The following is a 72,089-nucleotide window of genomic DNA, read 5'->3' as shown; positions in this document are numbered from 1 at the left end:
TTAACCGGAGTGTTAAGAAGTAAACTCAAAGTCTGGGGCTGAACTGGAGTGTTCGAAGGCAGACATATCTTTTGTTAAATCGGAGAATTTAGCAACATATGAGCTTGGGGTGAACCATGGTACCCAGGAAAAAAGCTCTTCACACTAAAATAGTGCACAATAATTTTAGGGTGATAAAAATCCATCGCAGGAATGTTTTACAACTTTCCATAGATGATAGATGAAGATCATGTACTTTACGGAGTTAAAGTACATAGGTGGTGACTTCAGCGCCACATTTTTTCACCAGTGGTGTGGTTAGGTCAGCCGAGACTCCACAAGACCTATGCACTAGTTTTTAAGTTGACCTCTATGATAAGGACGTCCAAAAATTCGTTTTGTAATACCAGAAATTGTACTCCAATGTGCAATGGAGGGGTCAATTTGTGTAGTCACTTCTTAGCAGCAAGTGACTTAAGCATCTTGTTATAGATGGTTGTATATGGTACTCCCACTCGGGGGAGGTACGCCATTGGGTACGGAGCTACTCACAGACTAGTATGGAGCTACTAGTGTGATGATAGTGGGTACGTAGTTACTCACTACTAATACATAGCTGCTAATAAAATTAAGATCCTCGAGTGAAAGATACTCTAAATCAACATTTTAAATTACCGAACCACAATCCATGAGTATCGAGGTACTCATAAATATGTTGACGTTGCTCAAATTGAGGGACCGATTTGTTCAATGGTATGGAATAAGCAAGAAGAGTGGAGTAACTTAAAAGTTACACATCACTAGTCCTAGTGAGTTGTCGAGGTCATCCGTAATTTGATGATCCCCTCTACCTATCAGATAACATTCAATTTTGCAAGCCCTGGCATTTAATCCGTAGTGATTATGAGTTTGGTGTGAGATATGGTTATGAAGTTCTTACAAGAGTACTTGTTTATTTGCTTGTCATTGGTTATAGCTTGGTAGAAATTGCCACCTGTGATGGGTAGGTAGCTTTGCCGCTATAATGAGGAGGCAGCAAATAATGTTCTCGTAGTATACTTCATACCAACACCAAACAGGGATAGGATGAAATTCCTAAGTTCATCATCACGAAGTACTGTGATGTTTACATTTATATTGAATGTATGATGTAATGAGACATTGGGCTTGTGTAATTACCATCAATTATCTAGCAACCTATGGCTTCGCAGCAAGCTCAGTCATTATCTGTGGATTGATAATGTGGTTATTAGTAGTTTGGAATTTTTCTTGATAGATGGTACAACCCACCCAAATAATTCATGAGTGTGTAACCACTTATGAAGGGTAATAATATGCAACAATAAAGCACTTTGTTACAAGTGTGAAACCACTGATCTGTTGCAAAGCAGTTTATCAATAGTACCACCATATGTGCGTAGACACTATACCACATCTTCGTTGCAAGATGTTTAAAAGTTTCTTGGAAGGACTCAAGAATATAACATATGATATTAAACACGGTCTAGATTTGTTTTGGGACCTATGACACTAGCGCGTAGTCCGCTTGAGAGTAGAGTTTTTGAGGACAAAAACCTTTCTTGAGGGAAAGGAGGGATATCCTCAAATATCACATAAACTCAAATAGTTGTGTGAGTCGAGACAATACTTGAAGGGATGTGTCTGGTAATAGCAACAAAGAGTTGTAAGTGATTGGATGTAACTCCAGACACCCAAAATGGTGCAAGAACCTTTATCAAACATCTCCACATACTATATGGTCTACCCACATATATAGTATGGCATAAAAGATAGGAAGTTTGATTGTTATATTTGAAGGAAAATCTTCAAAACTTACATTTACTCTGAGTTAGAGTGGAGTTTAACCATCCGTAGATTGATGGTAGTTAGAAACTCAACAAGATTCTAGAGCATATGCTTGTGCAAAGATGTTACTCTAAGAGAGAAAGTATCTCTCAGATTTGGAACTAATCCTTGTGATGCATGATTAGATTGGCTCTAGTTTATTTCTCCTATAACCGTAGACTTCCAAGGAGAAGTTTTAACAAGTTGGTGATGCAACATGGTAGCGTAGTCTACAAATATCTAGTAGCATAGTCTAAGAACTTGCGCTACTAAAGTGCTCTACAGTACATTAGCTTCTGTGCTAATGACATGATGCAAAATCAAAACATGAAATTTGCCTTGAAGGTTTGGTTGAAATACCAAATCACGGCTTGCGTGAGTACTACTAGACATTTGCTTACCAATGACTTCCCCAGTTAATGGCATGACGGATTGCCCGTAGCGGAGGTCGAGCTCGACCGGACATGTGGGAAAAATATGCTAATTACTCCATTGACGACGGGTACTTACTCTACAAGGGTAGAATATGTGTACCAACTATTGGTGACTTTCGGGCCCAAATTCTTAAAGAAAGTCATGATAGTCCAAGTGCGGGTCATCCTGGGATTCAGAAGACCGATGCACTAGTAAAAAGACAGTTTTATTGGCCTAGTTTGTTTAAGGACGTCCAGACTTATGTGCTGAAATGCAATAAGTGCCAGGTCAATAAACATGAACGTCTTAAGGTTGGAGGACTACTCCATCCGCTGGATATTCCTCAAGGGAAATGGGAAAGCATTTCCATGGATTTCATTACCGGTTTACCCAAGACGAGTCGAGGGAATGACTCGGTGTGGGTGGTAGTGGACAGGTTAACTAAAATGGCAAAGTTTATTGCCACGAAGAAAACTGTAAAAATGCCAGAGTTGGCAAAACTCTTTATTGAACATCTCTACAAGCTATATGGCCTGCCCGCAGATATAGTGTCGGATAGAGATAGAAAGTTCAACAGTCATTTTTAGAGGGAAGTCTTCAAAAAGTTGGATACTACTCTGAGTATGAGTACGGCAGATCATCCGGAGTCTGATGGTCAAACTGAAAGAGTTAACCAAATTCTAGAGGATATGTTGTGTTCTTATGTTAGTAAGAAGCAATCTAATTGGGAAGAGTACTTGCCCTTATTGGAGTTTGCCTATAACAGCTCCAAACACTCAGCGATTGGATTTACACCATTCATGTTAATGTATGGATTCCAGTCGATATCTCCGATGGCTGTAGGCCTAGAAAAGGAGAAGATTCAATCTGTCAAGGATTTCCTTGAAGATATGAATGATATGCTCAGAGCCGCACGTCAGAGCATTCGTAGCGCTCAGGATCGCGCTAAAACTTATGCGGATAAAGGACGAAGAAAGGTGACCTTTGCAGAAGGTGACTTTGTATTCCTCAAGGTTCCTGCGCAGTCAGAAACCATGAAAACGGGAAAGTGTGATAAACTTTCTCCGAGATATTGTGGTCCTTTTAAAATCCTTAAGAAGATTGGGGACGTAGCATATAAACTTGAGTTACCGGAGAGTTCTCAAGTCCATCCTGTCTTCCATGTCAGTAAACTGAAGAAATCAATTCATGGGTTAGAGAACGCAGTTACTCCAGAGATTTTGGTGGACTTGATAGAGCCACCAAAGATACCACATGAACCTGAAAAGATTCTACAGTATCGTGATAGACAAACCCGACATAAAGTGTACCAGGAGGTACTTGTTAAATGGACAGATAGGGATGAGGAGGTGGCAACCTGGGAACGCCGTAGTGCAATTTTCAAAAGGTTTCCCCAGTTTGTTTTCGAGGACGAAAACTCTTCTTAAGGGGGGCGTAATGTCACGTAGGCTGTAACACCTGTGACCGATCGGCAGACCGGATGGCCATGTCCGGGGTTCAGTGGGAGAGGATGCCCATGCGGAGTCATGGGTGGCCAGGCTAGTGTGGACGGCAGGCCACACACTATATAGCCTGGGGGATGAGGGGCAATCCTTATTCTTCCTCTATGGCTAGGTGGTGAGCGCCAGAGGCCGTCCCCTCTTGTGGTAACGCCCATAGCGGCGTTACGGGAATGTAACACCATATCTACTATAACAAGCACAAAGGACTAAGTGAGTGGATAGACCACTCACCTTGAGTTATATAGGAAGCCATGCACCATCTATGTAGAGCTCCCACCATTCGCAGCAGAAGATCCAGGGCCCCAGTCGTTGCAGGCGAATATCCGAGTATTCATGGAAGTAAAGAGGCGGACGGCTACCAAACCCAATGCCCACCATATATAGCATAACCTATTAAATGGTTATCAATACACCAAGGCTAAATCCAGCCCAAAAACACCAAGGATGCAGTACCAAGGGTCCAGTCATGTGCCAATCTAAATTAGTTAAAAAGATCTTTGTAGCAAGATAAATTAGTTAAGGATCCAGTCATATGCCCCACAATTAGAATGAGGTTATTAACTCATTTTTTTTTAAAAAAAAAAGAAAGCAAAGAAATCTTATAATATAGAATAAGAGTGCCTGCCTAGCAACCAAATAGTTCTAATGCAAGAGAAATGTGTGTGTGTGTGTGTGTGTGTGTGTGTGTGTGTGTGTGTGTGTGTGCATACAAATTTTTTTAATGCACAGCAACTCACGTCAATGCAGGTTGCTCTGCATACTTTGGGGTGTATCTATGTGTCCATGGACACAGATAACAATATTATTATTACTACATATGTTCAACCTCTTATCTTGGGCAGGATGAGATCTGGTGACGAGAGGGTAGGCTCTTCACTTGAGGAGTGGGGAGGTTGATGCTCTTGCAAGAGACACCCTATGATGACTTGTAAGCACCTGTCCGTGCATTAGTGTTCTCCCTTGTGGGATAGTGATTTTGTTTTGCTGCTTGTGGATTGCATTATGATATTACATGACTCGACCTATTATTATGAGAGAGGTTCTCATGCTTTGTTGTTTCCTCTTCTTGAGCAGTCTTGCAAATATGAATGGATCGATAGTTCATATGTTTGATGGCATCTTTTGAATATTGTGGCAGGAATACTTAACAAAATTTTTTAAGTGTATTAATGTTGGTATAAAAAGGTTGGCTAGAAATTAGATTTGAACTTTGTTGGAATATCTTCGAGAAGGCTAACAGTAAATGGTGGTCTCAATTGCCATCAAATCTATTTTTTATGGCTTGCAAAGTTGGGACATCAAAATTTTCCTTGTCCTTTGATGAGGACTTGGAAAATTCTATGGTGGCAAGATTCTAACAAATGGTGGTCTCAATTGCCATCAACTCTATATTTTAAGCTTCGTGATAGTTGACGAGATCTGTTCATTCTTTATGCCCCTTGTTCCCACTTGCTCATTGTTTAGTGTACCTCAACATAATGATAGCTTCTCAACAATTGCAAAATTCATTGTGTGAAAATTGTTCCTTTCCATGTCTTGTTAGAAAACCCCACAAAGTGAGAATTATATGGGTGTATATTCACAACTTTTGTTCCTTTCCATGTCTTGTTAGAAAACCCCACAAAGTGAGAATTATATGGGTGTATATTCACAACTTTTGCCATGGATATTAATCAAATAGGCCACGTTAAGTGTCCAATTTAATTGGTGAGGTTAACCTTAGGCAAGTTTCTTATTACAATAGAGCTTCAAGAAAAACTCTCCCAAAGCAATGACTCTCCCCGTTGGCTTGCCTCCACTACCCTTTCAACAATGCCCCTCGATGTATGTTTGCACATTGCTTGCATAAATAGCCCAAAACCCCTTGTGCATAACATCGTGCAAGTTGATAGAGTGATATAGTTATATATTTATGAACAAGGGCATCAATGTTTTAGTGGTATAACCCAATGTACCATAGCTACTTTTATTTACCATCTCTGTTGGAATTAGGGTTGCAGGAAAGCACACCAAGCTTGGAGAAGGAGAAGAAAGAATGCACACAACACACAATGTATTAGATTGTGTCAATGTACAAAAGATAAGTTAGCCCTAGAATGATGGGCGTATATACAAGCCGGGGGAAAAAACCTCCTAAAGAGAGAAAAAGTGTCCCGACAGTCCTAAGTGTGTTCACACACATCACTACCTATATATATGGCAACAAATCCCCCTTGGGAGGGAGTGATGGTGTGAACGAGAGCTGGCACTTGTGTATAGGGAAGTGCCATGCCTGAAGTAGATCAGTCCACAAAGGGGAGCAAGCCCAAAGCTTTGCAGAAAGCTTCGAACTTTTCACGAGGAAGCGCCTTTGTGAAAAGATCGGCGAGGTTGTCCTGTGTGTTGGCACATAGGCCAAGCTGATCTCTCCTGCTGAGAGTCTCTCCCTGACATAGTGATAATGCACCTCAATGTGCTTTGTGCAAGCATGAAAAACTGGGTTTCTCGCAACTGCCAATGCGCTCTCACTGTCAGTGTAGATAGAGGTGGCAGACTCCTGTCCAGCACCCAAGTCAGCCACCATAAGCCGTCTGAGCCACACACACTCAATCGTAGTAGCTGTGAAAGCTACCCTGTACTCAGCTTCACAACTAGAAGTGGCCACAGTAGGTTGCTTCTTGCTCAACCAAGATATGCATGAGCTACCGAGCATGAAACAAAAACCACTTGTGGACACTCTTATGTCAGCAACCAGCCCAATCTGAGTCCGAAAAAGCATGTAAATCTGGCGACAACGATCTCCCCTTGGGATAAAACAACCCAAGATGTATGGTGCCACTCAAGTAGCAAAAGATGCGTTTAACTGCCTTCCAATGCTAAGACCCTGGGCTATGCATAAACCTGCTCACCTGTGAGACTGCAAATTGAATGTCCGGCCTCGTAATGCATACATAAATGAGGCAACCAACAACTGTCTGATAGAGTGTGACATCAAAGTGATCTCCAGCATCATGAAGACTCAACTTCAAACCTGTCTCCATTGGACTAGCAATAGGCTTGCAGTCTTCAAGGCCAAATCTTCGCAACAATGTCTCAATATACTTTGTCTGACACAAAGCAATACCTCCATCATACTGCTTAAATTGTTTCCCCAAATAATGATGCAAATGCCCCAAATCTGACATCTCAAAAGAGGCATTCAAATCAGCCTTAAAATCAGCAATATGACTCTCATTTGGTCCTGTGAGCAGCATGTCATCGACATAGAGAGCAATGATTAGATGTACATCATCCACACGTTTAACATACAACATACAAAGTGCTTTCTGTTGGACTATTCTGAAAACCATGTGCAGTCAAATATGCATGTATCTTTTCATACCAAGCTCATGGAGCTTGCTTTAAACCATATAAAGCCTTTTTCAACCTGCACACTTTGTTTTCCTGCCCTCTTTGAACAAAACCACGAGGCTGCGTTACATACACCTCCTCATGCAAATCTCCATTCAAGAACGCAGTCTTTATGTCCAACTGATGTACATTCCAACCATTATGAGCTGCCAATGCACAAATGCTACGAATGGTAGTCATATAACAAGTGGGAGCAAAGGTCTCATCAAAATCAATGCCCTTTTCTTGAGCATAACCCTTTGCAACAAGTCTAGCCTTATAGCGATCAACACTGCCATCTGGCTTTCGTTTCAACTTAAAACCCACTTACATCCAATGGCCTTTTTACTAATAGGCAAATCACACAAAGACCAAATCATCCAATTTTCTACATTGTTGCACAGGCACTAAAGCATAGGCCAAGCAACCAAAGACACGCAAGTGACCAATAGAAGGCTTCGTGCCATGCCAAGCTTCGTATGGAGTAACAAACTGCAAGGCCTTAGTGGGACACCTGTTGAGTACATATGCAGCACACATGACAGCCTCACAAGCCAAAACGCATGTGGCAAAGCTTGGCTCTTGACCATACATCGTGCCATCTCCAATAAGTGACCTGTTTTTCCTCTCAGCAACACCATTTTGCTAAGGGGTATATGGCACTGTACATTGGTGTTTTATCCCACAACTAGCCAGAAATGCATCAAACTCTTTAGACATGTACTCCCTCCCTCGATCAGAACGGAGGGTGCCCACAGTACAATTGGATACATTTTCAATCCCATAAGCAAAAATTGTTTGAAGCACAAAAACACTTCGGACTTTGCCTTCGGTGGATATACCCATGCATGCCTTGAGTAATCATCAATGAAAGTCACGAAGTACAAGTGTTTACTAAATGATGGAGTTTGCATAGGCCCACATACATCACTATGTACAAGTTGCAATTTGCGAGTGGCCCGCACAGAACCATCCTTTGGAAATGCAGAACGCTGCATTTTGCCCAAAATACAGCCTTCACAAACATGTTTCAATGGTGCCTCAAGAGAGGGCAATGAAGCAACCATATCAAATTTCTGCAAACGCAGCAAACTAGCAAAGTTCAGATGAGCAAAACGAGCATGCCATAGTTTTGCATCTGAAACTGCCTTTTCATCATCAGAAACTGCATTTGTTGAATCTTCCACACACTTGTTATAAGAATTGAGCCTATACAACCCACGAAACAAGGTGCCAGATACAATAATCGTATCACCAGAAGTCAAATCATGAACAGTACATCTGTCATCCACAAATTTGACTATAATTCCAAGTCTAAAGAGTGTAAAGACAGACAATAGATTCTTCTTTATCCCTGGCACATACAAAGCATCTGAAAGTGTGAAAGCGCTGTCATCTACCAGCAGTAAGCATAATTTTACCAACTCCCTTCATCACTGGGTAAGAAGCATTATTGGCATATGTGACAGTATTCCCATTAGGGACAGCCTCAAGACAAGTGAACATATCACGATGTGAGGTAATGTGCTTTGTAGCACCACTATCAAAATACCATACATCAGAGTCAACAGAAACTGCCCATGTACAAATGGGGTCATACTGGCAATACACGCTAAACGCCCATTCTGTATCCTGCACAACATTTACAGAATCTGCATTTGTAGAAGCATCCGCTATTGTGGCTACATTTGACTCTTTCTTCTTTGCCTCTTTAGCCTTTAGCTTAGGGCAATTCTTAATGACATGATCATTTGCTTTACAATAGTTGCACCTGATCTTTTTCTTGCCTTTATCAAGAGCCTTCTCAGACCTATTGTTGCTACCTGTGGAAGGAGAAGAAGTTGTAGACCTATTAATAGGAGAAGAAATAGTGGAAGGGGCTGCCTTACCACTTCTTCTCTGCTGGTGGGGCAGCAACAAATGCCTAATCAACTGCAAGCTGCCTAGCCCTGTTTTGCCTGGATTGCGCTTCTTGTAAGAGCTTGTTGACTAAAGTATCATATTTGACAACATCAGGTCTGTCCTCTCAGTAACAAGTCTCCCGTGGAAGCAAAAGTCTGATATGACTCAGGTAAAGCATCAAGAACAGTCTGCACAAGAGAATGATCAGGAATAATCTCACCTGTAGAAATCAACTGTTCCTTGAGATCTTTAATCTCAGCAAGAAAAACATTCATGTCATCATCTTCCTGCATAATCTTCGATTCTAGCTCTTTACGCAGGTAAGAGATTTTTGCCTCGTTTTACGACCTGCATACAAACCAGCTAGAATATCCCAAGCCTATTTTGCTGTTTTAGCTGAACGAATATGTGGAGTGATGTTACGTTTGACAGAAAGTGCAATCAAGGCATGAGCCTGCGTATCTTTACCATCCCAACGAGCTTGTTCAATAGTGGGTAAAACAGCAGCAACAGTAGAGCTGCTAGAACCTGCAACATCATCAATAGATCCTACATCCACAGAACCTGGACGTACATCCATACCCTTCACAATTTTCCACACTCCTTTTGCAACCAAAACATGCTGCATCATGTATGCCCAAAGTGGGTAGTTGCTGTCTCCATCCAATTTGTCATCAGCAGAGATAACATGTGAAATACATCATTGTTGTTATCAGCCATGGCCACTGACTGAAACTGATGCAAAAGCTACCTGTAATAAAGCAAAGACTGAACAGAAAACAACTCGTGCTATGTAGCATGGTCCACAATAGAATACATATGCCTGTTTTGCAGAAAACTGCACTGTCGAAATTTCTCAATCGGAGAACGTGAGTCGGAGGGTGCTGGCGGCGTAGCCCTGGGAGCCGATGCTTGCTCTGATAACAATTGTTGGAATTAGGGTTGCAGGAAAGCACACCAAGCTTAGAGAAGAAGAAGCAAGAATGCACACAACACACAATGTATTAGATTGTGTCAATGTACAAAAGATAAGTTAGCCCTAGAATGATGTGCATATATACAAGCCGGGGGAAAAAACCTCCTAAAAGAGGGAAAAAGTACTCCGACGGTCCTAAGTGTGTTCACACACATCACTACCTATATATATGGCAACAATCTCCACACCTATAACATGGCAATATGGCTATGCATATTGTTTTCTCAAAGGTTCAATAATAATTAAGTCACTCAAGGGAACTCTCATTAACCATTTAGTGCGAGAAAAAAAGGATTTTGTTTGTAGCACTATTTTTTTTTAAAGGATTTGGGTGCCTTATTTGTAGATGAGGATAACACAGGCAAGGGACTATTTCTCTACATGTAGGACCACATGGTACATATGCATATGAGGATAACACAAGCAAGGGGATATTTCTCTACATGTAGGACCATATGGTACCAATGTATGACCAACACTTGATCCCAGAAAGGCAAGTGAGACCAATGTTATCTGCCTTCATTATCAAGCTTTGTAAGTTTCCAGTCAAGACATGTTTTCACCGTCCAATCAAAGAAAGTGTGAAATTGGCCTAACTATGCCATCTAGGACCCAATTAAAGTGCTTAAGTTCTAACTATCACATTCACAAAAATGCTCAAAAAATACATTTCAATGCAAGTCCACCCTCTGATTTCTACAAATAATTTTAAAAACCAAAGGTTTAAAAATTTAAAGATTTTGAGGGAGTTTAGTTGTAAACTTCTACATTTACTTGATAATTAACACCTTTAGGTAAAAAATGAAATCACTATTAATGCCACATGCTATGTAAGTGAAGCTTAGTTTAGGTTATTCGTGGGTGTGCCATTACTATGTTTGGGCAATGAAGTAGGAATGCGAAGCTGCGTGCTTAATCAGTTTATCAAAGAAGAGGCTACTTTTGTGTGTTTATGTAAGCGTTTTTTTTTTTAATGGACATGCCTAGTACAGTTGTTACTGCCAAGCTAAGCAAGGGGAATTAAGCAAAGGTAAGAGTGTGTGAGGGCTATTTTTAGGCTATTTTGCCACCTTTTAGGCAATTTTTCCAAAAGAAAAAAAACTTTTAATGCAAAGAGAGAGAGAGAGAGAGAGAGAGAGCAAAGAAGGAGGAGGAGGAGGAGGAGGAGAAGAAGAAGAAGAAGAAGAAGGAGAAGAATTTGTCACAAATCCTACCATCTCTAGTGCGGCTACCTCTGTCTTTGTTAGATTTGTTTCCTTTTGAACTGGCCACATGGATGGTGGCCTCACTAGATCATTTGTGATGATTAGTGTGCATATTCTCCACGTGTTATCCATGCTAGTGTTGTAGATTCATCTTCGGGTTACTAAATGGTTAAAAACTAATGATTACCCCAACTAGGTGATGCCTCCAGTGAGGAAATCTTACATTCCACCAACTCAACTAGCAATCCATGATGGTAGCAATATTTCCATAAGCAATCCTACCATTCCCCCACCATGTAGACTGTGTTAGTGCATCATCCTCACCTGTTACACGATGCCATCTTGTGCTAATCCCAAAAATCGTTGATAACATATTGCAGTGTGTGTATGTGTAGGCTCTATTCCTAATGAAAGGGGCATGATTGTTCCATTCCCTCCATCCTGTTGTCAAGACCCTCCAATTAGTACATGCCTCATCATCCATGAAGCCAAAGAAATCTCTTCGTCTCCATAGGCTCATTCAGCATTCTCGAATCTCCAAAATAGTACTTGAGCATTTGTTTCCTCCTCCATCTCACATGCTGTTATGAATGTCATGAGCTCCTGCACATAGCATCTCCATATAGTATTAGTTTTTCTTAATACATAAAAAATTAACGCCTTATAGTAATCTCTTATGCCTCTCACCTAGGATCATACATGTGAGCCATAGTGGCCTAGCCTTGAACTTTGCGCCTTATAGTAATCTCTTATGCCTCTCACCTAGGATCATACATGTGAGCCATAGTGGCCTAGCCTTGAACTTTGCGCACATGACCAAACCCATGCCCTCTTCGAAGCTACATTACTAATTTGGCACATCTAATTGAACAAATCTAGTCCAGAAGTACACCAAGTTGTTGACATCTTAAAAACAAAACATTGTTCACGATCTTTGGTTGCTTGTTGCTTGCCCATCAAACTAGCTACCATGAAAGAATTCATTCGTGCATTGCTTCTTTAACTCTAGTATACTCGTCTATGGTCCTTATGCACGCCCACCTTTTGCTTTAACATCCTCACCATTTTCTTGAACCTATTATAGCCAAATATCACATTCTCATTTGTAACACTCAAAAAAAGATATACCGCACTTAAAAAAGCATATACCACCCTAAGAGATGTTTAAAAAAAAGTATTAACCTATCTGTTTAACAAGTGGATGAATCTAAGAAAGCAAATCAGACAACTCTCTTTGGCTTATTTACTTATGTAGTTCATTATCTATTCTAACCATGAAATCAATTATTACAAGCCGCTTTGCAATACACATCTAAATCTTTTCATGTGGCCATAGGAAGATAGGTTAGAAACAAGCTTGGTTGATGGCTTCCCGTGATGTGCTTTGTTGAACCTCATGGACATGCAACCCCTTGTGTATCATCACTTGTGTTGAATGTGCATTTCCTAATATACAATGGTATACACATGCCTCACAACGTGCTATGCAAACAGGGGTGTCTTGCAATACCGCAAGAAACCATAATCTTCAATTGAAATCCCTATGCTAGGAACTCTTTGTGACAACTTGTCTACAAAACAAGACAATATGTTAAGAAACTCTATTGACATTTAAATGATGGCATATGGTTCACTTACATTCACTTACCTAGCCAAGAAAAATGTTTTGTTGTAAAACCGTATGTCTTACCTAGCCAAGACAAATGGTTTTGTGATCACTATGATTACAATGTGTGTAGTTTCAACTTATGACTCTCATACCCATTTGTTTGGACAAGATGGAGGATTCTCCGATGGGCATCTTCACAAACTCCAAGCGTACTGTGCACAAATGGGTAGTCAATATCCAACACATAAATAAAGTTTCCTCGCCATGCTATATGACCTATGCTTCCACAGCTATGGAGACATGTTGACTCATGGTTGACATAGTAGCTTTCTCGCTTGTAACGATTGCAGGAATAGTATATATCCCTCTGTTTGCAATCCACAAGTAGTACTAGTTTTCCTCGGTCATCTCTTGTTGATAGAGGATAAACATCAATGCTAATAGTAGAAGAAAAAATTGCCCTTCAACTAGAACTTCTGTAAAGGGTAATAAGTGCTGGTAATGCATACAAATGATGTTGGATGGGCTCTTGATTGAAGAAGCTGCCATTTCTTCTAATCTTTTATCAAGCAACAAAAGAAGCGTTGTACTATGTCAATACAATGTACTAGGTATAACAAGCAACATATGTAGATGGCACTCAAAAGAAATAGAATTTTCGCATCGCAAAACTTCCACTTAAATCACACAACATAGATGTAGAACAGTACTATGAGATACATATTAGAACCCATTGCACTATGTGATAATTGTGAATGATCTCCTGTCCTTAAAAATGGTCTCTAAAGGCTATTTAGAGTGTCACTCAAATCCATCTAGACACTGCCTTATTATCCGTTGCACTCTAGCTTCTATTAGCATACAATCTCTCATCTTAGCAATTCCACACCAACCCACAACTTTCAAAGCCATCCAAACCATATGTGCACCTAATTGGGTTTCACCACCTCAAGATATTGTGTCCTAGAGTACATTCCACTATCCATATGGAAATAGTGGTCCACACAAGCATGTAGCCTATCTAGCAATGCACCAAATCTATGTGGGCCATCTCTAAACCACTCGGCCTTGCTATTTAGAGTGCATATAAAGGAAGAAGCATGTTAAAAATGCCTCCTAAATATAGCCATGCATCTTTCGGTCATGCAAAATCTGAAATGAGAACGAACATATCATGGACAATTGTGGCAAAATCTTGTTCAATTTATGCTCACCAATCTCTTATTGTTTATTAGTGGAGCTCTTTCTTGGGTATCTAGTATGTCATTCTAGATGAGGTATTCTCTATTCCACAGGTGACTCTTTGCAGCTAATGAGTGGTCTCCTTCACGCTTAGAAACCCTTCTATGAGCCATCTACTCTCTAGGACAAAGAGACCATACATATACTAAAACAATTGTGACAATGGTTCAAATCAGACGTAGAATTAGTAACAATAACTTTCACCTAATGAGGTTTGGAGTAAAAAGCTTTCCGTATAGCCTAGTTAATATATATTTACAAAGATGGGATGGTGTGAGCATCAAGGGTGTACTTGAAAGGGGTCATTTAAATGTCAAGAGTATGTCACAATCCTAAGGTCTTGCTTGTATGGAGACAATGCATTTGCCCTTTCTACTGGAATACAACATTTATGAAAACCTATGTAGAAGCCATTTGACCACAAATTCTTCGTTAAGATGTCCTGAGTTTCTACCTGCAAACAAGTGTCATGTAGGAAGAAGAAAGGCATACAAGCTGAAGCTGCACTTTGAGAATAGAAATTCAAGGATGGCATATGAGCTGGGAGGAAAAGGATGGTAGACATCAAGTCACTGAATGTGGCTTATTAAGATAAAGAGGTTTATGACCTGAAAGAAGTGGGTCAGGTACTGAAGGTCAACAGTGACCAGTAAATGAGAGGGGCTTTTGGGCTCGACAATGTGCCATGATCTTCATATAACAAGCCAAACAACTGCATCTGTTTGTAGTGGTTCAGGGCTAATGCTTATCCCTAAAGATAAGGGACTGCATCAGAATGGCTTAATTACAGTAGACTAATTACAGAATGGCTTAATTACATCAGAATGGCTTAATTACAGCAGACTATGGAGGTGACACTTAGTTAACCTTAAAAAGTAGCCACCGGATTCCTTGTAGGGTATCTTGAGTACCAATGAGATAAATTGTCAAAATTTTCAGTATATTTGTGTGAGGTGAAACGTGAGGTGAGATAGGTTCTTATGTTCTTAAAAATGTTAGCACGAACTCTTCTCTCACATGAAAGATGTTCTCCATATGTAATCTCTTGAGGCAAAGCTACAATTGTAACTGAGCATGGCCCCTCAAACTCAATTCTGATGCAGTGATGAGTGATTCACAAAATTTTTCATGTCAAGAGGACTCATGTGGCATCATGAGAGTCTCCATTACCAAAATCTTCCCCTCTTGCTGTGGTCAAGAGCACTTGACTTTGTAGGCGCTTGCACAACACAAGCTGAACAAACACCAACCCTCAACAAGGTGGAAACCAAAGTTTGACTTTTTTGTCCACACCAGCAGATGCTAAAATCGTGGCCCGCCCTTTTTCTGCCAAAAATAGCCCACTGCTAGAGTTAGCGCAATATACCAGTGGAAAGTTAACTTGACAAAAACTAAAGTGTGATCTTGACTCCATGAGAGTACTTACAAAGCTTCAAATCATCTGCTCCATCATGCAGAATAGACTACATGCTATGACATCAGCGCTCATGTCATCAGCGCCCAGAAGTAGGCGCAGGTTCATGCATAAAGATATGTCATTGAAGTAGACAAATCTTAACTATAGAACTGAGTTTTATGCATAAAGATATGTCATTGAAGTAACAAATCTTAATAGATGAAGGCTAGCACTAAAGAGAACACCCACATACACGGTTTCACATAGAGAGAGATCAACTTCTTATTTAAGAGAGGCTTACCTGTATGGACAAGGTCAGGTGCCCACCCTATACAGGTAATGAACCCTGCATTTGCACAACAAGTATAAGGCAAAACAAGAAGAATGACTCATAAAAGGGGTGACACATACACCGGAGTGAAATTAGGCTGGTTACAAACAGCATGGATGCCCATTGACCCTCTTCTACCAATGCTTGCAACACAAGTGCAAGGTGTGCAGTAGAGAAGCAGCCACTACTGGATATAGGTCTTATAAGCATGTATCCAAGGCTGCACCATCCATATGGAAATCTATATGCTTTTTACTAAAATCATGTCCTTTTTTATTAAACATTATTGAAAATTTCCATATGCTTATTTACTCAATGTTAATCTAAACTAACGGTAATAGATAGAATCAATTAACCTTGTGCACTAGAATGAATGAGTGGAGATATGAGCTCGCTCACCATCGTGTGCGTTCTCAATTGATTCGAGAGCCTCCCCTGAGTCTAAACTGAGCCATTGCAGAGTCGAACCATGAGTCACTGCAAGTGTCTTGTTATCTGGAGATACTGCAAGTCTCTCGTAGTGTACAGCCACACCTTTCGAATCATGCAATGGTATAGGAAGCACCTTCAAGCATTTGGGATCTTCATCCAAGTGGTATCTGACTGCCAAGAGAGACCAGGAATTCCCACAATTTATCATCGAAATTCCAGCAGAAAATAACCCACAAAGAAACTAGAGATTTAGAGAAAAGTAGAGCTTAGCCAGCCAATCAATTGACTCTGTTTTTTTTTGCTTTTGTAAGAGCAGCTACTTCAACTTCATAAATTATGAAAATATACCTTAGCTTTGTTAGTATCACCTCGTCTCATGTAAATTATGCCACAAGTGAATTCAATCCATTATCTTAAATCGGGGGAAGTTCAATATTTGAGGGGGGGGGAAACAAAAGTGAGGCTAGAGAGAGAGAGAGAGAGAGAGAGAGAGAGAGAGTTCCTCACGGCATAATGTTTGATAATAAAGCAATAAAAGTGCTAATATTTATTTAATTAGCAACTCTTATCATCACAGCATAATGAGTGATGATAAATCAAATAAGCATTAACTATATATTAATACTATATAAAAAACTTCTTATAGTATACATACAAAATGATCATTGATAATGTATCTTACTACATATGAAAAAATGTGATACTGAAACCACAAATTTGATTTAAGCTTGCTTTTCTTCCTGCTAGACATATGCTTTTTCACTAATGTCCAATCCAAGTTACTTTTCTAATTGCATCAAGTTTATTAGTACGGATACATCTAAATGACGCCATATGTGTTTATATAATTAAATTATTATACAGGAAGAGTTGTGATGGTAACCTAGGTTAATTTCAACAAGGATGTTGTAATTTGCTCAAGAAAGTTTGTGTGTGGCTCTAGATAGAGCTCAAATTGCAAATCAAAAGCGTTCACCTTTTAAGCAGGTCAGTTGATCAAATGGTTTACTGAAGAATCTCAAAGGATTAAGGAGCAATGAGAAGGCAAATAGTTCATAAGATTTCTCCCAAATTTGGTTACTCAGGTAATCAATTTAGAGGACAATTTGTAACCTTGAATAATGGAATGGTGTGGGGTGTGGGTGTATATGTAGTCAATTTAGATCACGAGAGCGGGGACATCATAGCATGTAATGCATGAGAGTTGACGATTTGAAACTTTGTGAGCAGACTTTCATGGAGTCACGATTTTATTTTGGTTTTTCTCAAGATTGGAAAACAATCTGAACTTTCCATACAAGAATTTTGAATTGCTACCTATCTTGAGGATTCACCTCATCTTTCATGTGAGTAGGGTGAAAGGAATACTAGGGGTTAGAGATGGCCGCCTTTCACAAGAGAACTTATTTGGATGGAGAATTTCAATCCACTTCACCCCTCATGAGCGAGAAAAGCTTCTTGTGTCTCCGCAGGTCAAAACGGGTGACATGCACACGCATGGTGGTGGGAAGCAAGCAGAGGCAAACAACCAGAAAACTTCTAACACCCCACTCCCTCCCTCCCTTCCTTATGGTAGGTGCTCTCTAGGAAGCCTGAATCTACTCCACCATAGGCCTTCTTGAAGTCTGAGGATCATTGCCTCCCCGTGTTTTGGCTGCTACTGAGTGGCCTCTCAAAAAGAGAGATGTCATCTAGGACGCTGCTATCCCAGATAAAGCACGTCTGCAGGCCATAAATGATATCTGGGAGTACAGATCACTTGGCGATTTCCGTCATCCTTTGGTAACAGGTGGATAAGGCCCTCTCGCATAAATCTGTCACAATGACCTCATTGAAGGCCACAGACCTTTTACAATCCTTGGATCGGTGCCTACATGGAGACGGCCTGAACCTTGATGTGGACATCGAATCCATGAGGACTACATACCACCACATCCGACCCACTTTCTAGCACAAGGCAGGAGACAAGTTCACCGGGGAATTTTTTGCCTCCTCTTGTCTATAGCACAGACAGAATGACATTTAATGTTTCAGGGTACCAGATGGACCCCCTTGCCAGACTCCTCCCAAAGGGACCAGGCACGACAGCAAGTGTAGCAGACTACGGGGAGGGATTCCCCATCTTTCCTCAAAGTCCCTGTTTTCAATCCAAGGGCTTGCCAAAGCTCTTCAGGCCCTCCCCCCAAGGGCAGTAGTCAACAAGAACGGTCTTCCGGTAACCTCGTTCCAGATTTTTTGGGACCTCTGGGAGGGCAATTTACAGTCTACTGGAGGCACAGAAGACTTCGGCACAAGCTGCGTTCCCAATCCCTAAATACCTGTGTCAAATGCATCAGTCCTCAGGTGTATGTGCCAAAACATCCTGAGGACATGTACATGGTAGAATAGGGCAATTAGGTGAATTCTGGCTGCTCACAAGTAAATTGTGGAAGCATTTTGCGAAAGAAAGAGCTGAGGGCTGGCATGATGAATGAATGAGGGGTTTCTGGCTGTTAACGGGAATGCCCACAAATACCAGTTGGCCTGGCCAACCTGGAAAGGGGGTCAGAAAGCTATCCCTTCCCCCCCTCCTCCCTCTCCTCTTGGTTTCTTGATTGCTCCAGCCCTCAGTTCTTTCTTGTGCAAAGCGCGTCACATGTGAGCAGCCAGAAGCCTTGAAATTTCTAAGGAGTTACAGGATCCCAATTCTTTCACTGCAAACAAAAGCCGATGAAACCTGCACCTTCACAGCGGAGAGAACCAGATGGGAGGTGACTGAAATTTGCAAGAATTCCCAGTTTGTTAAAAAACACGAGTGCACAGAAGCAAAGAGTAGATTACAACCATTGTACTTTCTTTCTCATATCAATAAAGCAAATACTCCACAGATACAGGGGAGGTGCATCCTGGCCGTTGGGACCCATTGCAATGTCTAAGTGCATGAATGTTTGTTCATTTTTATTCTTCAAAGATATCTTCATGCATGTTAGCGTTGTTTAACAACTCCAGACGATCTAGGCTCTCCCATCTTCTCCTTCACTTCCAGTATGAGGCCTAACAATGAGTGGGATGCACACAGCAGTCGCTACACTGAGAGACCCCATGTTCTTTCCCTTGTGACATACAGATTACAACTCCTGGTCCTGTGCTACTAGTCCTACACTCTGCAGGAGGGTGGTCCTCGGGCACAAGTGGAGGGTCACTTCGTACTTTAATTCCATACTGAAATGCAGGTGGAGAGGAGTATACAAGTACTCCACGCCTTTTGAATTGACATTGGTGGTGAGGGATTGGGCAATCGTTGAGTGGACCTAGTTCTTAGGCTGGATCTGACTCACATCGAGTGCTTTCACTCATGGACTGATAGCCACTACTCCCCTTCCAAGCCCAACAGAAGGCACCCCGTCTCAAGGTTGGCATCAATAGAGACCACAACCTCTTCCCCTAGCCATGCAAATAACCACTTGAACAATATGTGGTGTAGGGGGAGCATGCAGCCACAGCTGTAAGATGAGTGTCCGAGAGGAGCTGCAGACAGCCTTGATTGGAGGTGAGATGGGCATCATCTTGATTCACGAGCACCATCTCACTACAGATTGCATGTAACTACTTGGCCCTCCTAGCTCTATTTCACATGATGAAACCCATGCCCGGACACGAAGACATGGGGACAAGGTCCATAATGTTTGACTAAGAAAAAGCACCATTCTTGGTCAAAAAGCAAGAAAAACAAAAAGTCAAACAGGTTGATCACGAGCCAAGGGCACCACTGGAAAAAGGATACTCAGCTAGATCAAAAAGCTAAATGCCGCTTTTTCAAAAAGCAACTCCAGGGCGAAAAAGTAAGGCCCTAAACCTAAAAAAGCAAAACAAGAACTTTTGACTAAAGTTGAGTAATATTTTATTATTAAAAAGACCAAAAGCAAAGTAAAAGGCAAAAGCATCACTTTTTGGCAAAAAGCAAGGCTTCCCTAAGTATAAAAGAAGCATGAGTCTCTCTTGTGCATCAAGTTGAAGAAGAACCTCTTCATCGCGTTGCCATCTTCGTTGAAGCATTGAGATCATCTTCTCCATCATCATCTACTTGATCATGAACCAAATCATGGAGTTTTTCATCGCTGCCCGCCGATTCAGAGCACCCCATCAACTACAATGCCACATCGTCATCTGTCTGTACAATTGTACGAATCCGTCCAGCCGTACGGAATTGTACGGACTGGAAATTCAAAAACCCTAAAAATTGCTTTTTGGAGGTTTTTATCGCCCGAAAACCATTAAAACTGGTTTTATATCAGTTTTCTTGCCAGAAAGAGCTTTTCCATGGTTCTCTTCATCGACAAGGCTGTAGGAGTTGTGGAAATAAATCATGGGATGAGTGCGTGATTCTTGGACTTGTATCTGGATTTGGACTTAGACTTGGATCTGGATTTGGACTTGATCATTGGATTGGAACTAGAACCTGGACTTGGACTTGGACTTGGATTGGAACTAGGACTTGGATTTGGATTTGGATCTGGACTTGGATTCACTACATTTGGATTCACTGAACTTGGATTCATTGCATTTGGATTTGAATATTGGACCTAGTACTAGCCCGGTGCGAGATACTTATGGGTCATCCCCGTGGTGTGCTCGGCATCAGAGATCTTGTGCCTCGACATCGACATCGACATCGACTTGGATATCCTACATCGGCATATCTATTTGTTTTATATTCATTGATTACACTAATCCTGGCCAGCATGCCTGTGGATTGCTCCTGAAATAAATTCCTAAAAAGGGGACAGGGCCTATTCCCGCTCAGTGTGTGTACTATGTGAAACCCCTATACCCTTCTCTCTCTCCCCCATCTCTCTCTCTCTATCTATATCTCTTGGATACGTGGTTGAGTTTGTCACTGTACGCTCCTCTGGGCTTACAGTGGTATCAGAGCAGGATTTCTCTTGAAGAAACTTTCTTAGGGTGACAGAACCATGGCAAGAATAGAGGGATACCAAGGGCCTAATGAAGGAAACAACTATGAGACCGATCCAAGCCTTGAGGATGGAAACCAGGGTCATCAAAAGAGTACCATGACTTTCAGCAATTCAGGCAATTTCTCAGAGACAAATAAGTCCTTGCTTGGAGAACCAAGAGGGAAGAGGACCAAAGAAGGGCTCAAATGTTTGAAGAATTCATCAGGGAAAGAGCCACCAAGCCGAAGAAGTTAAAGCTTCCAAAGCCTATCTTCGTGCCAAAAGGGCCACCATTTTGGAAGGATTTAGAGCCACCATTTTGGAAGAATTATCAAATTGACATCATGCCAGGAATATTGTCGAGAGGTTTGCAGTGGATGCTAGACCATTGCAAGTTTTGACAAAGAAAGTTGTGGGATCTTGTGGACCAAAGTTGAAACAGAATCATTTGAAGCATTGAAACTCTATGTTAGCAAAGGACCAGTATTGGTTATTCTAGACCTTTTTGTGGTTGAACATGATGAGATTGCATTGGAGCAATCTTGAACTAAGCAGGCCATGTTGTGGCCTATGAATGTCAAAGACAACAAGGAAGCAAATGCATTATCTCAGAGACCCTTGAGCCATGCGGTTTCTATAGGTTACCATATGGATTTCACTTTGATGAAGGATCCTTATGCTACCAAAGAGGATTTCAAAGATGTTTTAAAACAGATTGCAGAATAGAGATTTGGTGACTTTTTATGTCATCAAGTAGGGTTATCAGATCACTTATGATGCAAACCCAGGTTATGTGTGACACAAGGAATTGAGACCAAAGTAATGAAAGAGTGCCCTCCTTTCTTTATGGGGCATAAAGACATCTTGACTACACTTCAAGCTTTGGAGAGCTACTTCTATTGGCCTACTATGAGAAAGAACATTAACTTTTATGTTCAAGAATGTTTGGTTTTGTCAGATGGACAGGTTTGACTGACAAAAGCTGGCAAGATTATTGCACCCAGTGAATGTTCTATGGGAGAGTACTGCTATGGATTTTATCTTTGGATTGCCAAAGTCAGGGAATGATGGTAAATGGACCTCTTCAGGATACCAAGAAGATCAACCATGTGTACCATCGATTGGACCTTTCAAATCATTGGAGGATATATAATGCCATCTGACAGTTTATGGAAACCATGTACACGGCTACCCTCAGAGGAGCCTATATTGAAGGATCCACCAAGGGTGGAAGAGCCAAAACAAATTGAGTTTCATTCTATGAGAAAAAGAGGAAAAACAGAGGTCAGAAAGTTCCTCTCAGACTTTGGGAACTATTCGCTATTGGATGCAAAGGGATGCCAGAAGAGTACTTCTTGGACTATCTAGATATACTTCGAGTTTATGAGGAAGTGGTTGGTTCACATATTTGAAGTACAGGTATATCGACGTCTTGCGATCAAGATAGATTTAAGAGGGAGGGATTGTATCTCTAGCCCTCTTCATTATATAATATATACTGGACTGAATTGATCATTATTTTGCTTATAATGATTACTTGGACATGCTCTACTTTGGGTGACAACGATGCCCGATAGCCCAAGGAGCAAGATTTGTATATGGAAACAACGATGCTCGATGATCCATTGACAGCAACAATGACAGATATCTTGGACTTCGCAGTCGAGCGGTCATTGCGACCAGATGGCCCAGATTACTGGATTGTATTTCGCAGTCGAGCGGTCATTGCAACCAAAATGACTGTATTGTATTTCGCGCAGCAGGGCGGTCATTGTGACTAGATGACCCAATTGACTCTATTGGACTTCACAGTCAAGCGGTCATTGCCACTAGATGGCCCAAATGACTATATTGGATTTCATAGTCGGGCGGTCAATGCGACAAGATGGCTCACACGACCATTGATGAATTCTCGGGCAGTCCAAGTGACCAGATGGCCTTGAGCGAACTCTCGGGCAATCCTAGTGACCAGATAGCCTTGAGCGATAGTCTAAGCAGTTTCCCTCAAGAGCCAAATAGCTCAACACCGCTTCCGATGAAACCAAACACGACAATCCATGAACAGGAGGATCATTACTTATGCACTGCATACTGATGTATGTTTGAATTTCTTTGACTTTATGTGCTGTTTTTGGTGTGTGGACAATGCTTGGATTTATGGCATGTGATCATACACTGGGCTCCAGACTACCTGGCCAATCCCTGGAATACCCAGTAGATGCGAATGATGCATATTTGTTTGTTGACTAGCTTGTGTCTAGTTTTTGCAGAAGGTAAGTATGCATTTATTATATCTAACACATGTGACAGGCCATGAAGATGTACCATCAAGAACAACGGTGTTGCCAGATGAGGAGATGACACCACAAGTATGGGGAAATACCAAATGAAGCTAATACCTTGAAACATATAGAGGTACATGATGTACATGGAACACATGGATATACATGGAACATATGGATGTGCTTGGAACGCTTGCAGTCTGTAGTCAACGACAACTGTGAAATAAGAGGAAGGGAGGGAATGTAACTATTTGACTCTCCTAGCTCTATTTCACATGATGAAACCCATGCACGGACACTAGACAGGTGGAAGAAGACATGGGGACATGGTCCATAAGGTTTGATTAAGAAAAAGCACCATTCTTTGTCAAAAAGTAGGAAAAAGCAAAAGGTCAACTAGGGTTGACCCCAACGCACCATTAGAAAGAGGAGACTAAGCCGAACCAAAAAGCTAAATGCCACTTTTTCAAAAAGCAGCTCCAAGGCCAAAAAGCAAGGCCTTGAAGCTAGAAAAACAAATCAAGAACTTTTGGCTAAAGTTGAGTAATATTTTACTATTAAAAAGACCAAAAGCAAAGTAAAAGGCAAAAGTAGAGCAAAAGCATCACTTTTTGGCAAAAAGCAAGGCTTCCCCAAGTATAAAAGAAGCATGAGCCTCTCTTGAGCATCAAGTTGAAGAAGAACCTCTTCATCATGTTGCCATCTTTGTTGAAGCGTGGAGATCATCTTCTCCATCATCATCTACTTGATCATGAACCAAATCATGGAGTTTTTCATCGTAGCCCGTCGATTCAGAGTACCCCATCAACTATAGTGCCATGTCATCATCTGTCCGTACAACTGTACGGATCCGTACAGCCATACGGAACTGTGCAGAACAGTATGGACATAATAGTATGGACATGTACAGACTGAAAATTCAAAAACCCTTAAAAATCAAAAACCCTAAAACTTGCTTTTTGGAGGTTTTTATTGCCCGAAAATCATTAAAACACCGTTCACATATCAGTTTTCTTGCCAGAAAGAGCTTTTCCATGGTTTTCTTCATCGACAAGGCTATACGAGTTGTGGAGATTACTCATGGGATGAGTGAGTGATTCTTGGACTTGTATCTGGATTTGGACTTGATCATTGGATTGGAACTAGAACTTGGAATTGGACTTTGACTTGGATTGGAACTTGGACTTGGATTGGAACTAGGACTTGTATTTGGATTTGGATTTGGATTTGGATTTAGATTTGAATATTGGACCTGGTACTAGCCCGATGAGAGATCATCCCCGTGGTGTGCTCGACATCAGAGATCTTGTGCCTCGCATCGACATCGACATCGACTTGGATATCCAACATCGGCATATCTGTTTGTTTTGTATTCATTGATTATACTGATCCAGCGTGCCCGTGGATTGCTCCTGAAATAAATTCCTAAAAAGGGGGCGGGGCCTATTCCCCACTCAGTGTGGTGTACTGTGTGAAACCCCTATACTCTTCTCTCTCTCCCCCTTCCTCTCTCTATCTATATCTCTTGGATACGTGGTTGAGTTTGTCATTGCACGCCCCGCTGGGCTTACACCGCACCTAGTGTTGTGGTAAGATGTCACATGCATCAGCCCACATACACGTGTGCCAAGACAACTAAGGACGTGTACATGGAGTTGGGGCTTTCAGCAAACCTCCTTGTAAGCCCACATGAATAGACGCGGTCGACTGAGTGACTATGAGAGTAGGTTAGAGTTTGCACATACTGGGTAGTTGTAGGTGCACCCCAATGATGGGTCATAGCCACCTAGAAGTAAATGGCCATTTGGGAATGGACAAGCCAGGAACTCAAGAAGACAGTATGAAGGTAGAACTCGTAAGAAAAATACTATCAGTTGGATATTTGTGGCGCCTTATAAAGGTAAGCCCACAGCGATTTGCAAGACAGGATCAGAAGAAAGATCAAATGAAGACCAGAAGAATCCAGAACAACAAAAGAAGACCTAAAGACACAGATTCCGTCAAAGGTAGGTCAGAAAAGAAGAAAAGCTAGAGTCCCACACCTGAAAGGCAGAGGAGGAGGAGGGAATAAGGACCCGAGGAGGGTGTGCTAAGCTATTTTCTCAACTCCTACTGTCTCTGGGTGCTTTTGATTTACTGCTGCCATCAGTGATCTGGGAAGGTTTGTCACACCATACACGAAGGTTAGGCACGCTCAAAAAACCCAAATTCGACGTAATGTCTACTCTTTATATGTTCAGTGGATGCTACATGTTGAGGTTTCTTTTAGATCAGCCTCAAAGTCCAATCATTTAAGATACTTGAATCCAAAAGGAAGTAAAGACAGCTGCATAAAGAAGCAACTTTCAGCTCTCTTGCAATTCAAACTTCTGTTGGTGGATGACCACAATAAGTTTGCCACAACTGAATTTTCACTTGAGATATTATTTTCGAAAAAGCTTATCTATGTTAATTGAGATTAAGCTTCATACAGTAATCCCCCCCCCCCTCGAGCAAAAAAAAAAAAGAGAATATAATCTCTACACTATCCGCCGGAATTTAAGTCGAGACTTTTTTGAACCGTTGTCCATACAACAGAGACAACAAAAAAGAAAAATCCCATGCTTTTAGCTTCATACCATTGATATTCCAAACTCTGATTGAGCCATCTTTTGATGCTGTGATGATCCCAGCAGAATTCCATGTAAAGCTCAACCACGTAACTGCACTCTGTAATTTACAGCCGATGTTACTCTCCTGCCAATTTTAATCATGACAAATCAAATTTTGAAGCCTAGATACTATCAATTCAAACCTTTAGAAATAGGAAGGAAGCTAATTTCTATCCTCTCAATGTTTAAATCTAAACAGTCTTCTCTGACATAGCAAACAACTGCCTTTTTAAGTGCAGGCTCTGCTACCATGTTACATGCATAGTTACCATAACTAAAGCAAAACAACATCACATCAAGGACTCTTGCTGTGGTGTAGCTTCACATGCCAAGAATATTTTGGGAGTTGTATATGCATGGCCAGGTCCTCCAAACTCCATTATCACCATCAACTTCTCCACCTGCCAGTGCCGACCGTTGACCTCTCTGGCTGCCGCCACCATCGACTCTCCGGCTACTGCCACCACTGCCCTCTCTGACCGCCGATGGCCTTGGGTACTCACCTTGTGCATGGCCACCCTAGGCTATGCAAGTCTGCGACACTCATTCCACTCACATCTCTCCCCTTTCCCAAGGTGAACAAAGATCTCTCTCAAGTGTGATCTCCTCTTTCCCAATGGAGATTGTTCCCTCTTTCCCTCCCTTCATGGTTAATGATGTTTTTCCTCTACTCCCCTTGTAAACTCCGAGGCTATTTTCAAAAGAGAGAGGAGCTCGACGTGTAGGATTATGGAAAAGATTAGAACATTGTACTAAGGCATCGGGGGTGTGTGTGTGATATGTGGTGTGGTGTGGCTATGGTAACTATCGTCTTGTATTGCAAGAGTGAGCACTGAATTACAGTTTATGGCATCATTATTGTGTTGAGCTTCTATCTTGTGTCATTGTTGCTTGCATGTCTGTGGATTTGTTTCGAGCATAGAGAGAGGGAGTGAGGGGTGAAGTTAGCTGTGAGAGAAGCATTACAATGAGTGAGGACCCTACCTTGTGGTGCCACGACAGTAGGCTGCTTGGAGCAGATGGCTCAAGAGGTTCCAGCCTAGCAGACAAGGGAGAAGTGCTGGGCATACTTCCCAAGAGCTAAACATACCCACAAACTCGCTATGGTGACGCCCCTCGGCGGTCAAAGTGGGACGGTCATAGATCTCAAGGATAATATTGTTTGTCTGTATTTCATGTGTTTGAGTTTGTGTAGTGCATAGATCTTCTGGTAGCTCCTCACCCCCTTGAAGTTTAGTCGTAGGCATGGGGCAAAGTCCACAGTTCTTCCCCATTCCCTTACTTTTCCCTCCATACTCACATCTCCCACCATTGCTGCTGCTCAAGCTACTGAGCCCGCCTCTAGCCACTATCTTGAGCCATCTGCAGGTAAGGTTGCCTATCTTCAAAGGAGCACTAGCAGAGGATGCCAAAGATCACATTAGGTGTTTCCTCATGGTGTGCGACTCCCTTGGCTTAAATTGGGATGATGCCCCCGGTTGGTGCTCTTCCCCACAACTTTGGAGGGAGCAGACCGGTGGTATAGCCAGTTTGATGCCAATCATTTTGCCAACTGGGGCGACGCTCCGACAACAGTTCTTGGCCACCTTCCAGCCAGGGAACTATTATGACCTCACCACCCAAGAGCTTAATCAACTTTCCATGAGGGTGGGTGAATCAGTGGCCCAGTTCATCACATGGGCGAAGGTTCTTGCAGCTCGGCTGCCTCATGACCCTGGAAACTACATGTTTCAACAATGGGTGCTTCAAGCACTCCCTCCACAAATGGAGAAGAAGATGAGAGAAACTTTTCCTCCCCAAGGTACCCTGCAAGAGTGAAGGCCACGCAATTGGAGAATACTCAACTCATGGCATAGCGAAGTACGGCTTGTTGGCCTACGGTCATCCCCATCCTTTCTTGCATTCTCCCACCAACGACACCCTTGATACCCATGGTGGCGTCTACATCAGCTTCCTCCACCCTTGACGAGTTGTCCAAGATACATCAAGACATCTCAACATGAAAATGCAGCTGTAGCCCTCTGGCAGGAGATCAAGGAGCTAACATCAAAGGACCCCAAGGTGAGCCCACCGTGGTCTGCTTTATGTCACTCTCAAGGCCACACCCCTAGTGTGACTGCCCCTCAAAGAAGTATTGCTCCTTCTGCGAAAAAGGGGGTCATGAAGATAAAGATTCTTACCCTTTGAAGGGCCTCTCCTTGATGTAGCAACAACAGCTCCATCAAGGAGCCAATGTTTCTGCCAACCCCAGTAAAGAGTTCTTCATCACTCCTGCAACCCCCATGTCTATTACGTCCCAAGGCTAACTAGGATTAAGACCTTCAGGTTAGGTTAACCATAGCCTAGGGGTTAGGCCTCTTAAGTGAGGGTTAGTAGCTTTTATGAGACGTGTGCTATATTTGGCTCCTAGTTTATAGGAGGCCTATATAGGTGACTTTATGAGTCAATTTGAGAGAGAGCTCCTCACACCTGGACTCTAGGTCTTGAAACTACTCTGTGCTTACATCCAATGGGTGTGTACTGATGGTACAGGATGCTAGGGTCTTTGCACGTGGAGCCTGCTACTATCCCCCTCTACTCGAGGATGAGCCTGAATGGCTCTATGGTTGGGCGGTGAGCTAGATGCCGGAGTTTGGGTGTTTTCCTTTTAGTTTATGCTTAATCGCAGGATCTGTTAGCCTAGGGACTTGACATTGGTATCAGAGCCAGACTTGCTGGTATAAACACTCCAAAGGAGAGGAGAAAATTCATTGCATGGATCTTTTGGATTCTAATGTGGGCAGGTTTTAATCTTCCAAGGCCCGGTGGTATGGGGGACACTTGGCTGAGGACGGAGCAAAGTCAAAGGTGAACAGGGAAGATGCTATGGTTAGGGATGCTCAGACAGTTCTTGAAATCGTACCATATCTATGGAGAAAGCAAGAGCTTTTTGTCGTGTTTGTGTATGTTGTTTGTTCCCTGATAGTCCTTGCATGCATGTGTTTGAGTGAAACCCTAGGCCTTGATCGTTTTTAAGCACATGAGGTTTTGTGAGTGTCAGCTGTAATATACAGAGAGCTGGTCGAGTTCTACAGAATGCTGAATCTTGTGCACTTATGGTTGTGCACAGCAGTTCATGCTTTTTGGGACTCTACTGCATGCTTTTTCTGTATATAGCTGTAAACAACATCAACTTGGATGAGCAGACGACTGGGGGACGGGCAGGGCGCGCGGGGCGGGGGGGGGGGGGGGGGGGGGGGGGGGGGGTGGGGTTGGGGGCGCGTTGTGGTGTTGGGGGGGATGTGGAGCGACCATAACACATGTATGAGGTGTGACTACAGAAGAGTGCAGGAGAGGCTGTGAACTGTAGTGTGCTGTGGCATGCTTTCTGGGTGCCAAAAGTGCTGTCTGCTTGTTACCCATGGGTATGGAAGCCTGACCATGTGTCATGTAAAGTTAAGGCAGACAGAAAGGCTGAATCTGGCTGCAGGCATGGGTGTATTTCAGGACTTACATGCCATCCTAAAAAAAGCAAGTGTCTATAATATATTGAGCATTTTTATTTAAAAAACGCTTTTCTCCAAACTATAGGTAAAAAGCGTTACTCTTCTGGATGTTTGTAGGCGCATCCTTTTTGGAGGAAACTTACTTTTCTGGGACATGCACGAATCAGTCCCTTGTATATAAAAGGCGGGCTGTTGGCCGCCCTTGTGAGCATCCTTGTTATACATAAAGCATGCTTTTTTTTTTCAAAAAGGAGACTTCTATTAAGTATGAATAGACAAAATCACGGCTGGAAGCCGGAACAAAACAAGACCTCATCCCAAAATGTAGGGTGATCTCAACCAATATGGGCACAAAGGTGCCAAGAGAGTCCTGTGGGGGTCGTTGAAAAAAAGATCCCTTGATCCCACTCCCTCAAGAAGTGCACTTTGCTTGTGCAGATCTGGATGGTCCCTGTATAGGAGCCCATGTGGTCATGAGAGTGTAAATAATATCTCCCCATATAGTTCAAATGCACTGAGTGTCATATATTTTAATGCTCTCAATAGCCTCAGTGCATCTGGCCCTCCAAATCTGCCAACCTATGATAGTGCCAATGAGCTCCCAAGAAGTATCAATCCTCTGCAACAGTGGTCTATACTGTGCATGTCATTATGGCTGTTGCATTGTCCCAGAAGCTACCAGGCATCTCGGGCAGGTGGGGTCTACTCCAAAAATAACCCTCCAATGTTTAATGGGAAGGCCACCATGTAAGAATAACCAAAAAAAAGTGGGCATAAGTGTAGGAGTCCTCTGAATCTAGTAGAAGGAGCCTAGCATTACGGACAGTGAAGCTGAAAAAAGGCTGACTCTTCATAGGATTGGCTGCATCAATCCACTCCCACTCACCAGGATCCCAATGAAGATATCTGATAGAACATCCACCATACAACAATAAGCACCAAGACCCATGGGTTACAATATTAGGCACAGGGTCAACATGCCGGTGCTTTCTTGAGCCACTAACTACTCTCACTGGATGAAGGGCAACGCCAAGAATAATCTCGTGTGCTACATTTCAACCATCTCCATCTTGGCTGGATAGAATAAAAAACACAATCTCCCTCCTGTTTCTGATCCAGCAAGTCTAACACCTGTAATGGCACTCTTGTCCTGGAGAAAACTCCTAGCCACCTAGGATGATGTCGATCTTGAAATGTGCCAATAATCCACTCACGAGGTATAGCTGCATCAATTCGATCGATCCGTCTAAGACTCCCTCTAAGGTGCTGGGAAGGATGCAAGTCTCTAATCCATAGGGAGACTTATAAAAGTTTTCCAAGCAATACCTGTCGATGCACATCTCTCCCAACCAGGCCACTACATATATCTAGATGTAGACTACATACTAAACTTCCCCATAGGGCAAGTGACAAAGAGATATGGAAGAGAGAGAAAATTGTATGATCAAGTGCTGTGATGGATTGATGTGATAAAAACTAAACAAAGTACAATTGCTTTGTAGGCTTGGGAGTAGCCTTATCTTTTGACACATACACAGGACACATGTTACGCACACAGGATACACACATCCTAATGACATGTGGCACACTTACCATATCCACATATAGCGGGATGTTCACACCTAAGTAGATGTTCACACACACATACATATGAATTAAGTTACACACAAGACAAACACAGACGTGAAGCTCCGAAATACCCAACAAACCCCCCTTCGGAGTGACGGAGGTGAGACCCAACATGCAAAGTAAGTAACTACCTTCTAACTCCATCAAATGTTGTAAATGAGCGAACTAGCCATGTGCACCTCCTGTGCCATGCTAATCCTCCTATCGGCAAGTGGCCGGAGCTTCAAGACCAGCTCTTTGTCACCCCCCTTTGCTCCTAACAAGGATGATAGATAAGGAGCCTTACACATGGCAGTAAAAACACAAACACCAACAAATACATTGAACATTCATTACAACTCATTTTTGGGAGACTACCTAAGCAGAGTACCCATGACACAGACATAAATAGAGAGAGAACTTAGAAAGCCCAATAATAGTCTTCCTCCTCATGAAGGCGGGCATTCTGGAACTCAATAGTTGCAACATGGATTTCTTCTTCGTCACCATGTTTGGATGGATCTAGAATGTCTTCTCCGGAGATGAGATTTGCATGGTGCTGCTCTTGTTCCTTCTCTTTCTTCTTGACACAAATTGCTTCTTTGTGGCCTACCCGCTTGCAATATCTGCACTGAATCTTCCTGCCACTTTTCTAGTTGTTGGAGTTGATGAAGACTTTGTCATGATCATAGCTATTGCTTGTTTCCTATTCTTCTTTAGTTATCCTATCATTCTCGAGGAGTAAAGCCAACATGTCTTCAAAGGTTGTAGCCGCTACACGAAGGACTTCCAAAGTGTACTCAAACCGAGTTACTCTTAATAAGTACAAACACCCCCCCCCTTCCTCCTTCCTCCTTCGCGCTGCCCCGCCTGCCTCCTCCTGTGTTTCCGCTAGCCATCGTCCTCTCCTCCCATCTTGTGCCCCACTGAGCATCACCTTCGCTGTTGTGCACCCTGCCTCTAGCCCTCCAACCTGCGCCTCATCTTCCACTCCTCCCGATGATAGGTGGTGTTATCAGAAGAGTGATGGAATCCCCCCCCCACCGCCGCTCCGGCTCTAGCTCGGACAGTAGGGATTCCGTCTCTTCGCATCCACATAGACTCTCAAGATACAATTCCACACGCCATATCGCTTTCGTGCCTCCGTAGGGCTCCTATTTTGAAGAGAGTTGAGTACTTTGGCCTCCCCGGGCAATGCTAGGAGGCTGGCTGCAAATCTGTCCTCAAATGCAAGGCTACAGCCACGAGCATGCATCTCCATGAAAATGTTGACAATCACAGGAGATCAATCATGGAGATATGGAGGATGAAATATCTCCATGATGGTGGAGTGTGAAGAAGAGAGAGAAGGACAAGCTTGAGCACACGAGAGAGCAAATTGGGCACAACACAAGATGATTGTATTATGAAAGATGAATAAACTACCAAGTACAATACTCTTTTATAGGCACCAAACCCAATCTTTTAACTCTAACTAAGAGGTAGTTCACACCTAGAGTGTTCACACAAAGTTGGCTATAGGCCTAATGAGTGTAGGATTGGTTGGCTGCTATGTGGCTGAGTATACAGGCCCGTTGGGGACTGTTTTGGAAAGGGTTTATGGACTGTTTCATGGCAGTTCATGTGGCTATGAACATGAGCAATGCTCGGGACTGTTTTGAGATCAGTTTGAGGACTGTTTATGGGCTGTTTTTGTTTGGCTGCAAATTCAGCAATGTACTTGGGTTTCTGGCTACAAGTACAAGTCATTTGGTTATGTTTCTTGGCATGGGAGTGATGCAAGCTCGCATGGCTGCGTGCTCATGGAGCAGATTGTTTTCTTCCTGCTAAAAAGGAACAAAGGGACCTACAGCTATGGGCATCTCTATGTTGCCAGATGTTTCATGAGGGAACAGGTAAAGGGAAACAGGCCTAAGGGTTTCATGTGGAAACAGGTCGTAGGTTTCTCGAGGAAACATGTATTTGGGTTTCTCCAGGAGATAGGTCACATGCAGGCAGAGGGTACAGGAATGGACACATGTTTGGTACAGCCTTGCTACTGATCGGGCAGGGGACAGGGAATCCATGACAGAGATGGATAGTACCCTTGGAAGGTAGAGAGGGTTGGTACAGGTGTGTCGACTGTATGGTATGCTGTGCTGTGATACTCTTTTGAGAGACAGTTTGGGAGTCTATGTTGTGATGCAGGAGCACTGGATGTGTCAGGATGTGATGCTGTTCATAGTGTGAGAGGCTATGGATGGTTGTGGCAGCCTTGATCATAGGAGAAAGCTTTTGTATGCAGACTCAATGTGAGAGAGTCTTTCGATGTGAACAATGGCTGGACTTGTTTGTGGATGCCGGGTGGAAAAGAAGCCATGATGCACGTTCTTTGCAGGCTTCAGGGGTTCTACTGTGACGGCTGAGTTCCCAGCCTTATTGTAATCAAAGCTCTAATAATCAATTAAAGAAATACCGCAAGGGGCGCCATTGCGTTTTGGGACCAATCGGTGTCCGTGTACTGTTTGCAGGAGCACTCTAGCCCCCCCTGTTTGTTTTCCTTTTCTAGGTCCTCAATGGTGTTGAAGTGTTTTATGTGCGAGTGTTTGTTTCACCGCCCTTCAGGCCGGTTTCACAAGTGGCCTCACACTTGTCACTCCAGCTATTGTGTGGCTCTCCACTTGTCATCATAGCCTTCTCTTTCCATTTTCACTCATGGGAGTCCCAAATCTATAAATTGGAGCCCCCTCTCTTCATTAACAGAGGCTCTCTTGATGCACACTAGCCTCTACCACCATTACAGGCTGCCCTAATGATGGCTACTCTCTTTCTCTCTCTCTTGAAGGCTGCCCATGAAGAATACTGGCTGTTGGGGACTGTTTTGGAGGCTTCCATCGCGAAGAAATACTGAAGGCAAGGGTATTTAATCATTTATTATGATTTCTAGCCCTTGTACTTGTTGTACCAGTCCTTGTACCTGCTGTACCAACCATTGTACCTGCTGTACCAGCCACTGTACCTGCTGGTACCAGTCACTACATCTGTAGTACCAGCATTTGTACTTTTTGTGCCTGCTGTACCAGCCACTGTACCTATTGTACCAGCTCAATGGAGCGTTGTACTTGCTGTACCAGCTCTATTGCATGAAGACCCGTGGTTTTTGGGAAAGAATCAGTACCCACATGGAGCTACAGTCTATGTTCCGGCTTGGCTGCCTCGTGTTGGGCTGTGTTATGGCATTTGTATATGGATAATCCGGCATCTCCTGTGGGGAGAGTAAGGCCCTCAAAGCTTGTACATGATATTATTCTCCTTGGGTAATAAAATACTCCAAGGGAAAGGGGGGGGAGGGGGGGGGGGGGGGTGTTCAGCCCATTCTAGCCTCTATGTGGTGTCACATGTGCAAGTTCCATTTTCAGCATTTGTGGATGTTTTGTCCAGCTTTTATGTTTTATGCAAAGTGATGATGGATATGTGTTAAGGATGTGGCCATGTTTAAGTGTTTTAATATGCATTGATGGTATCAACAAGTGTGTCAAAGGCCCTAGTCCCCCGGGCACCCGCCGCGAGTTACAGGGAGTGGGGGTGGGGGGGGGCGCTCTCCTCGATTGACAGCGGGGACAAGCTCTAGCAAGGTGTCCCATTTGATGGCAAATGAGATTATTCCCTCTTTTTCTCCCTTAATGGTTGATGATTTTCTTCTTCTACTCCTGTCGTAAACTCTGAAGCTACCTCGAAGAGAGAGAGGAGCTCGAAGTGTAGGATTATGGAATAGATTAGGCATCGGATGTGTGTGTGAGGAGTGTGGTGCGGTGTGTCTATAGTAGTGAACTCTCTTGTATTGCAAGAGTGAGCACTGGAATACACTTTATGGCACGGTTCTTGTGTTGAGAGGTTCTATGTTGTGTCATTGTTGCTTGCAGGGTTTTCCCGTGCATAGAGAGGGAGTGAGAGGGAGTGAGATGTGAAGTTAGCAGTGAGAGCAGTATTACAACAAGTGAGGACCCTACCTTGTGGTGCCATGAAGGAGGCTGCTTGGAATGGATGGCTCAAAGGTTCCAGCCTAGCAGACAAGGGAGGAGGAACTCCTTGGCTAGGAATACTTTCCAAGAGTTAACGTACCCACAACCTTGCTTTGGTGATGCCCCTTGGCTGACTGTGGTGGCCAGGACCAATGGAGACATCCTTAGGAGTGTAAGAGAAAAGAAGAATTTGCACTTCTAGAAGGATGTCAAGGGGAGAGAGAATGGATAGGTAGAGCTTTTAGCAAAACCACCCTAAACCCAGTTCCCCTTTGCCATGGTCACCAACTTTTACCCCATAGTGTTCCATAAGTAGGAGGAGTTGCAATGAAGCAAAAGAAGCTTCATCCATGAGAGTGGAGCATTTCATTTCTCCCAACCTACTGAGAAGTCATCCATGAGAGTGGAGCATTTCATTTCTCCCAACCTACTGAGAAGTCATCACAGTAGCGGAAAAGCATAAGAGTAGAAAAAGAGTGCTGACCAAACTACCTTATGTCCTTTGAGTTGCATGACCTTGCTAACATCCCGCACCGATCCATCTTTTCCATAAATTATCTCCCATACCTATACACAACAAGTTACTTTCCCTTTGAAAACAAGAGAGTTATCTTAGATACATATTTGGCATCTATAAAGCTTCCATGCATTTTCTGTATTAAAAAGATAGTTGACCCACTTTAACATCTGCAGTAAAAGCTGCAGCTGCAAGAAAGCGCCCATCTGGAGAAAGCGCAGCCATAGTATTCTTGAGCTGATTGGTGTCAACAGTTCCAACACACTTCCCATCTGCTGCTAACCAGAGCTTAATGTCCGTTCCTGCCAAATCCAAAACGAAGCAGTTACCACAATCACATGACTACCACCACCACCTACAACCACTATCACCACCATGATCACTATGCCACTATCACCACCATGGCCATTTCTACCACCATCATGGCCACCTACAACTGCTACCACCACCCACTAGTGTATCACTAGGACATACGAGGACTTCAACCAGGGACCACCACCTTTTTCAATACCACTACTTTTTGCTGCCTCTACAGCCTTCTTAAGACCCAAAACTTACAACCAAAGCTCACCATCTACCTCTATTTTGATGTTAATGGCAGCCTTCCAACCCATCAACACATCTCTTCACTCTATTCCACATTCCATCTTGAGCTGCCACTGCCAACTTACTTTCACAAACCCCATACTAGCAACCCTCAGGTGTCACCAATTCATGACACTTTCATTCAGTAAAAACGACCTCAAAAAAAACGAATTTAGAGCCTTCAACCAGCACACATGAAAAGCAAACAGGGAGGGGCATTTTCTACATGGAGCTCTCCAAATTACCTTCAGAGCAGGAAGCAACTATAATGCTTCCATCACCACTTCCATAGCTTGCAGGCGCAGCAGCAAGGGTGACAATGTTTTTCCTATTGTGCACCTGATGCTTCTCCCACTTGACTTCTGGAGGTGGAAACTTGCCTTGTCCCTTAGCATCAGCTGCTGCCTTCCCTCCAGCTGCAGCATACATAAACAAGGAGGCTCCTGATATGTTCTCTGCTGCAACTACGAGTTGGGATGCACCTTCTCCAAATGCAACTGCCGTCGGACAATTGCCACCAGGAACATTCAAGTGTAAGAACCTATAGCTCATGAAACAAACAGAGATCAAAATCAGACGAATACATAGAATAGTCATCACAAGAAAAGTTTTGAGGTTCATAAAGTTTTGCACCCTCCGGAAAAAAAAAACAGTGAAATATTGAAAAACTAGCTTTAAAATTATATGAAACTTCTTGAAAAGAGAAGAGACAGAAGAGAAAGTGAAAAGAAGGAGAAGACAGAGGAGGAGGGGGAGAAACAGGAAGAAAGGGAGAAGAGGACGATGAAAAGAAGAGGAAGGGAGGAAGAAGGCTGCAAAGGGGCTGAAGCCAGGAAGAAGAAGGTTAGGGGCTGCAATCAAGAGGTGAAAGTGTGACGAAACCTGCAAAAAGGGGGGTGGAAAAGCTGTTCATGGGCAAACAAAAAAGGCGTCAAAATTTTCAATCCCAAATTGGGACAAAATTTCTTTGCCAAGTGGTTTTTAGAGATACTCTAGCTCGAAATGTATCAGAGGTTTCTAACCTTCAAACACAAGTTTTTTTGTTACTATGATATGTATACCAATGGAAAATTCAGGTTATCTCCCAAACTTAACAAAAACCAAAGTGTAACCTTGACTGCATCTATTCTCAAAGCTTCAAACCACTTGACTAACATCCTAGCTATTCTATGCACTAGCCTCAATGCTCACCTCCACAATGTAATGCTTGTGTGCAAAAGCACACGCCTGAACATAATCGCATGCAGACTGATGCAAGGAAGTGATTATAAGGTTTGTGTAGTAGCTGAATAGACTAGTTGCTAGGGAAGAAAATAAATTATGTGTAGTTTAATGGCTTAGAAGGTAGATTGATTCTCCAACACATAGTTATCAACATGACTATACATACTAAAGTTGCCTCCTCTCTGAATGCATGCATACAGCAATCACTACACACCCTAGCTCTTCTCACTTATGAGAATTAAGTTTTAACACACAAATCCAATATTTGCTTGAGGGTTAGTAGCACCATCAGCAATGTCTTAAGGAGAGTCTCTAGCAACAGTTTACAAGCCACCATCATTAATAGTCTCTTCAGTAGCTGAGGCACACAAGGAGGAGCCACCAGCCAATGTGTTTTCACTACAATCATGAACACAAGTAGTTGCAGAGCCATTTGAGGCAATCACTGCAATTTTACCTTGTGTTTATAGCAACAAAATTTATTTTCTTGAATATGTTCTACTAGAAGTTGTCCCGAGCGAGCACCAACCTTCTAAGCCTAACATGAGACTTTGCAGCAGTTGGTGGTTGTCTCAGCATGCAAAGTCAAGGGAGCACAGAATCCAGATGGATGCAAGTTTTACTCACATAGTCTGAGGAGTAGCATCTGCATACATCACTTCTTTGTCAAAGGTTATGCACAGCAAAAGGGCACAGATTATGATGAGACCTTTGCATCCACATCTCGTATGACCACCATCAGGTGTATCATTGCTATGGCGGCACATCATCATTGGAAAGTGCATCAATTGGACATCAAAACCGCCTTCTTGAATGGTGATTCGCATGAGGAGGTCTATGTATCTTAGCCTCATGGCCTTGTTTAGAAGGGTCAGGACTCAGAAGCCAAAGTGTGTAGGTTATGGAAAGCTTTGTATGGCCTTAAGCAAGCTTCCAAAGCATGGTACGAGAAAATACTTGTAATAGGCCCACACACAGAGCACCCTGTATGTCAGGAAGACTCAACAGGATTTGTTGTCATCGTTACATACATTGATGACATGCTACTCACAAGTCCCGATGTTAAGAAGATTTCAACCTTAAAGGCTGAATTACAAGCTTCTTTTGAGATGTCAGATTTGGGCCCATTTCATAACTATTTGGGCATTCAATTCTAACAGCGTGATGATGCGATTGTCTTGATGCAGTCCAAGTTTATATAGAGACTACTGATAAGGTTTAGTCTTGAGGATTGTAAGCCTCTGGCTACACCAGTTGAGATAGGTGCCAAGCTAAACATTTAGGATTCTCATGAGCCTTTTGAGCAAACACTATATCAACAAGCTGTTGGATGCTTGATCTAGTTATGCAACACCTAGCGAGACATTCAATATGGGGTCTCACAATTGAGTAGATTTATGTATTGCCCAAGTACCAGGCATTGACAGGCTGTCAAGCGGGTTTTCCGCTTACAGGGCAGTCAGTTCTTTGGATTGTTCTACCCTGGGGGAGTGAGTTACAACTTCATGTCTTTAGTGATTCGGACTGGGCAAGATGATATGACATCAAAGTGTCCACTAGTGGATTTTGTTTCTTTCTTGGTGGTTCATGCATATCAAGGTTCGGCAAAAAACAACCAACAATGACCACATCTAGCTATGAGGCTAAGTATAGGGCAGCACTTACAGCTACCATTGAGTGTGGCATGAATCTCCACTAATCAGGGCATCTCCCTATTGTGTAGGAGAAGAAGAGTAGATCTAGGAAAGGTGAAGAGGAAACTGGATCTAGGCACCTAGCTCATGGAGGCCTATAAAGTCAGCTAGCTCTCACATTCCAATGTGAGTAGAGAGTACTTTGTGATGTAACCTCTTTTGTTTAATATAATCCTGTGTGCTCCCAATGGAAACTATGCTCTCTTGTCTTTATGAGTTAATTATTGTGCTTAGCGTCATTCATTATGATTAATCTCATTATGCTTAGTGCTAATCAACACTTTGTGTGTATGTGAGTGTTAATCCATTTCCACCACTAATCCACTCACTCTTTACCATCAATTGGTATCAAAGCTAAAGTGGGCACATTGTGCTCAACCAAATTAGCTTATTTATACTTGCTTACTACTCTGTGTATGAGCATCTTTCACTGTGTGTGAGCTACTGATCTATGTGAGCTAAATCAAGCATCTAAACTCTTATGATTTTGAAGCTTAATAAGAAGCCGGGTATTTGAAGCAATAAGACAAGCAAACAGAAGCAACTTTGAGGCTCTCTGGTTGGAAGTCTCAGCTCTCATTTGAGTTCCAAGCTCAGCTCAAACCTAGCCCAACTGATCTCATTTTATCAGCAAAAGTGGCGTCTACCTACAGCCCAATTTTCGGCGCATCTTTGGGCTGTTGTGAGCAGTGAATTGGAGAGGTACTGTGTGTGCCTTCTGTGGTGGAGAACTGACCTCACATCTGAGCTCAATCTTGACATTCTCTGCAGGCTACATGTCCTGGTGGGCGCAGCAGACAGGCTCTGTTTGAGCTCCACTCACAGCTTCTAAGGGCTGCTGGTCATAGTGGCATTGAGCTCAACACTGAGCTCTGGTTGAAGCTCAGAGAGAGGAGCTCATCCTCAGCAAACCCTCATCAGTCGGGGGCATTTTTTCAAGGTGGTGGCAGCCCCCATTCAGCACAGAAATCAAAGGCATTTTCCCTTTTTCACACCTTAAAAAAAGGGAGATCTTTTCAATGATGGGAAAGAAAGGGTTGGTTAATGGTGGGAAAATGGATTAAGCACTAAGCTTGGATTAACACTAAAATAGAGTAGCACTCACAAGGTATTCATCAGCACTAAGCATAATGAGATTAACTATACTGAATGAGACTTAACACAATGATTAATTCATAATGACAAGAGAGCATAGTTTCCACTAAGGATCACACAGAATTGTTTTAACCAAAATAGGTTACACCACATAGTACTCTCTACACACCCACTACTGAGTGAGAACTAGCTGAACTTATAGGCTTCCATGAGCTCGGCGCCTGGATCCACTTTCCCCACCTCTCTACATAATAGGGAGGTGCCTTGTTCAGTGCAGATTTGTGCCACCTATGAGTGCCACCCAACCCTTGATGTGTCACCATTCTAGCCTAATGCTACAACCTTAGACCAAGACCTTTATCTAATAATCCACTAAGGATTAATGTATAAAGTATGGATGTAGATCACTTAAACTAACACCCTCTCGTGATCTACATACATATCACGAAAGATGCGTAGATCAGAGAACACACACCCACAATGTAGAATGAAAATGCCCACTGGCTAAAAAGATATCCACTAAGGATTACAAAATAAAAGTATCCACAAAGAATAATAAGGTAGCAACACATAATATGAAGTGTAGCAACACATGCTTTAAAACACATAATCAGCTTCAATGGTAGTGTTGGCCTCGTTTCTTGCCACTGCTTTCCCTTTGTCTTTCGCCTTCTCTGCATCCTCATCTTTGGTCTTATCTTTGCCTCCTCACCCTTCTTCCTTTTGTAACAATCTTTGATTGTGTGCCCTTCCTTTTTACAGTAAAAGCACGTTCTTGGAGCCTTCTTCTTCTTCTTTCTTGCTGCATAAGCCTGCTCGACCACACCTGGAGAGAGAAATGAAATGAAATGAAATGAAATGTTATATTAACATCTTCAAAAGGCCATAATGACCTATGAGAGAGAGAGAGAGAGAGAGAGAGAGAGAGAGGATTTGTCAACCTCTATTCTAGTCTCCTCCAGGATGAGTGATAAAGAGACTAAGTTAAAAGTGAGATTTGGCTGATCGGCTATGACGGAAACACATTGTTCATATGAAGAGGGCAGACCCATTCTCATCTTATTACACAACATATGGTATCTAGTACCATCAATCTTTCTGTCTTGTCTAAAAAAGACCCCATGATATTGGCCAATTTCACACAGTTGGCTACACACACACACACACACACACACACATTGGGATGTCCTTTACAACATGGCTACAATAGAGATGATGAAGTTCACACATACAAAGTTTGAACTTCTCTCACACACAGTGAAAACACTTCTTACTGCTCACCAAAACACCCTTCACCATTCAAGTGCATGTGTTTTCTTATGAAATCTGAGAACCTGAGTGCTTTTGCATAGTAAAAATAACGAGGTTTAGTTGACTTTTTAGTGAATGTTTTACGGGGTTCATTTGGTTTAGGCATCTTTCACATGTCCACTAACGTATTTGCACCAAAAAACTATTGCTTGTAAGGCAACCTAACACTGCATATGAATAGGCTCTTAACTCACTAAGGTAATCAACCTTAATACCACAAAGATAGAAACTTTTCAAAGGTGTTGACTGCCTCCACATTGGGCTGCTCCCATACACAGCAGGGTGTCAGAATATGCCGCCATGTACTAAGCTCCCAACCGCGTCAGCATAGTCACACTGCTTGTGAGCTCACATGGATGCGCTTATGTGCCCAACAGATGTCACCTTGACCTTCAATCCCTGTAGCTCAGAGACTACTCACTCAAAAGCTCGCCACAGAGGAGAGAGAGATTGCTCACAGACAATGTACACAAAGACGCCAATTGTCAGCTACAACCAACTTTACCTCTTCACACAGAAGATTGTCCCTTGCACACAGAAAGGTTTGACAGGCTCCCAACTGATTGTTGCCTGCTGCTTTGCCTCATAGGTACTGCTACAGAATGCAATGTCTGCTACAATTACTCACAAAGTCAAGATTGTGATGGCCATGAATGCTTGATGCTCCTCACATAATTGCGCTGGTCACACAGACGTCTTCTTGCTTGCTGATGTCCACACAGATAGACGATACAGCTTTTAATTGCACACACAATGCTAGTACTGTGCTGCTTATGGTTCTTCTCTGCTTCTATTGCCTTTGATTCTACAAAGATCTGATACACAACAATCAGCAGCCTTGAATTATCTACAAGCGAGCTGCTGCGCTGCCCACCTCCACAGAGGAAAATCTCCTCTCACACAGATATGTTGCTTGTCCTCACATAGAAGTGTTGCTAATGCGTTTCACCTTTTCAGCTGCTTGTCACATCAGAAAGATGGCTTCCTTCCTTGGCAAAAGTTAACCTCTTCACAGAAAAAAATGGAGATCGATCTATCTTCCACAAAGGAGGCATGAAGATACACAAATCTCCCTCTTTCTATCTTCACCCAGAGAAACCCTACCCACTAAGCTCTCTCTATCTCTCAAGATGATAGCCTAATGCAATCCTATGATTGTGATACCAATTGATGGAAAAGAGAAGGTTGATTAATGGTGGGCGAATGGATTAAGCACTAAGCTTGGGTTAACACACATAGAGTAGCTAGCACACACAAAGTATTGATTAGCACTAATGTAGGGTTTAGTGGGAGAGAGATGGTAGCGACGAAAAGAAAGAGATAGTCGTTGAGAAAGAGAGAGAGTGAAGATTTGCACGACTCACAAAGCTTAATTAATCTTTAACCAAGTACATGCTTTTGTAGGCATTAAGCCTTATCTTTTGACCCATAGAAATCATACACACATACTTGTTGGGGCTAGGGTTTGAAGCTGCAGCTACACACACACACACATACACACACAGGTACACAACTCGATGTTGATTATTTAAGTGGATAAGATGGTGTTCACATACATAGGGAAAAAATCGTCCTAAAGAGGGAAAAAGTGCCCCGGCTGGTCCCAAGTGTGTTCACACACATCAGCCCCCCTAGAGTGATGATGTGAACATGTACAAGGATATAGTTGATCAATCCTCAAAAAACAACAAGCCCAAAACTTTGCAAAAAGCTACAAACTTTCCACGAGGAAGAGCCTTCATGAACAAATCTGCCATGTCATGTATAGACACATAGACTAGGCTGATCTCTACTACAAAGAGTCTCTCCCTACATAATGATAGTGCACCTCTATTAGTGCAAGCATGAAACATTGGATTCCTTGGAACTGCCAATGCGCTCTAACTATCTCAGTAAAGATACAGGTGGAGGATGACTATGCTACCAATGCAATGATACACCTAAATTCTAATGGTAGTCATACGAGGTGTGGGACAAAGGTCTCATCATAATCGATACCCTTTTGCTAAGCATAACCCTTTGCAACAAGCCTTGCTTTGTAAAGGTGACTACCATCAACCTTATGCTTGAGCTTTTGTATCAATGGCCTTCTTGTCATAAGGCAAATCTGCCAAATACCAAGTGTCATTCTTGAGGATTGAGTCGTTCTCATTCTTGAGGATTGAGTCATACTCATTCTACACGGTACACAACCAGTGATCATTCTCATGTGCTTCCTCGAAGGAAACAGGTTCCTCATCATTGCATGTGCTGAAAATGAGAGTAGCATCCACATGATAACTAGATGCATAATGAGAACCTGCATGTGTCCTGCTAGACAAAGGAGTTGTGATTCTTTGGAATCCTAAATGGTTGTACACCCTCATCAATGGCTATAACATGGGCTGATTTTCAGTCAATGGGGCATGATTTGCAGCTGTTAAGGGCTGAATTTCAGCAACATTTTATTGCGCACTTGACTGCTCCATAAATGGCTGACCAAAATTGTTCAAAGATAGGGACGAATCAAATATGTCATGTGAGCATACCCTTACCTGTTTTTAGTATGAAAGCATGGATTGAACTGAGTTTTCCATAAAAATAACCTCTCTGCTGACCAAAATCCGCTTTGTGGCCGGATGATATACTCGTTACTTTCCAAACTCTATCCCACAAATATGCATTTAACCGCCTTATCATCTAGCTTACTGCATTGTTGTTCATGCACAAAAGCATAAGCAAGACAACCAAAAACATGCAAATGAGCCATTGAGGACTTCTTGCCATTCCAAGCTTCGTAAGGCGTAATGGTCTTTAAGGCCTTGTTAGGACATTTGTTCACTAGGTGGAGGTGATTGGCTCGACACTAGAGCCGTCAGCGTTGGTGGCTTTGTGCACACTACCGCAACCCGCAAGATGGTGATGCCGCAATTGTGGCTGGGCGGCGGTGGCTTGTTGGCCACTAACTCCACCACAAACAATGGCACAAACGGGCAATGGCAAGCTCTGGGCAGGTGGTGATTGGCTCTGGGCAGAATGCGCGCTAACTCTGTTGGAAAATTTAATGTTAAATGAGTATTGTGTGTGTGTGTGTGTGTGTGTGTGTGTGTGTGTGTGTGTGTGTGTTGTGAGAACAACCCCTTGTAAAGAATGTGTGCTTTTGGACACTTGGCACTCTATGTTGACATGTGTCATATGTGGTGGCAACACATGCTTGCATCTTGTAAAGAGGTCTAACCTATATAAAGATCTACAATCTAATGTTAAATCAATAAGCTTAGCCTCTCATGCATTCAGTGTTTTAGTTAGGCTTAATCCCTTTTATGCTTCCTCTTGATTAGCCATATAATTAATGTTAATAATTGGTATCAGAGCCTCTCGCCCTCTGCTATTGCACTCCCCAGCCTTACTGCTGCTTGCACGCTGAGAATCTGGCTGCTGTGCTGTGCCTGCAGCCGCCCTCTCGGACCTCAGTGCATGTGTTGCCGGTCGACCCTGCCAGCTGCCGCCTTCTGCAAATTCTCCGGCTCCTACTTGCGGCACCAGTGCCAGCAGCTCCACAGCCGCCCAGCCCGGCCGGTGGCTCCTCCCCTACTGCACAGAGCTTGTGATAGCGCTGCTCAGCCTAGCCGACTGAGCGGGCGGGGGGGAAGGAGGGAGGAGAGATTGGGCTGAGCCGCCCCAAGAGAGGGTTGAGCAACCCATTCTTGTGGCTTACCCAGCAACTGCTTATTTTCAGCCAGCTCACGTCGTTTTTTTTTTCCCTTTCCGTGTACGTCTTCTCACCCATACATCTTCGGCGTGCCCATGATCCGCTCGCCGCCTCTTTGACATCCTGTTTGGCAGCCCCATCTACCTCTGTCCTTGTCCCGATCCCACCTCATTGTCGCCTGCCCAGCCATATCTACTAGTCCTGTCGCCTGTGCGCCCACACTTCTTCTTATGTTGCATGCCTCAAGTGGTGCCTCCTGCGGACACTCCTATGTGTCCAGTACCACTACACGCCAAAGCCCCAGGTCCTGTGCATCCAGAGCCTCACAGGAGACTGCCGTACATCTTGTTCCTCTATGTCCGTCTTCTGCTCCCTGCTCCGCTCTACCTGTGACAATGGCAAAGCGATGGCATGTCCTCCGAAGAAGAAGACAGACCTTGGTGTTTAAAGGTCTTGAGTGTGCCTGTCACAACACACGTTTGCAGAGGCTCTGTCATCAGAAGAGGAGAGCATCTTGGGGAGTTCAAGCATCAACACACATCCTGCAGCCAAGTCAGCAGTCCTGTTCACGCTAGTCGGTTTAGTTGCACACTCGTTAACCTACGGCAATTCTGCCCGCTTCCAGAGGCAATGGGAAGTAAGTTGATTGTGTCTCTTTGCTCCAGTTCTGTTAATGTTGCAACTTTGTGCCCTTACCAATTTAGCTGGCTTTTGTTTCTCCCCAATCCTGTACACTGGTCCCATTCATCCACTGGAGATCTTGTTGTGAGGATCTTGTCCTCGTTCTACTGCTGCTGTTTTCATGTGGTGCTTTTAGGTATCTAGTTTGGGCATCTTGTTCTTGGGCTTTTCTGCTCATTTGGGGTCACTATTAATATTTAACAAGTGCCATGTGCGGGATTCACTACAGAGGGTTTCGGGATGGCAAAAATTAAAAATTGATGCTTTCCGGCATCTGTGGAGATGTCCAAAACTGAAGCCCCACGTGGATAAAACATAGGCCAAATGGTACAATATTCATTACTCATGGGGTGCCCAAAGAATAAAAGGAAAGCCAAGGTCCCCAACTTATAGCTTGTCCACCCACACCATAAGTGAGTGTGGACATCCATTTAAGCGCCTGTTTTCGCACCGAATTCATTCCCTTTGCCCTCAGGGTTTGGTGGATGCATTTCCCACATGAAACTTGGCCATTCCTGTGTCTAATGTCCTGTTCCAGGCGCCATGACCAGGTTCTGGGCACTTGGGTCTCGTACTGGATAAGCCTCCCATTGGACATCCTAATATTCTTTTAAGCCCGTCCACATATGAACATGTTGGGACATGTCCAGGCTTGTGACAACTGTTGCAGTTCTGGTGGGGGTGAATGTGACCAATGATGCACATCTAATCTTGTGATAACATCAGCATGCTCCTGGGTGGGATCCAAAAGGTAGGCAGGCAGCCTCTGGAGTCTGGCATAAGTGAGCTGCCCTTGTTTGGGAGCTCGGACGATAGGCTGGACAGTTGGATAGCCGAGTCACCCGGGTATAGACATGGGCTGGTCAAACATAAGCAGACATCTTAGGAGAGAAAGAAATAATTTATAGTGGCCCAAGCTCATTTCACTCAAAACTGGAATACCCCAGTTGGGTTCCCTTGTGGTGAGCCACTGAGCTACAAGCCCTATGGGAGCAGGATTCTCTAAAAAGCGAAGGCCCTAACAAATTAAGGCTAGGGATATGCCCACTTGGAGACTTAGGATCTTAATGATCAATGAAAAGGGAAATGGACAAAGTTCTACATAGATAATACCTTATACCTTGAGGGACGGGATCCTATTCGCTGCACGATGAGACATCTTAAAGCCTGCTAATTTACTGTGTGCAAGACACACCACACATTCAAGGTATCAGCGCTCCACCCACAATGTGACGCATACATTGATCTGGTCTATACACACAAAACATGGATACATGCGAGTTCTCTCTTAAATGAAACACAGAGGTAGAGCAACATACTTGACATTCTTGCTAGATGCATCGTCTAGTTTAAAAACGCGTACTACACCATCTCCACTTGCTGGAACAATGGAAGACAAAAAAAAAAGGAGGTTAAGACACAAGCTAAACAGCTAGGGTCAGTCACAATAAATAAGATAAAGCATGCCAAACTGCATTCAAGGATAGAGAACGATGATTTTCTACTGCTATGTTAATCCCATTGACAGCCACACAAGCATGCCAACAATTGTCTAACATTCGGTTTGCCTCAATAGATCGTATTGTATACCTCGATAATACACAAATGGAATTTACACGTTTTGAACCCACGACTTCCTGGTCCTAGACAGCACATAAGTGGCGCACACAACTATTGAATGCAGGTTACCTGTTGCTAAACCCCGCCCATTTGACGTGAAACACAATCCATTGATTGCATCCGTATGGCCCTTGAGGGTGTTGAGGAGAAGAGGGTGGTGCCGTTGTGAGTGAGCCTGCAGGAATCCCAAGCTTGAACAAGATGAGTCTCAAATGGGTATTGGACCAAAAATCTTATCAGTGCACTATGTGTAATCAATAGAAAATATGCATGGGCATGGTTCATGAAATGTCCTAAAACTACCAAACTGTAAGAACCACCAACTCTAAAAGCACAACTAATTTCCAGGGGTAAAGATGAGTTTATCTAGCTGGAAGTGCTGTAGTCAAAGCCCAAGGAGATCTCAATTCTCCCAGACCAGCTGCTACAATGTTTAGTTAGAAATCCTAGTTTTCTCACCCATAACTGTGACTTGACGCTCACGAACGGGCCAAGTTCAAGTCCCACAGCTCTGTGTAACTGAGTTTCTATTAAAGCTCCAGAGATGCAGGGCAGACTCAGCCATAATGAAGCCTAGCACTAAGGATCATAACAAATATAAAGAATTATTACAACAAAAAGGTAGTTGATAGGGCATATGCACCACTAGAGATAGAAAGAATTAACACAATATCAATCGGCCGCAACTTGGCCGAAAACTTCACAATGTGAAATTTGCATGTCTGCTAGTACACATGACTATCGCTAAATAATTGTTATAACTTGTTTTCATGTATGGAAGGTAGGAGGCGGCCAAGTTCAAATCCCCCCCGACACCGTACTTGTGTGTGCATGTGTTCTTTGTGTGTGTGAGACTATACAGTGGATTAGCAAAGCCCAAGCCATGTGTAAGCAGCCAACATCAAGGACGGGCTACAAAAATCGCCCACCCCCCTTCCCCACCTCATCATCAATCTTTCTTTTTCCTCCATTAGCAGTCTAGCAGACTCCAAGAGCTCTGAAAATGGGCAGCAGATCTATAGCATCCTCCATTCCATCAACTTGGGCATAATCTGCCTTAGGTCATCTTTTAGATAGATTTTCAGCCATAGTTGTGGCATATCTTTTGTACTCTCCAAGTTATTGTGCATTGTGCATACATGTGTGTGCTTGACTTTTATTTTATTTGCGTGACTTGTTTTACTATGTCAACATTGTTGGGTCTTTCTGCTTGTGATTGTCACGGACGCCCGGGCACCTTATAGTAGATGCGTGTGTGCACACATGTTTGGGCCTAAAGCAAAGGCCTCATGGGTTTTGCAAGTGGTAAGTGTGTACTAAACCAAATTTACAACTTTAAGTATTTTATTTTATTACTAAAGTTTATGGTTGAAGGTTCACACTTAAAAATTTAACGCAGAAACTTGTAAGTTATTCACATGAACCGCGCACGATTTTAAAGCACGTGGATAACTTCTTCTTTTTTTCCAACTAGCCTTAGGCCCAAGATCCTCCCGTAGTTGTTGTTTTTTCACTGCCCGTAGGCACTTTTTTACCCCCCCGTAAGCGATGCCGCCAAGGAAGCACCTTCTAAGGTTTTGAACCCACGACTTCCTGGTCCTAGACAGCACATAAGTGGCGCACACAACTACCTCCAACCAAAAACCATGAGGCAAGTCCTAGCCTTTTACCATGCACCGTGCCATCTCCATGAGAGACCTATTTTTTTGCCCAGCCACACCATTTTGTTAAGGAGTATAGACACTGTACATTTATGCTTTATGCCTCTTTCAACCATATATATGCATGAAATCCCTCTATCTGTACATAAGGTGCAACTTTACATGCAGACACATTTTCAGCCACGGAAAGAAAGTGTCTGAAGCACATAAAAGATGCAAACAGGTGTGCCCAGAGTAATCATCAATAAAAGGGACAAAGTAGAGATATCCCCCAATACCATTATCCAACCCAAGGGACAAAGTAGAGATATCCCCCAATACCATTATCCAACCCAAGGATCTGCACACAAATATCCACATAAAATCCAAATAATTGAAACGATGCAACCAATACTATCACGCATATATGGACTCCGGAGTCACCCGTGTACGTTTAAAGTAGGCTACAATCGCTTGGATTTAGAAAGGCATCCCAATCTAGACCCATCTAGGAGAGTTCATAATTTAAAAAAACATGGCAAAATGAATTCCATGAATTACTACTCATAATACTCAAAGTGAATCTTGTAACTTGATGAGAGAGAAAGAGGAGCACAAGAGGACCTAGAGGCCTCAGGGCACCACCTCCCGCGTATGCTGCCAAACTCTCCCTCTCGCTGCCTCCACTTGCGAGGTGAGAGAGTATGTTGAAAGAAGATCTCTAAAGAAACTTGTGGCTATGGCCCGAACATTTAAGGGGCTCCTCTAATGACCCCAAGCACGCAAGAGACTGGCTGCAAATCTATCCTCAAATGCTGGGCTAAAGCCACATGTCCGCATCTTTGTGAAGACCCATCTCGTGCACTGAGGCCAAGGGTGTTAGCAATCATCTCCCGTCTATACCATATTACACTGTAGGGAGTGAGGGCCAGTATTGTGGGTGTGCCCGCCCGTGTATGAGTTTTCTCAATTGTTTCCATTGTCCATTTTCCTAGTTATGGGGGTGCTATTTTTCCCTGTCAGCCTATAGGTGTGGCTAGTCAGTTGGGGCCCGTTACTTTTTCTCATGGCCGACTTGCTAGTTGCTGGCCAACCTCTTTTTCTGTTGGCCAACTTGTGTTTATGCTGGCCGACTGGGTATTATCCAGTCGTGGGCTTTTCCACGCCTGTTTTGTATTGGCCGACCAATAGCCCCAACCCGTATATATGTGGGCCTTGCCCCCCCACTTGTTTTGTACCAAATTTAGGTGTATATAGCAAAGATTATACAGCCTTCTCCTCTCTTGCATTTATATACTTTTTGCTCTCAATATTTTGTCTCATTTCCGCTGCTCATTTTGACATGGTATAAGAGCCCCAAGTGGCTTGAAGATTTGGAGATGGTGAGAGCATTCAGGACTGCTACGTTTGGTACTGATTGGAGTATTTTTGGGCTGTAAGGAACGTGGAGAAGAAGGTAGAAGGCGGCATCACTGTTGGACAGCCACCTTGCATTGAGGTGCAGCCTCTTCTTCATATTTTTTTTCCCACCAACCCTCCCTTTACAAGACCACGTGAATTCCCCAGATGGCAAAGAAACATGTGAAGATCCCCACTCTCCCGACGTTCCCAATGGACCGATAGTTGGACGGGAACAACTATGGCATCTAGAAAGTAATGATGGAGTCTATCTTGGAGTCTTATGATTTGGTTGATTTCATTGTGGTTGGAGTTCCAAGGCCAGAGTTGGAGTAGGAGGAGCTTTCACTATCCACTAAGAAAGAGCAGGAGGCTTAGGCACAATTGTGGAATCGTGTCGATGCCCGTGTGCGTTCTTTCATCTTCCTTAATTGCACACCCCAAGTAATCAACCACATCAAACACATGACGTTGGCTCAAGGGATTTGGCAGCACTTAGCTTCTTTGTACAATCGAGTATCGCCCATGAAGAGGATTTACTTGGAAGTGCAGATGCGAGTGATGAATCCTGCAAAGTCTTCGACAATGCGAGAGCACATCAACAAACTCCAGGCTCTTCATCAGGAGGTTCTTCAGGCTGGGAAGTAGATATCATCAGAGGACATGGCCGTCACCTCGCGATCTCATCTATCCCCTTAGTACTCAACTTTCTATTCTTGTTTGATCACCAATGGGAGACTCTGTCACCATTTGGTCCCGCAATTGGTCCACCCGTGCTTTCTCATCATGTATGTACATTGGACTGGTGTCCATGGCAGTTGTATATGCAAGGGATTGATGCCACTCATGTGATACTGTGGACTTGGCTTTCCGTTGGAACTATGCCTATGTGTACATGCCCAGAAATGCCTGGTGGATTGGTGTTCCATTGGGTCTGGTACTTCGTGTACTTGCCTGAAGCACGTCTATTTGGTATAGTATCATGAACGGGGATTGTCCATACCAATGTTGCATTGCATAGCATCTTTATGTGCTTGCTTGCAATTGAAATTGCATGTTGTTTTCATGCTTGCTTCACCAATGTGTAGTTCCGGTCCCCGGGTAAGGGGACACCCGCCCGCGAACCGTGCGTGTGAAACTGTCTGCTGACATGGTTATGTGGCATGTGGCAGGTAGTAAGTATTGAAGCCTTAGGAGTTAACACTAATTTATAAGTGCGTGTGTACACACTTCATTAGTTTTGAGCGACCAAAACTCACTTATAAATTATGACCAACCCGGTGTTCACACACACTGATGTCCCGAGGTGGACAAAACCCAATGTCCACCACCCAAACCTTATCCCCTTTGTACAAAGGGAGTAACCAGCCATGTGTCCACTCTAGCTTGCTCCACAAAGCACCTGCCTGCCACCTACACTGGACAACTCACCACCTCACTCCTCCTCTCTCTAGAGATTGGCGCCTCCTTCATGAGGGCATTTTGGGCTGTATTTTCTGCACTTTTTCCTTCCCTACTCCATATCCAAGCTTGCTAAGGTGTTTCCCAAGCTTCCAAAAGTGTTTCTGGGTGCTAATCACTCTCCTATACACTCCCAATGACTGAAATTCAACAAAACAGCTCTCTTTATTGCTGTAATTTCTGGTCTTTTTGCTGAAAACTCTAATTTCAGCCCTCCTTTCTCAAGTTAAACCATAGGGGAAGCTTTCCCAGGGTTCCCTCCATCCTCTTGAAGACTTTTGTCGCGAAGAAATGCGACAAATCGAAGATCTCATCACTCCAAGGACTTCCATCGCGAAGACTTCCGCTATCATCGACTCTACTTACAATTGGTAAGTTTTTATGCTTAAATATGGAAGCAAGTAGCAGGAGGAAGAAACCGGATTACAAGATCACATACCCTCTGTAGTGTTCTCTTGTCTTACATGCTCTCTTGCAGATTGTTGCTACCATGTGTTCGTGAAACAATAGAGAGCAGATGGTAGGGAACATGGGCACTTGAGAGAGTAGTGTGAGTTGCAAGTCTACACCGACAACCACTTGTTTGCAATACTATATTCATATGCATTGGTATGGAAATCTGGTCAGAAATGCCCATGACACTATGTACTTGATTCTCCCAAGATCAATAAACTTTATTTGAGGGAGGGGCCAACCATTCCGACTCAATGTGTGTCTCTTGTCAATTCAGCAAATTACTTCTTGTATTGAGCATGTATCCATCTAATCTTTAGTGTATTTAAGTGTATTGATTAGTGTTGTGTTCAACCAAGTCACAAGCTCAACACCATTACATGGGAGGAGCTTGTGCCGATGGTATTGGACCAGGAAGAGCGGTTTCTAAACCCTCCACAGGGCAAAGGTTCTGAGGCTTTGACTGGCTAACAGTCGAAAGGCTGCAACAACAAGAAGAAGGACAAAGGGAAGTCTTCACAGGTGACGTCTTCCGAGAAGAAGCCCGACTCGGAGCATGATGCTTTGAAGGCCGAGCAGACCTATAACTATTGTGGCCAGAATGGTCATTATTGGAGAAAATGTCCCAGCAGAGCACCAAGAAAGGTGCTGATTCCTCAGCTGCAGCCGCAAAGATTCCAGCTTTTGTGCACTTGGAGATTATGGACATCGGAGCTTCATCTTCTTCAAGCAGGAAGGCGGTTGGTCTCACCGTTGGGGATACTCGGGAGTGGATTCTAGACAGTGGATCTTCCAAGCAAATGACTCCTTACCGAGAGTTGTTACAGGATTTTCGAAGGCAAACAGGTCACATCTTTATTGGTGACAAGTCCACTATACCGATTCACAGTGAGGACAAGTTGGAGATCGTTCCCGATGGCAGAGGGGGGAAGTATTCCTCCCGGGTTCTTTATGTCCCATCTCTTGGCTTTCATCTTTTGTCAGTGCATGAGGTTTGCAACACTGGCATGCGGGTGGAGTTTAACGAGCATTTGTTGCTATCCGAGACAAAGCAATAGGCCAAGTTGTTTGGGAAGGCCGAGTGGAGAATGGGATTTATAGACTCTCAGCACTCTCTTCTCTTACAGGTACTCAGCTCGGTGATTCATGCCATTTCCATTTTGGCCACTTGAATATGGATGGCTTTCTGGAACCATATGGTGGATGGCTTGCCAGATGTTGGCAGCAAACAAGGACATTGCAGTTCTTGTTAGAAGTCATCTCCTGTCTATTTGTATACACCAGGGCCTCTGTTGTGGGTGTGCCCGCCCGTATATCATTTTTCCACCCCGTATTTTTTCCCTATTTTTCTCATTTTTTCCTAGTGGTGGGAGGGCTGCCAAGTGATGCCAGGAGCACCCCAATGCTGGCCGACTGGACTTTCTTCAAGCGTGGGCATCAGGGTTGCTGGCCGACTGCTTTTGCACCAGTCGTGGGCATCAGGCTGCTGGCCGACTGCTGTTTTATCAGTCATGGGATTTTCTCCAGTCGTAGGCACTCTCTGTAGCTGGCCGACTACCCTCATGGAGTTGTATATATTGCCCCTCAGCCCCCATCACTTTCTCATTCAATATTTTCGGGATCTTGTGTATAGAGAAGAGTTTACACACCTATCTCTCTGTGTTTCTTGTGCTGATTATTTTCTGCAGTCTACTTGCTCTTGTGTACCCAAGTTTGGTTATCATTTCCGCTGCATATTCTGACATGGTATCAGAGCCCTAGGCTCTAGGAGATCTTGGGCGTTTTTCTGAGCAAGAGGGGGAGCAACAGGTCGCTGATTGGTGGACTGTTTCGGGCTGAACGGGAAGAGAAGGTGCAAGAGGAAGGCGGGCAAAGGTGCTGGACAGCCACTTGCAGATTTTCAGATTTTTCCCACCCACCCACCCTTTCAGGTTACTCTCCGAGATGGCAGATTTACTAGAGATGGCTGAGAAGCACGTGAAGATTCCGACTCTCCCCACGTTCCCAGTGGATCGTCAGTTGGACGGGTCCAACTATGGCATCTGGAAGGTCATGATGGAGTCAGTTTTGGAGTCATATGACCTTGCTGATTTTATTATCATAGGGGTGCCACGGCCGGAAGCTGAGGAAGGGGAGTTATTATCGACGAGGAAGGACCCAGAGGCAAAGGCACACATGTGGGACCGTGTCAACGCTAGGGTCCGGTCGTTTATTTTCCTCAATTGCACACCACAGGTGATCAACCATGTGAAGCACATGACGCTGGCGAGAGGCATATGGGAGCACTTGGCTTCTTTGTACAACAGGGTGTCACCCATGAAGCGGATATCCTTGGAAGTGCAAATGCGGGTTATGAACCCTGCAAAGTCTTCGACGATGCGGGAACACATTAACAAGCTGCAGGCCCTTCAGCAGGGAAGTCCTTCAAGCTGGGAAAGAGATATCATCCGAAGATATGGCCATCACGTTACTTTCCCACTTGCCTGGTCAGTATTCCGCTTTCTATTCCTCGTTGATCACGAGTGGCAGGCTCAGCACCATTACTTGGGAGGAGCTTGTGCCAATGGTCTTGGACCAGGAGGAACGTTTCACGAACCCTCCTCACGGCAGAGGTTCGGAGGCCTTAACTGGCCAACGGTCGAAAGGCCGTAATACCAACAAGAGCAAAGGGAAGGCTTCACCGGAGAAGTCTTCGGAGAAGAAGCCTGATCCAGAACGAGAGAAGCTGAAGGCCGAAAGATCTTGTAATGATTGTGGCGAGAAAGGCCACTACTGGAGGAAGTGCCCTAAGCGGACAGGGAAGAGTGCTGATTCCTCAGCCTCAGCTGCGAAGACTCCGGCATTTGTGCACTTAGAGATGGTGGACTCCGACGCTTCATCATCTTCGAGCGAGGAGGCAGTTGGCTTCACCGCGAAGGATACCCGGGAATGGATCCTCGACAGTGGTGCTTCCAGGCACATGATTCCATCCCGTGACTTCTTTCTTGATCTGAAACGGCAGTCAGGTCGTATCTTTATTGGCGATAACTCCACTATTCCGATTCATAGTGAGGGCCGGATGGAGATTATTCTCGACGGCAAGGGGGACAAGCATGCTTCCCGTGTTCTTTATGTCCCTCCTCTGGGTTTTCATCTTCTGTCAGTGCATGAGGTATGCAAGACTGGCTTTCGGGTGGAATCTGAGGAGCATTCAGTTGCTCTAAGGGACCGTGAGACAGGCAAAGTTGTTTGGGAAGGCGGTGTGGAGAATGGCATCTACAAGCTCTCTGCACTCTCCTCACTGACAGGCTCTCAGGTCGGAGATTTGTGGCACTTTCGTTTTGGCCACTTAAATGTGGATGCTTTGCGGCGCGCCTTCCGGGACCAGATGGTGGTTGGCTTGCCAAATGTTGGTAATAGGCAAGGACGCTGCAGTTCTTGCATACGTGGTAAGCAGCACAGGGAATCCTTTCCGAAGCAGGCTTCCAGGCGGGCTTCGAAACCATTGGAGTTGATTCACACTGACTTGTGTGGACCACGGCAGATACCATCCTTGGGAGGATCTCTCTACTTCATGCTGCTTGTGGATGATTGTACCAGATTCACGTGGGTCTACTTTCTTTCCCAGAAGGACCAGGCTTTTGCTCGGTTCAAGGATTGGCACGTGATGGTGGAGAAAGAGTCTGGATTTCAGGTCAAGACTCTCAGGGCTGACAAAGGAGGTGAATTCTCCTCGACTGTATTTTTCCAGTTTTGTGCAGATCATGGCATCAAGAGGGAATTGGCCAATACCGGATCGCCTTCGGAGAATGGAGTTGTTGAACGTAAGAACAGGACTGTGGTGGAGATGGCGAGGACCATGCTGGAGCATCGTGATCTTCCTCGTCCACTTTGGGGTGAGGCTGTGGCAACAGCTGTCCATACCATTAACCGCTCTCCGACGACTTCTGTACCCCATTTGAGGCATATTTTGACAGGAAACCCGATGTCTCGCACTTCCGTGTCTTTGGGAGTGACGCGTATGTACATATTCCGAAGAAGCAGAGGGGGAAGCTTGACTCCAAGTCCCGCAAGCTGGTATTTGTGGGGTATAACTCTCTTTCCAAGGGATACAGGTTGTATGATCCAGAGAGGAACGAGATTGTTGTCAGCCGGGATGTGGTCTTTGACGAGCATGTTCCAGCATCCACTATCGAGGAGCCGCTACTTCTTGGAGATCCAGAGGAGTCTGATGATGATTCCTAGTCTACTACTCCAGTTGATCCACCTCAGTCATCACAGGAGGTTGAGCCCGCAGCTGGAGTTGAGCCCCCGCGATCACACAGGAGGCTCCACGATCTGTTCGAGTACCTAGGTGGTTATTAGACACCCTTCGGGAGTCAGGTGTCACGGAGCTACCCTCCGAGTGGACCACAGAGGACGGCCCTCGAAGATCACATCGAGTCCGAGATAAAAGCAACACAGCGGAGCTTCTTCAAGTGTCACGGAGCTACCCTTCGAGTGGACCACAGAGGACGGCCCTCGAAGAACACATCGAGTCCGAGATAAAAGCAACACAGCGGAGCTTCTTCAGGTGAACTATGCTCTGATGTCTCGTATCATGCGGGATAAAGAGCTCACTTCCGTAAAGGAAGCCCTTTCACAGGATACTTAGAGGGAAGCCATGCAGGTGGAACTTGATGCCATCGAGAAGAACAACACTTGGGAGTTGGTACCGAGGCCATCGAAGCGGTCAGTCATTGGTGTCAAATGGGTCTTTAAGACCAAGTACGCGGCTGATGGGTCGGTGGACAAACACAAAGCCAGGCTCGTGGCTAAAGGTTATGCTCAGCGGCCAGGCATCGACTACGAGGATACCTTTGCACTGACAGCGCGGATGACCACTATTCGGACCGTTCTTGCCCTTGCTTCTTCTCAGAGGTGGCCCGTGTACCAGATGGATGTAAAATCTGCGTTCCTTAATGGTGACCTACAGGAGGAGGTGTACGTTGAGCAGCCTCCAGGCTTTATTGTTCCAAGATCGGAAGGGATGGTTTACAGGTTGTCAGGTTACGTAAGGCCTTGTATGGTCTTAAGCAGGCTCCGAGAGCTTGGAATCAGAAGATTGATTCCTTCTTTATTCGGACTGGATTTCAGACCGAACCTGTATCTCTTTCGGGAACACGGCATGGTCACACTCATCATCCTTTATGTGGATGATCTCATTCTCACCGGCGGTCATGTGGAGCACATTGGAGTGACGAAGGCTGCCTTGTCAAAGGAGTTTGAGATGACCGACTTAGGCTTACTCCACTTCTTCTTGGGATTGGAGATGTGGCAGACCCAGAGGGGGTTTTTCGTCTCTCAGCAGCGGTATGTTCATGAGTTGCTTGAGGCCTTTGGGATGGAGAACTGCAAGCCTATTAATTCGCCGATGGACCCGAACACAAAGTTAACCGTTACAGATCCTTGTGAGCCAGTTGATGCCTCGCAGTACCGGAAGTTGGTTGGTTCATTGATCTGGTTGCTGAACACCAGATTGGACTTGAGCTTCTCCGTGGGGCTGTTGAGCTCTTTTATGCAGACTCCATTGAAGACTCATTGGGACGCAGGATTGCGGATCTTGCGGTATCTGCAGAGTACGAAGGATCTGGGACTCTTTTACACAGGAGGGAATGGAGTCAAGCTCCAAGGTTGGAGTGACTCAGATTGGGGAGGAGATCCAGACACGAGGAGATCTACTTCAGGATACACTTTTACCCTCGGCTCAGGAGCAGTTTCTTGGAGCAGCAAGAAGCAGCCAACTATTGCCCTTTCTTCGTCAGAGGCAGAGTATCGGGCTGCTTGTGGTGCTGCTTGTGAGGTTGTATGGCTGCGGAGGCTGCTAGGCGAGATTGGGTTTCCACAGAGGGAGCCCACAGTCATCCAGTGTGATAACCAGAGTTGTATAGCTATTGCTCGGAATCCGGTTTTCCATGCCCGGACTAAGCATATAGAGATACAGTATCACTTTGTACGTGAGAAGATCTTGGCGGGTGACATCTTGCTACTTTTTTGTTCGACGGAGGACAATGCGGCGGACCTCTTCACGAAGTCTCTACCTCAGGCTACGCTCAGGCGGCACTCCAGCTCCCTTGGGTTGGTTTCACAGCCAGGAGCTGAGAGGGGGTGTTAGAAGTCATCTCCTGTCTATTTGTATACACCAGGGCCTCTGTTGTGGGTGTGCCTGCCCGTATATCATTTTTCCACACTCCCCGTATTTTTTCCCTATTTTTCCCATTTTTTCCTAGTGGTGGGAGGGCTGCCAGGTGATGCCAGGAGCACCCCAATGCTGGCCGACTGGACTTTCTTCAGGCGTGGGCATCAGGGTTGCTGGCCGACTGCTTTTGCACCAGTCGTGGGCATCAGGCTGCTGGCCGACTGCTGTTTTATCAGTCGTGGGATTTTCTCCAGTCGTGGGCACTCTCTGTAGCTGGCCGACTGCCCTCATGGAGTTGTATATATTGCCCCTCAGCCCCCACCACTTTCTCATTCAGTATTTCCGGGATCTTGTGTATAGAGAAGAGTTTACACACCTATCTCTCTGTGTTTCTTGTGCTGATTATTTTCTGCAGTCTACTTGCTCTTGTGTACCCAAGTTTGGTTATCATTTCCGCTGCATATTCTGACAGTTCTTGCATTCGTGGAAAGCAGCATAGGGAGTCTTTTCTGAAGCAAGCTACGAGACGGGCTTTGAAACCACTAGAGGTGGTACACACTGACTTGTGTGGTCCTATGCAGACCCCATCTTTGGGAGGTTCCTTGTATTTCATGCTGCTTGTGGATGATTGTAGTAGCAGGTTCACATGGGTGGATTTTCTTTCACAGAAGGACCAAGCCTTTGCTCAGTTCAAGGATTGGTATGTTTTGGTGGAAACGGAATCTGGATTGCAGGTGAAGACTGTTTGGGTTGACAAAGGAGAGGAGTTTTCTTCTAATGCTTTTGTGCAGTTTTGTGAGGAGCATGGCATCAAGCGGAAGCTGGCCAATACAGGGTCACCTTCAGAGAATGGAGTGGTCGAGCGTAAGAACAGGACTGTGGTGGAGATGGCGAGAACGATGTTGGAGCATCGGATCTTCCTCGTCCACTTTGAAGAGAGGCTATGGCTACGGCTGTCCATGTCCTCAACTGATCTCCGACGACTTAAGTGCCTAAGATGACTCCATTTAAGGCTTATTTTGGCAAGAAACCATATGTCTCCCATTTCCGTGGTTTTGGGAGTGATGCCTATGTTCATATACCAAAGAAGCAAAGGGGGAAGCTTGACTCAAAGTCCCAGAAGCTTGTTTTTGTAAGATATAACTCTCTTTCCAAAGGCTACAGGTTATATGACCCAAAGCGGAATGAGGTTGTTGTCAACAGAGATGTCTTTGATGAGCATGTTCCAGCTTCCATTGTTGAGGAGCCACCACTTCTTGGAGAACCAGATGAGTATAAGGATGATTCCCAGGCTATTGTTCCAACTAGCTAGCCTCAGTCAGTTGTAGAGTTGAGTCCGAGGTTGGAGATGTGCTAGAGCAGCAGCAGGAGGCTCCGCGTTCAGTTCAGGTACCAAAGTGGTTGTTGGATACCATTCGGGAGTCAGGTGTTACGGAGTATCCCTCCGAGTGAACCACGGAGGATGGACCTTGAAGATCGCACAGAGTTCATGATAAAAGTCAATCAGAGGAGCTTTTACAGGTGAACTATGCATTGATGTCTTGTATCATTCAAGACAAAGAGCCTACTTCAGTAGTTAAGGAAGCTCTTTCCCAGGAGACTTGGAGGAAAGCCATGCAAGTGGAACTTGAAGCCATAGAGAAGAAGAGAACTTAGGAGTTGGTTCCGAGGCTGTCAAAATGGTCAGTCATTGGTGTCAAGTGGGTCTACAAGACCAAGTATACATCCGATGGGTCCGTGGACAAGCACAAGGCCAGACTTGTGACTAAGGCCTATGCTCAACGGCCAAGCATCGACTATGAGGACACTTTTGCACCGACAGCTAGAATGACCACGATTTGGACATTTCTTGCCCTTGCCTCTTCTCAACAGTGGCCGGTGTATCAAATGGATGTGAAATCTGTGTTCCTGAATGGTGACTTGCAGGAGGAGGTGTATGTTGAGCAACCTCTAGGCTTTAAGGTTCCAAGATCAAAAGGTATGGTTTACAGGTTACGAAAGGCCTTGTATGGTCTTAAACAGGCTCCCGTGGCTTCGAACCAGAAGATTGATTATTTCCTTCTTAGAAAGGGTTTCCAGAGATCAATTGCAGATCCGAACTTGTATCTCTTTTGGGAACGCGGTATGGTCACATTGATTATCCTCTATGTGGATGATCTTATTCTCACTGGCGGTCATGTGGAGCACATAGCTGTGACGAAGGTTGCCTTGTCAGAGGCATTTGAGATGACGAATTTAGGCTTACTCCATTTCTTTTTGGGATTGGAGATTTTGCAGACCCAGAGGGGGTTCTTTGTTTCTCAGCAGCAGCGGTATGTTCATGAGTTGTTGGAGGCCTTTGGGATGGAGAACTGCAAGCCTATTTCATCTCCGATAGACCCGAATACCAAACTTACTGTACATGATCCTTGTGAGCAGGTTGATGCCTCCTTGTATCGGAAGCTTGTCAGTTCATTGATTTGGTTGTTGAACACCAGATTGGACTTGAGTTTTCCAATGGGACTGTTGAGCTCATTTATGCAAACACCTTTGAAGACTCATTGGGACGCACGATTGCTGATCTTGCAATATCTGCAAGGTACGAAGGATCTTGGACTCTTTTATAACACTAGAGGGGAAACGAAGAACCGAGTCAGTCTCCGCAGTTGGAGTGACTCTGATTGGGGAGGAGATCCAGACACGAGGAGATCTACTTCAGGATACGGCTTTATCCATGGCCTAGGAGCGATTTCTTGGAGCGCAGTGGCTGAGGACCTAAGCACACATGCTTGACTGCTTGGCTTGAGACTTGATTTGTTTCTAATGATTTTATGGACTGATGATGGCTTGCCTTCTATATGACCTCAGGGTGCAGGTCGGCTGGTTCAAGAGATGTCGGCCTGTAAATTATCTGTGCCACAACTGGAATAATCAGCATTTAATGCCAGTTTTATGTGTAGACTTTACTGTTGGCTGGCCGACTGCTGCCCAAGCCCTAAGGGCTGCCGACCGGGCATAGAGGGTGGCTAGGGGTACTTGATACCCCTTGCAAGGCTGCCCCTCCTTGGCACTGCCTTGGGGCTGGCCCCTACTACAATGGATGCAACTAATGCAATCTAACCCTATGGCTGACATCTACAGGAGGACTACTTGCTAAATTCTCCAAAGTGGGTTAAGAGGACTGACCTGACACTGACCTCTATGGCTGGGAGACTGACCTACGTAGCTCGTGCCTGACATGTCCTGGACTGGGGCTCACAAAGGGGTCACAGCATATGACAAAATATCCTAAAAAGATACTACTTCTGTACATGATTCTTGCACTATTGATGAGCCAATTTGTCACCGTATGGGTGCACGTGACATTCCCTCCGGCTTAGCTTGGTGGCAGCAGGTTCATGGCTTCGAGATAGTCCGCCAATAACTATGGATACTCCAGAAAGAATTCTTCATCTAGCCAAACGGCTTCATGAGTCTCTCGATCTTTGAACTTGGTAGAAAATTGGTGAAGTCGTCGTCCAAAACCATGCTTCCAACGATATAGAAGGATCTGTTCGAGCTCTATCAATTCTGCTTCATCAACCATTTCTAGCTGCTGTTCTTCTTGAACATTCTGTAATGAAAGTCCAGTATAAGGCTTTAACCAAGAGACATGGAAGACATTGAGCATCGTCCAACTGTCTGGCAGTTTGAGTTATATGGCGACATCACTTAACTTCTTGATGATGGGAAAAGGACCAATAACTCCTTGATGACAACTTTGGATAGCGCTTGCCCACTTGCTTGAGTCTTTGCTTCATGATCCTTAAGTATGCCCATTCACCTTCTTTGAAGTTGACATCTCTCCTTGACTTGTTTGCCTGTCTAATATAAGCCTCCTGAGCTTTGGTAAGGCGCTCTTTGACTGACTCAATGATGGCTGAAACAGTTTCGGACGTCTTGTTGGCTTCCAAGGAAGGAGATATCATCCGCATGAGAAGGGATGAAAATCTTCAACCAAAGGCTGTCTCATAAGGGGTTCTGCAACACCAGATGAGTGTGTCATTGAGAATCGCCTGCACCAATGGGAGATGAAGCTCCCACTTTGACTGCTGACCATGGGAGTACGCTTTAAGCACACCGAAAGCCAACTGGTTGTAAATCTCGGTTTGGCCATCATTCTCGGGATGGAATGCACTGGACAATTGCAATTTGGTACCAAAGTTGTCGAACAGAGCTCGCCAGAAGTGAGATGTAAACTTCGGATCCCGATCTGAAGTAATGGTCCGTGGCAAACCACAAACTGGATACCAATGTCGGAGAAAGAGCCAGGCTATATCTTTTGCTATGGCCATCTGTTTACATGGTATAAGCATACAAAATTTACTAAATCTATCAACTATCGTCATACACTAAGTATTCCGAGATCCAGTAGATGCAGGAAGTGGTCCAACAAAATCCATTGAAATGTCATGAAACGGTCCCTCAGGAACGGGCAAAGGCTAAAGCAACCCTGCCTGTTTGGTGTGAGGTACTTTCACTTTCTGACATATGGAACATGCGGAAACATAGTTGTATACATCCCTACACATCTTCGGCCAATAAAACGATCTTTCTAACTTCTCCAAAGTACTATTGATCCCACGATGACATCCAACAAGGGAATCATGGGCATGATGGAGGAGTGTTGGTCTCTTCTCCCTGAGAACACATAATTGACCCTTGTAAAAGAGCCAACTGCCTTGAATGGTATAATGACCCAGTTTTGAATAAAGGGCTATACTGTAAGAAGGAGTTCCAAATTCTGGACAATCTATATATTGTGTCTTCATACTGTCTAAGTCCTTTCCTTGTATCTCTGACACAATGGACTCTTGTACTATCTGAATACTACCTTTCCAACTCAGAGCATCTGCTACAGGGTTGTGCTTACCCGGTACATACTCAATCATTCCGCCGAATTGTTGAAACATCTGACTCCACAGGGCACTTGGCATAGTCTGTAACCACTTCAAGGCCTGGTGGTCTGTTTTCACCGTAAATTCCCTTCCATAAAGAAAACGTTTCCCCTATTTCAAGGCTGTGATAACCCCTAGCAACTCTTTGTCATAGACTAAATAGCTCTTTTCTACATCATTCAACTTCTTGTTGTAATACGCCACGGGTCTTCCTTCTTGTTGCAATACTGCTCCAATGACAGGATTACTGGCATCGGTGATCACCTTGAAGGGATCATCCCATGATGCAAGTTTAAGGACTGGTGCTTCGGAAGCCACCTTTTGCAAAGCAAGGAACGCCTCTAAAGCCTTCCTATGATGACTAAACCTTTTTGTCTTCTTGTTTTCACTCCCTTGAGCAAATCTGTCAATGGGGCTACAAAGTTAGAAAACCGATCCATATGCGAGCTATACGCTTGGCAAAGGCCCACAAAGGATCGTATCTCTTGGGCTGTCTTCGGAATGTCCCAATCGAGGATTGCCTTTATCTTCTCAAGATCAAGGCAAATTTCGTTGGAACCAATCATGTAGCCCAGGTACTAGACTTCTTGAACTTCAAATATGCTCTTCTTTGCATTGATGTAGAGTTTGTTATCTCGCAAAATCTGCAAGACCTTCGGCATATCCTTCTCGTGCTGTTCTGCAGTGGCAGAAAAAATAAGAATTTCATCCAAAAAAAATGAAGACATATACCAATGAGTACGACAAAGACTCGAGACATCATCTTGTTGAAAGTCGCCGGTGCATTGGTCAAACCAAAATACATGACCACGAACTCGTAATGACCTCGTTCTGTTCGAAAGGCTGTCTTCAGGATATTGGCTTCGAAGATTCTGACTTAATGATAGCCACTTTTGAGGTCGATCTTGGTGAAGTACTTAGCACTATTGAGTCTTTCAAGAATGTACTTCTTCAAGACTCGGTAATCCACACAGAGACGTGCAGTCTTATCTTTCTTCTACACAAAAAGAATCAGTGCAACAAATGGAGAGGATGAAGGCCCAATGAAACCAGACCTAAGCAATTGTGCTAGTTGCATCTCCAACTAAGCTTCCAACACCTTGGAAAGGCGATACGAAAACTTACTAGGTGGCTCAACTCCAGGTACCAAATCGATCCAATGGTCTTCAAGACGAGAAAGTGGGGGTCTAGGTGGGAGATCATCCCGCAACATGATGTCCTAAAACTATTGGAGGAGTCCTATCATCTGTGGCTCTAACGGAGTCGCGGTGGATGTCGCTATCTATTGTGGGCAGACATAGATCATCGCACACTCTGCTCCCTTTCTCATAGCTCTACTAGCCTGGAGGAAGGAAATGAGCAAAACACCCTGAATGCTCCGATCCCGCGGATGATAGTAGGCTCAGGCAAACCTTCGACAATCGTGAAGGTGTCCTACCTCCAATTAGAAATAGGCGCATATTGGCAGAACCGCTGAATCCCTAAGATCATGTCGCACAAGAGGAGGGGTGAGACAATGAAATCCCATTGGAATTGGGCCTTCTAAACTGTGAAGGCAAACTGTTGAGCCCTCTAGGTGATATGGATACGTAGGTTGAGAGTGAACCCGTCCATGTCCAAATGATAAGGTAATAGGTCACATTTCATCTTGGTCGCCAACTACAGAGAGATGGCATCTTCTGAACTGCCCATGTCAAAGAGAACAACAAATTATTGCCCCTTCACTATGCCATAAGCTCTAATAAGACCTTTGTGAAGCTCCTCAACTCTGCCCTCCTGCTTATCATCGAATACCACTACGGGTACTGCATTCAAAGCGGGCAAAAGCTGAACAGCATTGGTGGTTGAGGGTGGGGGTGGAGGGGGTGGTACAGTTGCGGTAGTAGCCACTGTACAAGCTGGTTGTTTGCCTTTTTCTGCTTGCCATTTGGAACAATCCTTCTTTGCATGTCCCGTGTGGTGGCAGAAAAAACAACGGTTCTCTTTGAAGTACCGTTCCTTCTCATCTAACTGTAAGAATCCTCCGGTAACGCCCTCCTTGATCTTTTCTTCAAGGGTCTGCTTGGGTCCATCTTGTCGCTCCTTCCCAGTAGAAGTGCTATTCTGGCCCTTCTTCTTCTGGTCCTTATTGTTGGGTGCCCCCTTACCTGACTGTTGGTTAGACGCCTAATTCTGCTCGATGGTCTACGTCTTGCTACTGAGGTTTGGGGGTGACTGGAGCGGTCTTGGGCTTGCCTCCATTGAGCATCATCTCTTGCTGGACCAAGGTTGCCTGTAATTCTGCCAATTTTTTTTCCATTTGGACTCTTTCAAGTTGCCTTATCAACTCCTTTAACTTTTGGTTGTCTTCGTCTTCTTTTTGCGAAAGCGTTTCTTCAAATGGTTCTTCTTCTTTAGTAATGTCTTCGGAGCTTGATGCCATGGTGGATGGGCGAGTGGTTTTTCCCGATCTCAGCTTTACCATCCACAGGATGCTCTCACCCTAGGTTGCTTGGTTGAATCACGCCCCAAGCTCTGATACCAATGTAGCATACGCCAAGCTAGGACCGTGTGAAACAACAAAGCCTTCTTTAAACTTGAGTTTAGTGAGTCTTTAGCAATCCTTTAAATAGCATACATGGATCTGAAAGATGTAGTCGAGACGACACTAAATGGGGTCCCAAATTACCCACTGAAAGCTGCCCCCCCCCTCTCTCCCCCCGCGCGCGGGACAAGCAAGAGTATTTGCTTTATTTCTTCTAGAGAACTGAATACAAACTGAACTGTGTCCACAACACTGAGCGGACAAACTGACCTAACCACCAAACACAAGGACAAAGTGACCAAACGTTGGGCATAACTCTGCATAAGTTGTAGGCGACTGTGAAGCTATCTTCAAAGAGGAAACACCAGACCGACACCCACCGAGGGTTGGTTTGCTGAAAACTCTTGAAGAGATTGAGCTTCGTTTGTCTTGGGCTGAAAGCACAAGAATGCTAAAAGTATGCAAAGGCTGAGGGCCTAAGCACACATGCTTTACTACTTGGCTTGAGACTTGATTTGTTTCTGATGATTCTATGGACTGATAATGACTTGCCTTTTATATGACCTCAAGGTGCAGGCCAGCTAGTTCAAGGGCTGTCATCCTGTGAATTATCTGTGCCACGATTGGAATAATCAACATTTAATGCTGCTTTTATGCGTGGACCTTATTGTTGGCTGGCCGATTGCAGTCTGGCCTTGGTTGACTGATGCCCAAGCCCTCAAAGGCTGCCAACTACGCATAGAGGGTGACTAGGGGTACTTAATACCCCTTGCAAGGCTGCCCCTCCTTGGGATTTGCCTTGGGGCTGGCCCCTACTACAATGGATGCAACTAATGCAATCTAACCCTATGGCTGACATCTACATGAGGACTACTTGTTGAATTCTTCAAAGTGAGTTAAGAGGACTGACCTAACACGTCCTAGAGACTAACCTACGTAGCTCGTGCCTAACATGGGGCTCACAAAGGGGTCACAGCACACAACAAAATATCCTAAAAAGGTACTACTACTGTACATGATTCTTGCACTGTTGATGAGCCAATTTTTCACCGTGTACCACAAAGCATGGTTGCACGTGACAGAACCTAGCTATGAGAAGCCGAGATACACCTCGGACCCGCTCCTCCAAGAAACCCATCCTGCACATCGTCCCCTCTAGAAAGCCCCAATCTACTCTGTCATAGGCTGTCTTGAAATCAAGAAGGAGCACAATCAAATCCTACTGGCGCATTTGAGCCGACACAATCGCCTCCCAGAAGGTGAAGATGATGTCCAAAATACTCCGATCCTAAACAAAACCGGTCTGTGTACAATGAATCAAGTCGGGAAGAAAGGGTTGTAATCTCCGGTTGAAGGCCTTGGCCACAATTTTGTGGGCAGTCCCTAGGAGGGTGATTGGTCTCCACTAGCGGATCTCCAATCTGTCACCACCCTCCTTGCAAATCAAGTGGATCAAACCCTTTGACAACCTCTCCGGCATGGCTCCTGTAACCATTATCTCGTTGAAGATAGCCCTGAGGCCACCTTCCATGAGATCCCAATGCCGCAGAAATAAAGAGGCTAGAAGATCATCCTCTCCCAGGCATTTGCCCCTAGTAGGTAATGCCGTCATAGCCTCTGCCAACTCCTCAAATGTGAAGGAGGTCAGGAGGAAAGTCTTGAGAGCATGAGGAACCACCTCTCTCGTGTGCCACCACACCCGCTCATGCGCATCCAACACTTGTGAGGAAATGGAGGCACCGGTGAGAAGAGTGTTGAAGAAATCTATGGCGATGGCTCTCACATGCAAGAGGTCTGTAACAATGGATCCATTCGGGCCACACAACATGCGGATACCCTCTCTCTGTCTGCGTGTGCCTGCAATCTCAAAGAAATCTCCAGTGACCCTATCTCTTGCCTATGTCGAAAAAAGAGACTCTAGCATGGTATCTGTACTCCACCTGCCGCTCCTCTATGGATCTGAGCTCTGTACGGGCAGCAACCAACTGACTCTCAATCTACAAGCTATCAAGTGCACTCTCCTAAAGCCGCAATAGAGAGGCAAGACCCCTACGAATACTCCTCTCCTGCTCTCGGAAGCCAGCCAATCTGCTATGCGCTGCCTCCTATAAAAGACTACTAATCTCGCCAAGTCCTGCATCCAGGGCTCCTTCGGCTGCTCCTGAGGGAAAATCAAGCCTCTCCCAAATCCCCATTATCTTGCTACAGATCTCTTTGTCCTGAATGAGGCTATCTAGAATCCGGGTACTCATCTATCTTTCCTATCTCCAAGGGTCATCCAGGGAGAGAATAACCGGTGCATATCAGGAAAAAGTAGTGCCAGCCAAAATACCAATCATGCTGCCACACCCACAAGCCCACTTGTCGACATAAAACCGATCGAGTCTAGATAGGTTGGGGCCCGTATTCCTCCTGTCAAATCTGGAGGAACACAGACTCCCGGGACTACGTCCAAACTCTGGAAGATGCCAAGGGTCCTGTCCCCTGAGAGCCAAAATCAACTCCTCCCATGCCGAGTACTATGTACCTGATAAAGTAGCCATGCAACCTCCAAATACGTCATGTTCCGCCCAAAATTTTTAATAAAAAAAACAAGTATCACTATCTCAATTACCAAAATCCTACAAGTGAAGCCTAGCTATTAGAAACAATTTCTCCTAAAAACGGTGCTCATGTGTCAGCGGACTCTTGCACGGGTGGTTAGCTCATGAACCACCCTACTTAAGAGCCCCAACACCTCCTCCTTAAAAAAGCCATAGGTTTAGCCCCAACTTCTCCAATTTTATTGCTGACGCTCCAACTACATAGGGTGCCATGTAAAGAAAACATCACACTCAATTAACAGTTAGCAAGCATGACGTATATTGATGCAAAGCTTCCCAGAGCAATTGTTCTTATGATGAAACACCACCTTCCACTATAAGTCTTATAACTGGCTGTGTCCCCACTCCGAAAAAAAGAAAAACAAGAAAAACCTCAGAAGGATCAAGCATAACATAATTAATACATAGCCACCCAGATCCTTACATGTCATGATAATGCTGCCCAATGACTGTTCTTACCTTGTCAGAAGCACGCGCTTTGTTGGAATGATGTGAGGAGGGCCTTTTTGGAGCATTTTGCAGGGGCTTGGACGAGATGGGAGTGTGGAGGGCTACTGGCTGGACATGTTTTTTGGTATTGCGCCAAGTGGAGAGCAGCCACAAAGCAACCAATCCTCCCAAGGCAGAAACGAAGACGCCCAGCAGAAGAGGAGCAGAGCTACCCGTGATCGTAACATCGTTACTTCCCATTGCTGAGCTTAACCTGATGCGAGAAATTACTGCCTGTGTTGGAGCGTTGTTTTACAAAAGACTTAACAGATTAAAATCATAGCATTAGAGGTAGTACCATGAACTTAATGGTTTAATCCATTTCGAGGCCACCTTATTTTTTTGGAACATAGAACAATTATATTATATTAAAATCTTAATCTTAACTACAAGATCCCAAACAAACAAAAGAGGATTGCTCCCAAGAAACATGATATCCTAACTTCATACAAGCTATAATCATAGACTCAGAAGTATAATCATAAACTCAGAAGTACAACCTTTTGGAGTTTGTTCCTCTATACACTCTCCTTTAGTCCATACCTTCACCACTGGTCTGCTGCCCAAGGGATTCTCAATAAAGGCTACAAAGGTGTATAGCGGTTGCTTCTCCTTCAAATACCATCTCTTGGTCTTTGGCCCAAACTTGCCCTTAAATCCACATAACAATATTTGTTAGGAAATCCTAGTATGTACAAGTATCTCCTCGGCCAGAGAGAAGTTCATTTAATCCCAGTCTGAAGGGCCTAAATCAGCTGCACCACATCACCATCATTCATTTTATTAACATAATGTACAGACCTCAGGAGTTTGCAGAGGCCTCAGGCTCTAGGTGTAACATCCATAAATCTAGGAGTTTGACTGAAGAAAACGACTTTGACTTAGAGAGATGGGGTGTGATGTAGTAAGGAGGGGGCAGATAGTCAGACACTTGGGAGTTCCTTTTGGAGGAGTGGGGGTGTGCTGTAGTAAGGAGGGGGCAGATAGTCAGACACTTGGGAGTTCCTTTTGGAGGAGTGGGGGTGTCAAAACCAATTGGGCCATTTCGGGACCTTCTTAAAAAGCCTAGTTTCAAAGCGAGTGTTAATTTGCAAGCCTAGTTTAAAAGCGGGTGTTAATGTGCCTGAAAAAGATCTCATAGCAAATAAGGGACCTAAGTGTGAAAAAAGAAAATCTATTAATTAATCAAAGAGGCAACCTTAGAAAAACCTTTTTAGCCTTAGTAGATTTATTATTAGGTAGGGTTAAAAAAATTATACATTAAACGACACATTCTTTATGAATTTATTGCGCCTCTTTGTAAGGCTGCAATTTCTGAGGCTCTCCTCTCCCTCTCATTTCAAATGTAAAGTTCTATCTCTTTGTTTTCTGAAGATGAGGCTAAACATCTCCTCTCTCCTAAGGGTGACTCTCAATGTTTTCTAGCAAGCGGGTGTCTCTCTTTCTCTCTCTCATTGCTCTTCTTGTCTAGATCTTGAAAGGGCGACCATTCTACATGCGTCCATGTGATTTTTTAATATTGAAAATAAATAAATAAATGGAGGCAAATCCCTCATGGTTGCAATCACTTCAGAGCCATTAATTTTCAAAGTTGGTAGAGCCAGCAGTAGTAGCAAAAGAGAGGATAAGACCTTACCAAAATAGGCTTTGTAGCACTTACATCGCTCCATCCATAATTGCACTTCCAATTTTTCCAAAAGGGTAGATAGAGTATTCACACCCACCCCTCCTATGATGGTGTACTTGCTTCTCGCCACAAGGTTTCCTCTTTATTTGTCATTTGAGGAGATGAAGCCTCCTTCAACTATGGGTTGGAACAAGTCCTCCACCATCTCCTTCATGAATAAATCCTCTTCTACCTCATATGGCATTGGTGGGGGCAATTCAATAAGAGAGATTACAAATGCTCCATATGAAGCCTAACCCCCTTTTCAATCGCCCCAATACTATAAAATGATGTGGCATAGCATGCAACACTCTCCTACAAGCTTCCTCTATATATGTGTCCTAAGATTAATCAAAATTGAACGTTATTGGGATGTCAACAATAAAGTATGGATATGTTTTCACAATTGCATATACTAACCAATGATTCATACCCTGGCTAGGATACAAACAAATCATGTGAGCAGACATGGTTAATTGTGATTTGACACTCTTATAATTGCATTATTACATCTTCCACATGGACAATGTATCTTACTTCTCAACCATGCATTGCTTTTTTGTGTGAAAGCTCATCATCGGAATTAGAAGCCGACGGGGTAGAGAGAAAGAAAGAAAGATATATTAAGCGTCTACTAAAGACCCAATGGGCCTATGAGACCAAAGTGATACAATAATGTCCATGGTATATCTCATCATGGAATGGAAAATAAAATAGAAAGAAAACATAAACATAGCTATCTCACTAGGGTGATACAAAATTGTCCATGGAAACTCATCATCATATACTAAGAACATAGAAACATAAGAGCAACATCAGCTCTAAGTAGATGGTATACCACTCTCCAAAATATCAAACATGGGGCTAATGAGTATGGCCGAGAGGTCTCCCTCAGCTATGTCACGTGGAAAGGTAGCTCGATGGCGATGGATCATGTCCTGGATCTGGAGCTAATGAGGTGATTGTGCTAACAGGGGGGGCGAGGGCGTCATGCACGTTGGAGTGCAAAGGCTCGGTCCGACGTAGCTCCTCTCAGGCGAGGTAGGTCCAGAGCAGCTCGTGGAGGGTCCACAAGATCCACTATGTCGGTGTCCTCCACCTCTTGGGTCCGGAAGAAACTAGCGATGGTTGGCTCTGGCGAGGGAGGGGGCGGGGTGGCTAGGGCTGGGGCCGTGGTCTTTACGGAGCTCAAGCAGGAAGA

General features: G+C 44.2%; 1 protein-coding gene across 8 annotated transcripts; it reads right to left on the bottom strand.

The window, feature by feature from the left end:
• Window positions 1-11,532: 11,532 nt before the first annotated feature.
• Window positions 11,533-69,547, bottom strand: LOC147640786 (Transducin/WD40 repeat-like superfamily protein). Of its 8 annotated transcripts, none has more exons than XM_086815150.1 (11): window positions 69,193-69,547; window positions 47,651-47,756; window positions 47,281-47,341; window positions 36,511-36,806; window positions 35,843-35,982; window positions 35,656-35,730; window positions 26,037-26,127; window positions 16,170-16,373; window positions 15,741-15,785; window positions 15,470-15,513; window positions 14,947-15,369 (listed from the first exon to the last, which is right to left on the bottom strand). In XM_086815150.1, exons 1-10 carry the CDS (start codon window positions 69,421-69,423, stop codon window positions 15,476-15,478), a joined length of 1,287 nt encoding a protein of 428 aa, XP_086671276.1. In that variant the 5' UTR covers window positions 69,424-69,547; the 3' UTR covers window positions 14,947-15,369; window positions 15,470-15,475. The 8 variants fall into 8 exon arrangements, with proteins under 8 accessions (XP_086671282.1, XP_086671305.1, XP_086671276.1 ...); XM_086815181.1 differs by having other exon boundaries at window positions 15,470-15,506; XM_086815173.1 differs by having other exon boundaries at window positions 15,470-15,484.
• Between the last annotated feature and the right edge of the window lie 2,542 nt (window positions 69,548-72,089).

This window comes from Cibotium barometz, chromosome 2, assembly GCF_041138505.1.
Source record: "Cibotium barometz isolate CiBa-2024 chromosome 2, ASM4113850v1, whole genome shotgun sequence".
Lineage (NCBI taxonomy): Eukaryota > Viridiplantae > Streptophyta > Polypodiopsida > Cyatheales > Cibotiaceae > Cibotium > Cibotium barometz.
The sequence above is the reverse complement of the archived record's forward strand: the minus strand, read 5'-3'. Positions and strand labels throughout refer to the sequence as shown.

Bases quoted from the DNA above. Each gene is read 5' to 3' on its own strand.
- LOC147640786 (XM_086815141.1), bottom strand. From the start codon at position 69,423: ATGGGAAGTAACGATGTTACGATCACGGGTAGCTCTGCTCCTCTTCTG. The intron at 35,983-36,510 runs GTAATTTGGAGA...TGGATTTGGCAG, and splicing joins AGTTGCTTCCTGCTCTGAAG to GAACGGACATTAAGCTCTGG. The intron at 26,128-35,655 runs GTAGTTTGGTCA...TGTAAATTACAG, and splicing joins TGCAACTCAAAGGACATAAG to AGTGCAGTTACGTGGTTGAG.